The sequence below is a fragment of the Rhinoderma darwinii genome, chromosome 4, assembly GCF_050947455.1.
Source record: "Rhinoderma darwinii isolate aRhiDar2 chromosome 4, aRhiDar2.hap1, whole genome shotgun sequence".
Lineage (NCBI taxonomy): Eukaryota > Metazoa > Chordata > Amphibia > Anura > Rhinodermatidae > Rhinoderma > Rhinoderma darwinii.
Genome location: NC_134690.1, coordinates 1751479 through 1823567, shown reverse-complemented (window position 1 = coordinate 1823567; position 72089 = coordinate 1751479).

Below are 72089 nucleotides of genomic sequence, written 5' to 3'. Positions count from 1 at the left end.
ATTGAACCAACGACCTTTCGGTTATCAGACAAAAAAACACTTTCACAACCTTCAAGCTTTGCTTATTAGTCATGCAACCTCCCAGTTTCTCATGCCACTTGTCATGGATCTGGACCATTCTTTTTACATTGCAACTTTTTAATCCTATTGACTGGGATTTTTTTTTCTTTTCTCACACCGTACATGTTGAAAGGGTTGCTCAACCAGTGACCTTTCCTTCCTGCCGAAACTCTTTGTTTATTGTCACCCTAAGACTATCTGTAACTGAAACAAAAAGAGCACGCTGCCGTCCCTGGGTGGGCTTGAGCCACCAACCTTTCGGTTAACAGCCGAACGCGCTAACCGATTGCGCCACAGAGACTTCCACACTCGGCCTCTTTGATCAAAGCTGTAAAAAAGCCACATTATGGTCGGCATCACTTCTGTTTCTCGTCAGAAGAGAACAGAGACCCGAATCGCTAGCTGTCTCGTTTTCACAACCTTCGAACTGTGCTTTTTATTCATGCAACCTCCCAGTTTCTCATGCCACATGTCGTCTCCTTTGCAACAGAGTGGCGCAGGCAAAGACTTTTGGGCTCACAACCAAAAGGGCCGATTGATCTGGACCATTCTTTCTACTTTGCAACTTTCTTATCCAATTAATTGTTTTTTTTTTCTCTTCTCACACTTCTTCACACCCTACACCAATGGCTCACCTGTATTTTTACACCACCAGGCACCCTGTAAGCTCCACACCCTTTCTACTTTTTTGGGAGAAAGACATCCACACTTAAAAAAAAAAAAAAAAAAAAAAGCTCTTCAAAGCAACCTCTTTAAAAAGTATGTGGTGATCGTACTCGTGGTAAAATAAAGCAACACAACTGTGGTGCCGGCATGGGGGATTAGCTCAAATGGTAGAGCGCTCGCTTAGCATGTGAGAGGTAGCGGGATCAATGCCCGCATCCTCCAAAGCTTTTGTTTGCAGACTTTTTCAAAAAGCAGGACAATTCTACTCTTGTTTCCTGCTCATGGAACATATTTGCAAGCTTAGGAAACACACGACTGCCGCCTTGGCATCCGTCGATAGCTCATCTGGTAGAGCGGAGGTCTGTAGGAGAAAATTAGCAATCCTTAGGTCGCTGGTTGAATTCCGGCTCGAAGGACCTCTTTTTGGATGTTTCAACCTGTTGACAAATGCACCCCCGCTGCCCTCTACTTCTATCTATCCAGACAGACCATTTCCAGAAGGCTCTCCTGTCTGTGTTGGGTATTTGAAGCAGACATCTGACCAAAACTCTTAGTTGAGAGTCAACGTAGGACTTTCTGTAACTGTGACATGCAACTGAAAAAAAGGGAGGGCCCAGCCATCAGTGGGAGGGATTGAACCAACGACCTTTCGGTTATCAGACAAAAAAACACTTTCACAACCTTCAAGCTTTGCTTATTAGTCATGCAACCTCCCAGTTTCTCATGCCACTTGTCATGGATCTGGACCATTCTTTTTACATTGCAACTTTTTAATCCTATTGACTGGGATTTTTTTTTCTTTTCTCACACCGTACATGTTGAAAGGGTTGCTCAACCAGTGACCTTTCCTTCCTGCCGAAACTCTTTGTTTATTGTCACCCTAAGACTATCTGTAACTGAAACAAAAAGAGCACGCTGCCGTCCCTGGGTGGGCTTGAGCCACCAACCTTTCGGTTAACAGCCGAACGCGCTAACCGATTGCGCCACAGAGACTTCCACACTCGGCCTCTTTGATCAAAGCTGTAAAAAAGCCACATTATGGTCGGCATCACTTCTGTTTCTCGTCAGAAGAGAACAGAGACCCGAATCGCTAGCTGTCTCGTTTTCACAACCTTCGAACTGTGCTTTTTATTCATGCAACCTCCCAGTTTCTCATGCCACATGTCGTCTCCTTTGCAACAGAGTGGCGCAGGCAAAGACTTTTGGGCTCACAACCAAAAGGGCCGATTGATCTGGACCATTCTTTCTACTTTGCAACTTTCTTATCCAATTAATTGTTTTTTTTTTCTCTTCTCACACTTCTTCACACCCTACACCAATGGCTCACCTGTATTTTTACACCACCAGGCACCCTGTAAGCTCCACACCCTTTCTACTTTTTTGGGAGAAAGACATCCACACTTAAAAAAAAAAAAAAAAAAAAAAGCTCTTCAAAGCAACCTCTTTAAAAAGTATGTGGTGATCGTACTCGTGGTAAAATAAAGCAACACAACTGTGGTGCCGGCATGGGGGATTAGCTCAAATGGTAGAGCGCTCGCTTAGCATGTGAGAGGTAGCGGGATCAATGCCCGCATCCTCCAAAGCTTTTGTTTGCAGACTTTTTCAAAAAGCAGGACAATTCTACTCTTGTTTCCTGCTCATGGAACATATTTGCAAGCTTAGGAAACACACGACTGCCGCCTTGGCATCCGTCGATAGCTCATCTGGTAGAGCGGAGGTCTGTAGGAGAAAATTAGCAATCCTTAGGTCGCTGGTTGAATTCCGGCTCGAAGGACCTCTTTTTGGATGTTTCAACCTGTTGACAAATGCACCCCCGCTGCCCTCTACTTCTATCTATCCAGACAGACCATTTCCAGAAGGCTCTCCTGTCTGTGTTGGGTATTTGAAGCAGACATCTGACCAAAACTCTTAGTTGAGAGTCAACGTAGGACTTTCTGTAACTGTGACATGCAACTGAAAAAAAGGGAGGGCCCAGCCATCAGTGGGAGGGATTGAACCAACGACCTTTCGGTTATCAGACAAAAAAACACTTTCACAACCTTCAAGCTTTGCTTATTAGTCATGCAACCTCCCAGTTTCTCATGCCACTTGTCATGGATCTGGACCATTCTTTTTACATTGCAACTTTTTAATCCTATTGACTGGGATTTTTTTTTCTTTTCTCACACCGTACATGTTGAAAGGGTTGCTCAACCAGTGACCTTTCCTTCCTGCCGAAACTCTTTGTTTATTGTCACCCTAAGCCTATCTGTAACTGAAACAAAAAGAGCACGCTGCCGTCCCTGGGTGGGCTTGAGCCACCAACCTTTCGGTTAACAGCCGAACGCGCTAACCGATTGCGCCACAGAGACTTCCACACTCGGCCTCTTTGATCAAAGCTGTAAAAAAGCCACATTATGGTCGGCATCACTTCTGTTTCTCGTCAGAAGAGAACAGAGACCCGAATCGCTAGCTGTCTCGTTTTCACAACCTTCGAACTGTGCTTTTTATTCATGCAACCTCCCAGTTTCTCATGCCACATGTCGTCTCCTTTGCAACAGAGTGGCGCAGGCAAAGACTTTTGGGCTCACAACCAAAAGGGCCGATTGATCTGGACCATTCTTTCTACTTTGCAACTTTCTTATCCAATTAATTGTTTTTTTTTTCTCTTCTCACACTTCTTCACACCCTACACCAATGGCTCACCTGTATTTTTACACCACCAGGCACCCTGTAAGCTCCACACCCTTTCTACTTTTTTGGGAGAAAGACATCCACACTTAAAAAAAAAAAAAAAAAAAAAGCTCTTCAAAGCAACCTCTTTAAAAAGTATGTGGTGATCGTACTCGTGGTAAAATAAAGCAACACAACTGTGGTGCCGGCATGGGGGATTAGCTCAAATGGTAGAGCGCTCGCTTAGCATGTGAGAGGTAGCGGGATCAATGCCCGCATCCTCCAAAGCTTTTGTTTGCAGACTTTTTCAAAAAGCAGGACAATTCTACTCTTGTTTCCTGCTCATGGAACATATTTGCAAGCTTAGGAAACACACGACTGCCGCCTTGGCATCCGTCGATAGCTCATCTGGTAGAGCGGAGGTCTGTAGGAGAAAATTAGCAATCCTTAGGTCGCTGGTTGAATTCCGGCTCGAAGGACCTCTTTTTGGATGTTTCAACCTGTTGACAAATGCACCCCCGCTGCCCTCTACTTCTATCTATCCAGACAGACCATTTCCAGAAGGCTCTCCTGTCTGTGTTGGGTATTTGAAGCAGACATCTGACCAAAACTCTTAGTTGAGAGTCAACGTAGGACTTTCTGTAACTGTGACATGCAACTGAAAAAAAGGGAGGGCCCAGCCATCAGTGGGAGGGATTGAACCAACGACCTTTCGGTTATCAGACAAAAAAACACTTTCACAACCTTCAAGCTTTGCTTATTAGTCATGCAACCTCCCAGTTTCTCATGCCACTTGTCATGGATCTGGACCATTCTTTTTACATTGCAACTTTTTAATCCTATTGACTGGGATTTTTTTTTCTTTTCTCACACCGTACATGTTGAAAGGGTTGCTCAACCAGTGACCTTTCCTTCCTGCCGAAACTCTTTGTTTATTGTCACCCTAAGACTATCTGTAACTGAAACAAAAAGAGCACGCTGCCGTCCCTGGGTGGGCTTGAGCCACCAACCTTTCGGTTAACAGCCGAACGCGCTAACCGATTGCGCCACAGAGACTTCCACACTCGGCCTCTTTGATCAAAGCTGTAAAAAAGCCACATTATGGTCGGCATCACTTCTGTTTCTCGTCAGAAGAGAACAGAGACCCGAATCGCTAGCTGTCTCGTTTTCACAACCTTCGAACTGTGCTTTTTATTCATGCAACCTCCCAGTTTCTCATGCCACATGTCGTCTCCTTTGCAACAGAGTGGCGCAGGCAAAGACTTTTGGGCTCACAACCAAAAGGGCCGATTGATCTGGACCATTCTTTCTACTTTGCAACTTTCTTATCCAATTAATTGTTTTTTTTTTCTCTTCTCACACTTCTTCACACCCTACACCAATGGCTCACCTGTATTTTTACACCACCAGGCACCCTGTAAGCTCCACACCCTTTCTACTTTTTTGGGAGAAAGACATCCACACTTAAAAAAAAAAAAAAAAAAAAAAGCTCTTCAAAGCAACCTCTTTAAAAAGTATGTGGTGATCGTACTCGTGGTAAAATAAAGCAACACAACTGTGGTGCCGGCATGGGGGATTAGCTCAAATGGTAGAGCGCTCGCTTAGCATGTGAGAGGTAGCGGGATCAATGCCCGCATCCTCCAAAGCTTTTGTTTGCAGACTTTTTCAAAAAGCAGGACAATTCTACTCTTGTTTCCTGCTCATGGAACATATTTGCAAGCTTAGGAAACACACGACTGCCGCCTTGGCATCCGTCGATAGCTCATCTGGTAGAGCGGAGGTCTGTAGGAGAAAATTAGCAATCCTTAGGTCGCTGGTTGAATTCCGGCTCGAAGGACCTCTTTTTGGATGTTTCAACCTGTTGACAAATGCACCCCCGCTGCCCTCTACTTCTATCTATCCAGACAGACCATTTCCAGAAGGCTCTCCTGTCTGTGTTGGGTATTTGAAGCAGACATCTGACCAAAACTCTTAGTTGAGAGTCAACGTAGGACTTTCTGTAACTGTGACATGCAACTGAAAAAAAGGGAGGGCCCAGCCATCAGTGGGAGGGATTGAACCAACGACCTTTCGGTTATCAGACAAAAAAACACTTTCACAACCTTCAAGCTTTGCTTATTAGTCATGCAACCTCCCAGTTTCTCATGCCACTTGTCATGGATCTGGACCATTCTTTTTACATTGCAACTTTTTAATCCTATTGACTGGGATTTTTTTTTCTTTTCTCACACCGTACATGTTGAAAGGGTTGCTCAACCAGTGACCTTTCCTTCCTGCCGAAACTCTTTGTTTATTGTCACCCTAAGACTATCTGTAACTGAAACAAAAAGAGCACGCTGCCGTCCCTGGGTGGGCTTGAGCCACCAACCTTTCGGTTAACAGCCGAACGCGCTAACCGATTGCGCCACAGAGACTTCCACACTCGGCCTCTTTGATCAAAGCTGTAAAAAAGCCACATTATGGTCGGCATCACTTCTGTTTCTCGTCAGAAGAGAACAGAGACCCGAATCGCTAGCTGTCTCGTTTTCACAACCTTCGAACTGTGCTTTTTATTCATGCAACCTCCCAGTTTCTCATGCCACATGTCGTCTCCTTTGCAACAGAGTGGCGCAGGCAAAGACTTTTGGGCTCACAACCAAAAGGGCCGATTGATCTGGACCATTCTTTCTACTTTGCAACTTTCTTATCCAATTAATTGGTTTTTTTTTCTCTTCTCACACTTCTTCACACCCTACACCAATGGCTCACCTGTATTTTTACACCACCAGGCACCCTGTAAGCTCCACACCCTTTCTACTTTTTTGGGAGAAAGACATCCACACTTAAAAAAAAAAAAAAAAAAAAAAGCTCTTCAAAGCAACCTCTTTAAAAAGTATGTGGTGATCGTACTCGTGGTAAAATAAAGCAACACAACTGTGGTGCCGGCATGGGGGATTAGCTCAAATGGTAGAGCGCTCGCTTAGCATGTGAGAGGTAGCGGGATCAATGCCCGCATCCTCCAAAGCTTTTGTTTGCAGACTTTTTCAAAAAGCAGGACAATTCTACTCTTGTTTCCTGCTCATGGAACATATTTGCAAGCTTAGGAAACACACGACTGCCGCCTTGGCATCCGTCGATAGCTCATCTGGTAGAGCGGAGGTCTGTAGGAGAAAATTAGCAATCCTTAGGTCACTGGTTGAATTCCGGCTCGAAGGACCTCTTTTTGGATGTTTCAACCTGTTGACAAATGCACCCCCGCTGCCCTCTACTTCTATCTATCCAGACAGACCATTTCCAGAAGGCTCTCCTGTCTGTGTTGGGTATTTGAAGCAGACATCTGACCAAAACTCTTAGTTGAGAGTCAACGTAGGACTTTCTGTAACTGTGACATGCAACTGAAAAAAAGGGAGGGCCCAGCCATCAGTGGGAGGGATTGAACCAACGACCTTTCGGTTATCAGACAAAAAAACACTTTCACAACCTTCAAGCTTTGCTTATTAGTCATGCAACCTCCCAGTTTCTCATGCCACTTGTCATGGATCTGGACCATTCTTTTTACATTGCAACTTTTTAATCCTATTGACTGGGATTTTTTTTTCTTTTCTCACACCGTACATGTTGAAAGGGTTGCTCAACCAGTGACCTTTCCTTCCTGCCGAAACTCTTTGTTTATTGTCACCCTAAGACTATCTGTAACTGAAACAAAAAGAGCACGCTGCCGTCCCTGGGTGGGCTTGAGCCACCAACCTTTCGGTTAACAGCCGAACGCGCTAACCGATTGCGCCACAGAGACTTCCACACTCGGCCTCTTTGATCAAAGCTGTAAAAAAGCCACATTATGGTCGGCATCACTTCTGTTTCTCGTCAGAAGAGAACAGAGACCCGAATCGCTAGCTGTCTCGTTTTCACAACCTTCGAACTGTGCTTTTTATTCATGCAACCTCCCAGTTTCTCATGCCACATGTCGTCTCCTTTGCAACAGAGTGGCGCAGGCAAAGACTTTTGGGCTCACAACCAAAAGGGCCGATTGATCTGGACCATTCTTTCTACTTTGCAACTTTCTTATCCAATTAATTGTTTTTTTTTTCTCTTCTCACACTTCTTCACACCCTACACCAATGGCTCACCTGTATTTTTACACCACCAGGCACCCTGTAAGCTCCACACCCTTTCTACTTTTTTGGGAGAAAGACATCCACACTTAAAAAAAAAAAAAAAAAAAAAGCTCTTCAAAGCAACCTCTTTAAAAAGTATGTGGTGATCGTACTCGTGGTAAAATAAAGCAACACAACTGTGGTGCCGGCATGGGGGATTAGCTCAAATGGTAGAGCGCTCGCTTAGCATGTGAGAGGTAGCGGGATCAATGCCCGCATCCTCCAAAGCTTTTGTTTGCAGACTTTTTCAAAAAGCAGGACAATTCTACTCTTGTTTCCTGCTCATGGAACATATTTGCAAGCTTAGGAAACACACGACTGCCGCCTTGGCATCCGTCGATAGCTCATCTGGTAGAGCGGAGGTCTGTAGGAGAAAATTAGCAATCCTTAGGTCGCTGGTTGAATTCCGGCTCGAAGGACCTCTTTTTGGATGTTTCAACCTGTTGACAAATGCACCCCCGCTGCCCTCTACTTCTATCTATCCAGACAGACCATTTCCAGAAGGCTCTCCTGTCTGTGTTGGGTATTTGAAGCAGACATCTGACCAAAACTCTTAGTTGAGAGTCAACGTAGGACTTTCTGTAACTGTGACATGCAACTGAAAAAAAGGGAGGGCCCAGCCATCAGTGGGAGGGATTGAACCAACGACCTTTCGGTTATCAGACAAAAAAACACTTTCACAACCTTCAAGCTTTGCTTATTAGTCATGCAACCTCCCAGTTTCTCATGCCACTTGTCATGGATCTGGACCATTCTTTTTACATTGCAACTTTTTAATCCTATTGACTGGGATTTTTTTTTCTTTTCTCACACCGTACATGTTGAAAGGGTTGCTCAACCAGTGACCTTTCCTTCCTGCCGAAACTCTTTGTTTATTGTCACCCTAAGACTATCTGTAACTGAAACAAAAAGAGCACGCTGCCGTCCCTGGGTGGGCTTGAGCCACCAACCTTTCGGTTAACAGCCGAACGCGCTAACCGATTGCGCCACAGAGACTTCCACACTCGGCCTCTTTGATCAAAGCTGTAAAAAAGCCACATTATGGTCGGCATCACTTCTGTTTCTCGTCAGAAGAGAACAGAGACCCGAATCGCTAGCTGTCTCGTTTTCACAACCTTCGAACTGTGCTTTTTATTCATGCAACCTCCCAGTTTCTCATGCCACATGTCGTCTCCTTTGCAACAGAGTGGCGCAGGCAAAGACTTTTGGGCTCACAACCAAAAGGGCCGATTGATCTGGACCATTCTTTCTACTTTGCAACTTTCTTATCCAATTAATTGTTTTTTTTTTCTCTTCTCACACTTCTTCACACCCTACACCAATGGCTCACCTGTATTTTTACACCACCAGGCACCCTGTAAGCTCCACACCCTTTCTACTTTTTTGGGAGAAAGACATCCACACTTAAAAAAAAAAAAAAAAAAAAAAGCTCTTCAAAGCAACCTCTTTAAAAAGTATGTGGTGATCGTACTCGTGGTAAAATAAAGCAACACAACTGTGGTGCCGGCATGGGGGATTAGCTCAAATGGTAGAGCGCTCGCTTAGCATGTGAGAGGTAGCGGGATCAATGCCCGCATCCTCCAAAGCTTTTGTTTGCAGACTTTTTCAAAAAGCAGGACAATTCTACTCTTGTTTCCTGCTCATGGAACATATTTGCAAGCTTAGGAAACACACGACTGCCGCCTTGGCATCCGTCGATAGCTCATCTGGTAGAGCGGAGGTCTGTAGGAGAAAATTAGCAATCCTTAGGTCGCTGGTTGAATTCCGGCTCGAAGGACCTCTTTTTGGATGTTTCAACCTGTTGACAAATGCACCCCCGCTGCCCTCTACTTCTATCTATCCAGACAGACCATTTCCAGAAGGCTCTCCTGTCTGTGTTGGGTATTTGAAGCAGACATCTGACCAAAACTCTTAGTTGAGAGTCAACGTAGGACTTTCTGTAACTGTGACATGCAACTGAAAAAAAGGGAGGGCCCAGCCATCAGTGGGAGGGATTGAACCAACGACCTTTCGGTTATCAGACAAAAAAACACTTTCACAACCTTCAAGCTTTGCTTATTAGTCATGCAACCTCCCAGTTTCTCATGCCACTTGTCATGGATCTGGACCATTCTTTTTACATTGCAACTTTTTAATCCTATTGACTGGGATTTTTTTTTCTTTTCTCACACCGTACATGTTGAAAGGGTTGCTCAACCAGTGACCTTTCCTTCCTGCCGAAACTCTTTGTTTATTGTCACCCTAAGACTATCTGTAACTGAAACAAAAAGAGCACGCTGCCGTCCCTGGGTGGGCTTGAGCCACCAACCTTTCGGTTAACAGCCGAACGCGCTAACCGATTGCGCCACAGAGACTTCCACACTTGGCCTCTTTGATCAAAGCTGTAAAAAAGCCACATTATGGTCGGCATCACTTCTGTTTCTCGTCAGAAGAGAACAGAGACCCGAATCGCTAGCTGTCTCGTTTTCACAACCTTCGAACTGTGCTTTTTATTCATGCAACCTCCCAGTTTCTCATGCCACATGTCGTCTCCTTTGCAACAGAGTGGCGCAGGCAAAGACTTTTGGGCTCACAACCAAAAGGGCCGATTGATCTGGACCATTCTTTCTACTTTGCAACTTTCTTATCCAATTAATTGTTTTTTTTTTCTCTTCTCACACTTCTTCACACCCTACACCAATGGCTCACCTGTATTTTTACACCACCAGGCACCCTGTAAGCTCCACACCCTTTCTACTTTTTTGGGAGAAAGACATCCACACTTAAAAAAAAAAAAAAAAAAAAAAAGCTCTTCAAAGCAACCTCTTTAAAAAGTATGTGGTGATCGTACTCGTGGTAAAATAAAGCAACACAACTGTGGTGCCGGCATGGGGGATTAGCTCAAATGGTAGAGCGCTCGCTTAGCATGTGAGAGGTAGCGGGATCAATGCCCGCATCCTCCAAAGCTTTTGTTTGCAGACTTTTTCAAAAAGCAGGACAATTCTACTCTTGTTTCCTGCTCATGGAACATATTTGCAAGCTTAGGAAACACACGACTGCCGCCTTGGCATCCGTCGATAGCTCATCTGGTAGAGCGGAGGTCTGTAGGAGAAAATTAGCAATCCTTAGGTCGCTGGTTGAATTCCGGCTCGAAGGACCTCTTTTTGGATGTTTCAACCTGTTGACAAATGCACCCCCGCTGCCCTCTACTTCTATCTATCCAGACAGACCATTTCCAGAAGGCTCTCCTGTCTGTGTTGGGTATTTGAAGCAGACATCTGACCAAAACTCTTAGTTGAGAGTCAACGTAGGACTTTCTGTAACTGTGACATGCAACTGAAAAAAAGGGAGGGCCCAGCCATCAGTGGGAGGGATTGAACCAACGACCTTTCGGTTATCAGACAAAAAAACACTTTCACAACCTTCAAACTTTGCTTATTAGTCATGCAACCTCCCAGTTTCTCATGCCACTTGTCATGGATCTGGACCATTCTTTTTACATTGCAACTTTTTAATCCTATTGACTGGGATTTTTTTTTCTTTTCTCACACCGTACATGTTGAAAGGGTTGCTCAACCAGTGACCTTTCCTTCCTGCCGAAACTCTTTGTTTATTGTCACCCTAAGACTATCTGTAACTGAAACAAAAAGAGCACGCTGCCGTCCCTGGGTGGGCTTGAGCCACCAACCTTTCGGTTAACAGCCGAACGCGCTAACCGATTGCGCCACAGAGACTTCCACACTCGGCCTCTTTGATCAAAGCTGTAAAAAAGCCACATTATGGTCGGCATCACTTCTGTTTCTCGTCAGAAGAGAACAGAGACCCGAATCGCTAGCTGTCTCGTTTTCACAACCTTCGAACTGTGCTTTTTATTCATGCAACCTCCCAGTTTCTCATGCCACATGTCGTCTCCTTTGCAACAGAGTGGCGCAGGCAAAGACTTTTGGGCTCACAACCAAAAGGGCCGATTGATCTGGACCATTCTTTCTACTTTGCAACTTTCTTATCCAATTAATTGTTTTTTTTTTCTCTTCTCACACTTCTTCACACCCTACACCAATGGCTCACCTGTATTTTTACACCACCAGGCACCCTGTAAGCTCCACACCCTTTCTACTTTTTTGGGAGAAAGACATCCACACTTAAAAAAAAAAAAAAAAAAAAAGCTCTTCAAAGCAACCTCTTTAAAAAGTATGTGGTGATCGTACTCGTGGTAAAATAAAGCAACACAACTGTGGTGCCGGCATGGGGGATTAGCTCAAATGGTAGAGCGCTCGCTTAGCATGTGAGAGGTAGCGGGATCAATGCCCGCATCCTCCAAAGCTTTTGTTTGCAGACTTTTTCAAAAAGCAGGACAATTCTACTCTTGTTTCCTGCTCATGGAACATATTTGCAAGCTTAGGAAACACACGACTGCCGCCTTGGCATCCGTCGATAGCTCATCTGGTAGAGCGGAGGTCTGTAGGAGAAAATTAGCAATCCTTAGGTCGCTGGTTGAATTCCGGCTCGAAGGACCTCTTTTTGGATGTTTCAACCTGTTGACAAATGCACCCCCGCTGCCCTCTACTTCTATCTATCCAGACAGACCATTTCCAGAAGGCTCTCCTGTCTGTGTTGGGTATTTGAAGCAGACATCTGACCAAAACTCTTAGTTGAGAGTCAACGTAGGACTTTCTGTAACTGTGACATGCAACTGAAAAAAAGGGAGGGCCCAGCCATCAGTGGGAGGGATTGAACCAACGACCTTTCGGTTATCAGACAAAAAAACACTTTCACAACCTTCAAGCTTTGCTTATTAGTCATGCAACCTCCCAGTTTCTCATGCCACTTGTCATGGATCTGGACCATTCTTTTTACATTGCAACTTTTTAATCCTATTGACTGGGATTTTTTTTTCTTTTCTCACACCGTACATGTTGAAAGGGTTGCTCAACCAGTGACCTTTCCTTCCTGCCGAAACTCTTTGTTTATTGTCACCCTAAGACTATCTGTAACTGAAACAAAAAGAGCACGCTGCCGTCCCTGGGTGGGCTTGAGCCACCAACCTTTCGGTTAACAGCCGAACGCGCTAACCGATTGCGCCACAGAGACTTCCACACTCGGCCTCTTTGATCAAAGCTGTAAAAAAGCCACATTATGGTCGGCATCACTTCTGTTTCTCGTCAGAAGAGAACAGAGACCCGAATCGCTAGCTGTCTCGTTTTCACAACCTTCGAACTGTGCTTTTTATTCATGCAACCTCCCAGTTTCTCATGCCACATGTCGTCTCCTTTGCAACAGAGTGGCGCAGGCAAAGACTTTTGGGCTCACAACCAAAAGGGCCGATTGATCTGGACCATTCTTTCTACTTTGCAACTTTCTTATCCAATTAATTGTTTTTTTTTTCTCTTCTCACACTTCTTCACACCCTACACCAATGGCTCACCTGTATTTTTACACCACCAGGCACCCTGTAAGCTCCACACCCTTTCTACTTTTTTGGGAGAAAGACATCCACACTTAAAAAAAAAAAAAAAAAAAAAGCTCTTCAAAGCAACCTCTTTAAAAAGTATGTGGTGATCGTACTCGTGGTAAAATAAAGCAACACAACTGTGGTGCCGGCATGGGGGATTAGCTCAAATGGTAGAGCGCTCGCTTAGCATGTGAGAGGTAGCGGGATCAATGCCCGCATCCTCCAAAGCTTTTGTTTGCAGACTTTTTCAAAAAGCAGGACAATTCTACTCTTGTTTCCTGCTCATGGAACATATTTGCAAGCTTAGGAAACACACGACTGCCGCCTTGGCATCCGTCGATAGCTCATCTGGTAGAGCGGAGGTCTGTAGGAGAAAATTAGCAATCCTTAGGTCGCTGGTTGAATTCCGGCTCGAAGGACCTCTTTTTGGATGTTTCAACCTGTTGACAAATGCACCCCCGCTGCCCTCTACTTCTATCTATCCAGACAGACCATTTCCAGAAGGCTCTCCTGTCTGTGTTGGGTATTTGAAGCAGACATCTGACCAAAACTCTTAGTTGAGAGTCAACGTAGGACTTTCTGTAACTGTGACATGCAACTGAAAAAAAGGGAGGGCCCAGCCATCAGTGGGAGGGATTGAACCAACGACCTTTCGGTTATCAGACAAAAAAACACTTTCACAACCTTCAAGCTTTGCTTATTAGTCATGCAACCTCCCAGTTTCTCATGCCACTTGTCATGGATCTGGACCATTCTTTTTACATTGCAACTTTTTAATCCTATTGACTGGGATTTTTTTTTCTTTTCTCACACCGTACATGTTGAAAGGGTTGCTCAACCAGTGACCTTTCCTTCCTGCCGAAACTCTTTGTTTATTGTCACCCTAAGACTATCTGTAACTGAAACAAAAAGAGCACGCTGCCGTCCCTGGGTGGGCTTGAGCCACCAACCTTTCGGTTAACAGCCGAACGCGCTAACCGATTGCGCCACAGAGACTTCCACACTCGGCCTCTTTGATCAAAGCTGTAAAAAAGCCACATTATGGTCGGCATCACTTCTGTTTCTCGTCAGAAGAGAACAGAGACCCGAATCGCTAGCTGTCTCGTTTTCACAACCTTCGAACTGTGCTTTTTATTCATGCAACCTCCCAGTTTCTCATGCCACATGTCGTCTCCTTTGCAACAGAGTGGCGCAGGCAAAGACTTTTGGGCTCACAACCAAAAGGGCCGATTGATCTGGACCATTCTTTCTACTTTGCAACTTTCTTATCCAATTAATTGTTTTTTTTTTCTCTTCTCACACTTCTTCACACCCTACACCAATGGCTCGCCTGTATTTTTACACCACCAGGCACCCTGTAAGCTCCACACCCTTTCTACTTTTTTGGGAGAAAGACATCCACACTTAAAAAAAAAAAAAAAAAAAAGCTCTTCAAAGCAACCTCTTTAAAAAGTATGTGGTGATCGTACTCGTGGTAAAATAAAGCAACACAACTGTGGTGCCGGCATGGGGGATTAGCTCAAATGGTAGAGCGCTCGCTTAGCATGTGAGAGGTAGCGGGATCAATGCCCGCATCCTCCAAAGCTTTTGTTTGCAGACTTTTTCAAAAAGCAGGACAATTCTACTCTTGTTTCCTGCTCATGGAACATATTTGCAAGCTTAGGAAACACACGACTGCCGCCTTGGCATCCGTCGATAGCTCATCTGGTAGAGCGGAGGTCTGTAGGAGAAAATTAGCAATCCTTAGGTCGCTGGTTGAATTCCGGCTCGAAGGACCTCTTTTTGGATGTTTCAACCTGTTGACAAATGCACCCCCGCTGCCCTCTACTTCTATCTATCCAGACAGACCATTTCCAGAAGGCTCTCCTGTCTGTGTTGGGTATTTGAAGCAGACATCTGACCAAAACTCTTAGTTGAGAGTCAACGTAGGACTTTCTGTAACTGTGACATGCAACTGAAAAAAAGGGAGGGCCCAGCCATCAGTGGGAGGGATTGAACCAACGACCTTTCGGTTATCAGACAAAAAAACACTTTCACAACCTTCAAGCTTTGCTTATTAGTCATGCAACCTCCCAGTTTCTCATGCCACTTGTCATGGATCTGGACCATTCTTTTTACATTGCAACTTTTTAATCCTATTGACTGGGATTTTTTTTTCTTTTCTCACACCGTACATGTTGAAAGGGTTGCTCAACCAGTGACCTTTCCTTCCTGCCGAAACTCTTTGTTTATTGTCACCCTAAGACTATCTGTAACTGAAACAAAAAGAGCACGCTGCCGTCCCTGGGTGGGCTTGAGCCACCAACCTTTCGGTTAACAGCCGAACGCGCTAACCGATTGCGCCACAGAGACTTCCACACTCGGCCTCTTTGATCAAAGCTGTAAAAAAGCCACATTATGGTCGGCATCACTTCTGTTTCTCGTCAGAAGAGAACAGAGACCCGAATCGCTAGCTGTCTCGTTTTCACAACCTTCGAACTGTGCTTTTTATTCATGCAACCTCCCAGTTTCTCATGCCACATGTCGTCTCCTTTGCAACAGAGTGGCGCAGGCAAAGACTTTTGGGCTCACAACCAAAAGGGCCGATTGATCTGGACCATTCTTTCTACTTTGCAACTTTCTTATCCAATTAATTGTTTTTTTTTTCTCTTCTCACACTTCTTCACACCCTACACCAATGGCTCACCTGTATTTTTACACCACCAGGCACCCTGTAAGCTCCACACCCTTTCTACTTTTTTGGGAGAAAGACATCCACACTTAAAAAAAAAAAAAAAAAAAAGCTCTTCAAAGCAACCTCTTTAAAAAGTATGTGGTGATCGTACTCGTGGTAAAATAAAGCAACACAACTGTGGTGCCGGCATGGGGGATTAGCTCAAATGGTAGAGCGCTCGCTTAGCATGTGAGAGGTAGCGGGATCAATGCCCGCATCCTCCAAAGCTTTTGTTTGCAGACTTTTTCAAAAAGCAGGACAATTCTACTCTTGTTTCCTGCTCATGGAACATATTTGCAAGCTTAGGAAACACACGACTGCCGCCTTGGCATCCGTCGATAGCTCATCTGGTAGAGCGGAGGTCTGTAGGAGAAAATTAGCAATCCTTAGGTCGCTGGTTGAATTCCGGCTCGAAGGACCTCTTTTTGGATGTTTCAACCTGTTGACAAATGCACCCCCGCTGCCCTCTACTTCTATCTATCCAGACAGACCATTTCCAGAAGGCTCTCCTGTCTGTGTTGGGTATTTGAAGCAGACATCTGACCAAAACTCTTAGTTGAGAGTCAACGTAGGACTTTCTGTAACTGTGACATGCAACTGAAAAAAAGGGAGGGCCCAGCCATCAGTGGGAGGGATTGAACCAACGACCTTTCGGTTATCAGACAAAAAAACACTTTCACAACCTTCACTTATTAGTCATGCAACCTCCCAGTTTCTCATGCCACTTGTCATGGATCTGGACCATTCTTTTTACATTGCAACTTTTTAATCCTATTGACTGGGATTTTTTTTTCTTTTCTCACACCGTACATGTTGAAAGGGTTGCTCAACCAGTGACCTTTCCTTCCTGCCGAAACTCTTTGTTTATTGTCACCCTAAGACTATCTGTAACTGAAACAAAAAGAGCACGCTGCCGTCCCTGGGTGGGCTTGAGCCACCAACCTTTCGGTTAACAGCCGAACGCGCTAACCGATTGCGCCACAGAGACTTCCACACTCGGCCTCTTTGATCAAAGCTGTAAAAAAGCCACATTATGGTCGGCATCACTTCTGTTTCTCGTCAGAAGAGAACAGAGACCCGAATCGCTAGCTGTCTCGTTTTCACAACCTTCGAACTGTGCTTTTTATTCATGCAACCTCCCAGTTTCTCATGCCACATGTCGTCTCCTTTGCAACAGAGTGGCGCAGGCAAAGACTTTTGGGCTCACAACCAAAAGGGCCGATTGATCTGGACCATTCTTTCTACTTTGCAACTTTCTTATCCAATTAATTGTTTTTTTTTTCTCTTCTCACACTTCTTCACACCCTACACCAATGGCTCACCTGTATTTTTACACCACCAGGCACCCTGTAAGCTCCACACCCTTTCTACTTTTTTGGGAGAAAGACATCCACACTTAAAAAAAAAAAAAAAAAAAAGCTCTTCAAAGCAACCTCTTTAAAAAGTATGTGGTGATCGTACTCGTGGTAAAATAAAGCAACACAACTGTGGTGCCGGCATGGGGGATTAGCTCAAATGGTAGAGCGCTCGCTTAGCATGTGAGAGGTAGCGGGATCAATGCCCGCATCCTCCAAAGCTTTTGTTTGCAGACTTTTTCAAAAAGCAGGACAATTCTACTCTTGTTTCCTGCTCATGGAACATATTTGCAAGCTTAGGAAACACACGACTGCCGCCTTGGCATCCGTCGATAGCTCATCTGGTAGAGCGGAGGTCTGTAGGAGAAAATTAGCAATCCTTAGGTCGCTGGTTGAATTCCGGCTCGAAGGACCTCTTTTTGGATGTTTCAACCTGTTGACAAATGCACCCCCGCTGCCCTCTACTTCTATCTATCCAGACAGACCATTTCCAGAAGGCTCTCCTGTCTGTGTTGGGTATTTGAAGCAGACATCTGACCAAAACTCTTAGTTGAGAGTCAACGTAGGACTTTCTGTAACTGTGACATGCAACTGAAAAAAAGGGAGGGCCCAGCCATCAGTGGGAGGGATTGAACCAACGACCTTTCGGTTATCAGACAAAAAAACACTTTCACAACCTTCAAGCTTTGCTTATTAGTCATGCAACCTCCCAGTTTCTCATGCCACTTGTCATGGATCTGGACCATTCTTTTTACATTGCAACTTTTTAATCCTATTGACTGGGATTTTTTTTTCTTTTCTCACACCGTACATGTTGAAAGGGTTGCTCAACCAGTGACCTTTCCTTCCTGCCGAAACTCTTTGTTTATTGTCACCCTAAGACTATCTGTAACTGAAACAAAAAGAGCACGCTGCCGTCCCTGGGTGGGCTTGAGCCACCAACCTTTCGGTTAACAGCCGAACGCGCTAACCGATTGCGCCACAGAGACTTCCACACTCGGCCTCTTTGATCAAAGCTGTAAAAAAGCCACATTATGGTCGGCATCACTTCTGTTTCTCGTCAGAAGAGAACAGAGACCCGAATCGCTAGCTGTCTCGTTTTCACAACCTTCGAACTGTGCTTTTTATTCATGCAACCTCCCAGTTTCTCATGCCACATGTCGTCTCCTTTGCAACAGAGTGGCGCAGGCAAAGACTTTTGAGCTCACTACCAAAAGGGCCGATTGATCTGGACCATTCTTTCTACTTTGCAACTTTCTTATCCAATTAATTGTTTTTTTTTTCTCTTCTCACACTTCTTCACACCCTACACCAATGGCTCACCTGTATTTTTACACCACCAGGCACCCTGTAAGCTCCACACCCTTTCTACTTTTTTGGGAGAAAGACATCCACACTTAAAAAAAAAAAAAAAAAAAAAAAGCTCTTCAAAGCAACCTCTTTAAAAAGTATGTGGTGATCGTACTCGTGGTAAAATAAAGCAACACAACTGTGGTGCCGGCATGGGGGATTAGCTCAAATGGTAGAGCGCTCGCTTAGCATGTGAGAGGTAGCGGGATCAATGCCCGCATCCTCCAAAGCTTTTGTTTGCAGACTTTTTCAAAAAGCAGGACAATTCTACTCTTGTTTCCTGCTCATGGAACATATTTGCAAGCTTAGGAAACACACGACTGCCGCCTTGGCATCCGTCGATAGCTCATCTGGTAGAGCGGAGGTCTGTAGGAGAAAATTAGCAATCCTTAGGTCGCTGGTTGAATTCCGGCTCGAAGGACCTCTTTTTGGATGTTTCAACCTGTTGACAAATGCACCCCCGCTGCCCTCTACTTCTATCTATCCAGACAGACCATTTCCAGAAGGCTCTCTTGTCTGTGTTGGGTATTTGAAGCAGACATCTGACCAAAACTCTTAGTTGAGAGTCAACGTAGGACTTTCTGTAACTGTGACATGCAACTGAAAAAAAGGGAGGGCCCAGCCATCAGTGGGAGGGATTGAACCAACGACCTTTCGGTTATCAGACAAAAAAACACTTTCACAACCTTCAAGCTTTGCTTATTAGTCATGCAACCTCCCAGTTTCTCATGCCACTTGTCATGGATCTGGACCATTCTTTTTACATTGCAACTTTTTAATCCTATTGACTGGGATTTTTTTTTCTTTTCTCACACCGTACATGTTGAAAGGGTTGCTCAACCAGTGACCTTTCCTTCCTGCCGAAACTCTTTGTTTATTGTCACCCTAAGACTATCTGTAACTGAAACAAAAAGAGCACGCTGCCGTCCCTGGGTGGGCTTGAGCCAACAACCTTTCGGTTAACAGCCGAACGCGCTAACCGATTGCGCCACAGAGACTTCCACACTCAGCCTCTTTGATCAAAGCTGTAAAAAAGCCACATTATGGTCGGCATCACTTCTGTTTCTCGTCAGAAGAGAACAGAGACCCGAATCGCTAGCTGTCTCGTTTTCACAACCTTCGAACTGTGCTTTTTATTCATGCAACCTCCCAGTTTCTCATGCCACATGTCGTCTCCTTTGCAACAGAGTGGCGCAGGCAAAGACTTTTGGGCTCACAACCAAAAGGGCCGATTGATCTGGACCATTCTTTCTACTTTGCAACTTTCTTATCCAATTAATTGTTTTTTTTTTCTCTTCTCACACTTCTTCACACCCTACACCAATGGCTCACCTGTATTTTTACACCACCAGGCACCCTGTAAGCTCCACACCCTTTCTACTTTTTTGGGAGAAAGACATCCACACTTAAAAAAAAAAAAAAAAAAAAAAAGCTCTTCAAAGCAACCTCTTTAAAAAGTATGTGGTGATCGTACTCGTGGTAAAATAAAGCAACACAACTGTGGTGCCGGCATGGGGGATTAGCTCAAATGGTAGAGCGCTCGCTTAGCATGTGAGAGGTAGCGGGATCAATGCCCGCATCCTCCAAAGCTTTTGTTTGCAGACTTTTTCAAAAAGCAGGACAATTCTACTCTTGTTTCCTGCTCATGGAACATATTTGCAAGCTTAGGAAACACACGACTGCCGCCTTGGCATCCGTCGATAGCTCATCTGGTAGAGCGGAGGTCTGTAGGAGAAAATTAGCAATCCTTAGGTCGCTGGTTGAATTCCGGCTCGAAGGACCTCTTTTTGGATGTTTCAACCTGTTGACAAATGCACCCCCGCTGCCCTCTACTTCTATCTATCCAGACAGACCATTTCCAGAAGGCTCTCTTGTCTGTGTTGGGTATTTGAAGCAGACATCTGACCAAAACTCTTAGTTGAGAGTCAACGTAGGACTTTCTGTAACTGTGACATGCAACTGAAAAAAAGGGAGGGCCCAGCCATCAGTGGGAGGGATTGAACCAACGACCTTTCGGTTATCAGACAAAAAAACACTTTCACAACCTTCAAGCTTTGCTTATTAGTCATGCAACCTCCCAGTTTCTCATGCCACTTGTCATGGATCTGGACCATTCTTTTTACATTGCAACTTTTTAATCCTATTGACTGGGATTTTTTTTTCTTTTCTCACACCGTACATGTTGAAAGGGTTGCTCAACCAGTGACCTTTCCTTCCTGCCGAAACTCTTTGTTTATTGTCACCCTAAGACTATCTGTAACTGAAACAAAAAGAGCACGCTGCCGTCCCTGGGTGGGCTTGAGCCACCAACCTTTCGGTTAACAGCCGAACGCGCTAACCGATTGCGCCACAGAGACTTCCACACTCGGCCTCTTTGATCAAAGCTGTAAAAAAGCCACATTATGGTCGGCATCACTTCTGTTTCTCGTCAGAAGAGAACAGAGACCCGAATCGCTAGCTGTCTCGTTTTCACAACCTTCGAACTGTGCTTTTTATTCATGCAACCTCCCAGTTTCTCATGCCACATGTCGTCTCCTTTGCAACAGAGTGGCGCAGGCAAAGACTTTTGGGCTCACAACCAAAAGGGCCGATTGATCTGGACCATTCTTTCTACTTTGCAACTTTCTTATCCAATTAATTGTTTTTTTTTTCTCTTCTCACACTTCTTCACACCCTACACCAATGGCTCACCTGTATTTTTACACCACCAGGCACCCTGTAAGCTCCACACCCTTTCTACTTTTTTGGGAGAAAGACATCCACACTTAAAAAAAAAAAAAAAAAAAAGCTCTTCAAAGCAACCTCTTTAAAAAGTATGTGGTGATCGTACTCGTGGTAAAATAAAGCAACACAACTGTGGTGCCGGCATGGGGGATTAGCTCAAATGGTAGAGCGCTCGCTTAGCATGTGAGAGGTAGCGGGATCAATGCCCGCATCCTCCAAAGCTTTTGTTTGCAGACTTTTTCAAAAAGCAGGACAATTCTACTCTTGTTTCCTGCTCATGGAACATATTTGCAAGCTTAGGAAACACACGACTGCCGCCTTGGCATCCGTCGATAGCTCATCTGGTAGAGCGGAGGTCTGTAGGAGAAAATTAGCAATCCTTAGGTCGCTGGTTGAATTCCGGCTCGAAGGACCTCTTTTTGGATGTTTCAACCTGTTGACAAATGCACCCCCGCTGCCCTCTACTTCTATCTATCCAGACAGACCATTTCCAGAAGGCTCTCTTGTCTGTGTTGGGTATTTGAAGCAGACATCTGACCAAAACTCTTAGTTGAGAGTCAACGTAGGACTTTCTGTAACTGTGACATGCAACTGAAAAAAAGGGAGGGCCCAGCCATCAGTGGGAGGGATTGAACCAACGACCTTTCGGTTATCAGACAAAAAAACACTTTCACAACCTTCAAGCTTTGCTTATTAGTCATGCAACCTCCCAGTTTCTCATGCCACTTGTCATGGATCTGGACCATTCTTTTTACATTGCAACTTTTTAATCCTATTGACTGGGATTTTTTTTTCTTTTCTCACACCGTACATGTTGAAAGGGTTGCTCAACCAGTGACCTTTCCTTCCTGCCGAAACTCTTTGTTTATTGTCACCCTAAGACTATCTGTAACTGAAACAAAAAGAGCACGCTGCCGTCCCTGGGTGGGCTTGAGCCACCAACCTTTCGGTTAACAGCCGAACGCGCTAACCGATTGCGCCACAGAGACTTCCACACTCGGCCTCTTTGATCAAAGCTGTAAAAAAGCCACATTATGGTCGGCATCACTTCTGTTTCTCGTCAGAAGAGAACAGAGACCCGAATCGCTAGCTGTCTCGTTTTCACAACCTTCGAACTGTGCTTTTTATTCATGCAACCTCCCAGTTTCTCATGCCACATGTCGTCTCCTTTGCAACAGAGTGGCGCAGGCAAAGACTTTTGGGCTCACAACCAAAAGGGCCGATTGATCTGGACCATTCTTTCTACTTTGCAACTTTCTTATCCAATTAATTGTTTTTTTTTTCTCTTCTCACACTTCTTCACACCCTACACCAATGGCTCACCTGTATTTTTACACCACCAGGCACCCTGTAAGCTCCACACCCTTTCTACTTTTTTGGGAGAAAGACATCCACACTTAAAAAAAAAAAAAAAAAAAAGCTCTTCAAAGCAACCTCTTTAAAAAGTATGTGGTGATCGTACTCGTGGTAAAATAAAGCAACACAACTGTGGTGCCGGCATGGGGGATTAGCTCAAATGGTAGAGCGCTCGCTTAGCATGTGAGAGGTAGCGGGATCAATGCCCGCATCCTCCAAAGCTTTTGTTTGCAGACTTTTTCAAAAAGCAGGACAATTCTACTCTTGTTTCCTGCTCATGGAACATATTTGCAAGCTTAGGAAACACACGACTGCCGCCTTGGCATCCGTCGATAGCTCATCTGGTAGAGCGGAGGTCTGTAGGAGAAAATTAGCAATCCTTAGGTCGCTGGTTGAATTCCGGCTCGAAGGACCTCTTTTTGGATGTTTCAACCTGTTGACAAATGCACCCCCGCTGCCCTCTACTTCTATCTATCCAGACAGACCATTTCCAGAAGGCTCTCCTGTCTGTGTTGGGTATTTGAAGCAGACATCTGACCAAAACTCTTAGTTGAGAGTCAACGTAGGACTTTCTGTAACTGTGACATGCAACTGAAAAAAAGGGAGGGCCCAGCCATCAGTGGGAGGGATTGAACCAACGACCTTTCGGTTATCAGACAAAAAAACACTTTCACAACCTTCAAGCTTTGCTTATTAGTCATGCAACCTCCCAGTTTCTCATGCCACTTGTCATGGATCTGGACCATTCTTTTTACATTGCAACTTTTTAATCCTATTGACTGGGATTTTTTTTTCTTTTCTCACACCGTACATGTTGAAAGGGTTGCTCAACCAGTGACCTTTCCTTCCTGCCGAAACTCTTTGTTTATTGTCACCCTAAGACTATCTGTAACTGAAACAAAAAGAGCACGCTGCCGTCCCTGGGTGGGCTTGAGCCACCAACCTTTCGGTTAACAGCCGAACGCGCTAACCGATTGCGCCACAGAGACTTCCACACTCGGCCTCTTTGATCAAAGCTGTAAAAAAGCCACATTATGGTCGGCATCACTTCTGTTTCTCGTCAGAAGAGAACAGAGACCCGAATCGCTAGCTGTCTCGTTTTCACAACCTTCGAACTGTGCTTTTTATTCATGCAACCTCCCAGTTTCTCATGCCACATGTCGTCTCCTTTGCAACAGAGTGGCGCAGGCAAAGACTTTTGGGCTCACAACCAAAAGGGCCGATTGATCTGGACCATTCTTTCTACTTTGCAACTTTCTTATCCAATTAATTGTTTTTTTTTTCTCTTCTCACACTTCTTCACACCCTACACCAATGGCTCACCTGTATTTTTACACCACCAGGCACCCTGTAAGCTCCACACCCTTTCTACTTTTTTGGGAGAAAGACATCCACACTTAAAAAAAAAAAAAAAAAAAAAAGCTCTTCAAAGCAACCTCTTTAAAAAGTATGTGGTGATCGTACTCGTGGTAAAATAAAGCAACACAACTGTGGTGCCGGCATGGGGGATTAGCTCAAATGGTAGAGCGCTCGCTTAGCATGTGAGAGGTAGCGGGATCAATGCCCGCATCCTCCAAAGCTTTTGTTTGCAGACTTTTTCAAAAAGCAGGACAATTCTACTCTTGTTTCCTGCTCATGGAACATATTTGCAAGCTTAGGAAACACACGACTGCCGCCTTGGCATCCGTCGATAGCTCATCTGGTAGAGCGGAGGTCTGTAGGAGAAAATTAGCAATCCTTAGGTCGCTGGTTGAATTCCGGCTCGAAGGACCTCTTTTTGGATGTTTCAACCTGTTGACAAATGCACCCCCGCTGCCCTCTACTTCTATCTATCCAGACAGACCATTTCCAGAAGGCTCTCTTGTCTGTGTTGGGTATTTGAAGCAGACATCTGACCAAAACTCTTAGTTGAGAGTCAACGTAGGACTTTCTGTAACTGTGACATGCAACTGAAAAAAAGGGAGGGCCCAGCCATCAGTGGGAGGGATTGAACCAACGACCTTTCGGTTATCAGACAAAAAAACACTTTCACAACCTTCAAGCTTTGCTTATTAGTCATGCAACCTCCCAGTTTCTCATGCCACTTGTCATGGATCTGGACCATTCTTTTTACATTGCAACTTTTTAATCCTATTGACTGGGATTTTTTTTTCTTTTCTCACACCGTACATGTTGAAAGGGTTGCTCAACCAGTGACCTTTCCTTCCTGCCGAAACTCTTTGTTTATTGTCACCCTAAGACTATCTGTAACTGAAACAAAAAGAGCACGCTGCCGTCCCTGGGTGGGCTTGAGCCACCAACCTTTCGGTTAACAGCCGAACGCGCTAACCGATTGCGCCACAGAGACTTCCACACTCGGCCTCTTTGATCAAAGCTGTAAAAAAGCCACATTATGGTCGGCATCACTTCTGTTTCTCGTCAGAAGAGAACAGAGACCCGAATCGCTAGCTGTCTCGTTTTCACAACCTTCGAACTGTGCTTTTTATTCATGCAACCTCCCAGTTTCTCATGCCACATGTCGTCTCCTTTGCAACAGAGTGGCGCAGGCAAAGACTTTTGGGCTCACAACCAAAAGGGCCGATTGATCTGGACCATTCTTTCTACTTTGCAACTTTCTTATCCAATTAATTGTTTTTTTTTTCTCTTCTCACACTTCTTCACACCCTACACCAATGGCTCACCTGTATTTTTACACCACCAGGCACCCTGTAAGCTCCACACCCTTTCTACTTTTTTGGGAGAAAGACATCCACACTTAAAAAAAAAAAAAAAAAAAAGCTCTTCAAAGCAACCTCTTTAAAAAGTATGTGGTGATCGTACTCGTGGTAAAATAAAGCAACACAACTGTGGTGCCGGCATGGGGGATTAGCTCAAATGGTAGAGCGCTCGCTTAGCATGTGAGAGGTAGCGGGATCAATGCCCGCATCCTCCAAAGCTTTTGTTTGCAGACTTTTTCAAAAAGCAGGACAATTCTACTCTTGTTTCCTGCTCATGGAACATATTTGCAAGCTTAGGAAACACACGACTGCCGCCTTGGCATCCGTCGATAGCTCATCTGGTAGAGCGGAGGTCTGTAGGAGAAAATTAGCAATCCTTAGGTCGCTGGTTGAATTCCGGCTCGAAGGACCTCTTTTTGGATGTTTCAACCTGTTGACAAATGCACCCCCGCTGCCCTCTACTTCTATCTATCCAGACAGACCATTTCCAGAAGGCTCTCCTGTCTGTGTTGGGTATTTGAAGCAGACATCTGACCAAAACTCTTAGTTGAGAGTCAACGTAGGACTTTCTGTAACTGTGACATGCAACTGAAAAAAAGGGAGGGCCCAGCCATCAGTGGGAGGGATTGAACCAACGACCTTTCGGTTATCAGACAAAAAAACACTTTCACAACCTTCAAGCTTTGCTTATTAGTCATGCAACCTCCCAGTTTCTCATGCCACTTGTCATGGATCTGGACCATTCTTTTTACATTGCAACTTTTTAATCCTATTGACTGGGATTTTTTTTTCTTTTCTCACACCGTACATGTTGAAAGGGTTGCTCAACCAGTGACCTTTCCTTCCTGCCGAAACTCTTTGTTTATTGTCACCCTAAGACTATCTGTAACTGAAACAAAAAGAGCACGCTGCCGTCCCTGGGTGGGCTTGAGCCACCAACCTTTCGGTTAACAGCCGAACGCGCTAACCGATTGCACCACAGAGACTTCCACACTCGGCCTCTTTGATCAAAGCTGTAAAAAAGCCACATTATGGTCGGCATCACTTCTGTTTCTCGTCAGAAGAGAACAGAGACCCGAATCGCTAGCTGTCTCGTTTTCACAACCTTCGAACTGTGCTTTTTATTCATGCAACCTCCCAGTTTCTCATGCCACATGTCGTCTCCTTTGCAACAGAGTGGCGCAGGCAAAGACTTTTGGGCTCACAACCAAAAGGGCCGATTGATCTGGACCATTCTTTCTACTTTGCAACTTTCTTATCCAATTAATTGTTTTTTTTTTCTCTTCTCACACTTCTTCACACCCTACACCAATGGCTCACCTGTATTTTTACACCACCAGGCACCCTGTAAGCTCCACACCCTTTCTACTTTTTTGGGAGAAAGACATCCACACTTAAAAAAAAAAAAAAAAAAAAGCTCTTCAAAGCAACCTCTTTAAAAAGTATGTGGTGATCGTACTCGTGGTAAAATAAAGCAACACAACTGTGGTGCCGGCATGGGGGATTAGCTCAAATGGTAGAGCGCTCGCTTAGCATGTGAGAGGTAGCGGGATCAATGCCCGCATCCTCCAAAGCTTTTGTTTGCAGACTTTTTCAAAAAGCAGGACAATTCTACTCTTGTTTCCTGCTCATGGAACATATTTGCAAGCTTAGGAAACACACGACTGCCGCCTTGGCATCCGTCGATAGCTCATCTGGTAGAGCGGAGGTCTGTAGGAGAAAATTAGCAATCCTTAGGTCGCTGGTTGAATTCCGGCTCGAAGGACCTCTTTTTGGATGTTTCAACCTGTTGACAAATGCACCCCCGCTGCCCTCTACTTCTATCTATCCAGACAGACCATTTCCAGAAGGCTCTCCTGTCTGTGTTGGGTATTTGAAGCAGACATCTGACCAAAACTCTTAGTTGAGAGTCAACGTAGGACTTTCTGTAACTGTGACATGCAACTGAAAAAAAGGGAGGGCCCAGCCATCAGTGGGAGGGATTGAACCAACGACCTTTCGGTTATCAGACAAAAAAACACTTTCACAACCTTCAAGCTTTGCTTATTAGTCATGCAACCTCCCAGTTTCTCATGCCACTTGTCATGGATCTGGACCATTCTTTTTACATTGCAACTTTTTAATCCTATTGACTGGGATTTTTTTTTCTTTTCTCACACCGTACATGTTGAAAGGGTTGCTCAACCAGTGACCTTTCCTTCCTGCCGAAACTCTTTGTTTATTGTCACCCTAAGACTATCTGTAACTGAAACAAAAAGAGCACGCTGCCGTCCCTGGGTGGGCTTGAGCCACCAACCTTTCGGTTAACAGCCGAACGCGCTAACCGATTGCGCCACAGAGACTTCCACACTCGGCCTCTTTGATCAAAGCTGTAAAAAAGCCACATTATGGTCGGCATCACTTCTGTTTCTCGTCAGAAGAGAACAGAGACCCGAATCGCTAGCTGTCTCGTTTTCACAACCTTCGAACTGTGCTTTTTATTCATGCAACCTCCCAGTTTCTCATGCCACATGTCGTCTCCTTTGCAACAGAGTGGCGCAGGCAAAGACTTTTGGGCTCACAACCAAAAGGGCCGATTGATCTGGACCATTCTTTCTACTTTGCAACTTTCTTATCCAATTAATTGTTTTTTTTTTCTCTTCTCACACTTCTTCACACCCTACACCAATGGCTCACCTGTATTTTTACACCACCAGGCACCCTGTAAGCTCCACACCCTTTCTACTTTTTTGGGAGAAAGACATCCACACTTAAAAAAAAAAAAAAAAAAAAGCTCTTCAAAGCAACCTCTTTAAAAAGTATGTGGTGATCGTACTCGTGGTAAAATAAAGCAACACAACTGTGGTGCCGGCATGGGGGATTAGCTCAAATGGTAGAGCGCTCGCTTAGCATGTGAGAGGTAGCGGGATCAATGCCCGCATCCTCCAAAGCTTTTGTTTGCAGACTTTTTCAAAAAGCAGGACAATTCTACTCTTGTTTCCTGCTCATGGAACATATTTGCAAGCTTAGGAAACACACGACTGCCGCTTTGGCATCCGTCGATAGCTCATCTGGTAGAGCGGAGGTCTGTAGGAGAAAATTAGCAATCCTTAGGTCGCTGGTTGAATTCCGGCTCGAAGGACCTCTTTTTGGATGTTTCAACCTGTTGACAAATGCACCCCCGCTGCCCTCTACTTCTATCTATCCAGACAGACCATTTCCAGAAGGCTCTCTTGTCTGTGTTGGGTATTTGAAGCAGACATCTGACCAAAACTCTTAGTTGAGAGTCAACGTAGGACTTTCTGTAACTGTGACATGCAACTGAAAAAAAGGGAGGGCCCAGCCATCAGTGGGAGGGATTGAACCAACGACCTTTCGGTTATCAGACAAAAAAACACTTTCACAACCTTCAAGCTTTGCTTATTAGTCATGCAACCTCCCAGTTTCTCATGCCACTTGTCATGGATCTGGACCATTCTTTTTACATTGCAACTTTTTAATCCTATTGACTGGGATTTTTTTTTCTTTTCTCACACCGTACATGTTGAAAGGGTTGCTCAACCAGTGACCTTTCCTTCCTGCCGAAACTCTTTGTTTATTGTCACCCTAAGACTATCTGTAACTGAAACAAAAAGAGCATGCTGCCGTCCCTGGGTGGGCTTGAGCCACCAACCTTTCGGTTAACAGCCGAACGCGCTAACCGATTGCGCCACAGAGACTTCCACACTCGGCCTCTTTGATCAAAGCTGTAAAAAAGCCACATTATGGTCGGCATCACTTCTGTTTCTCGTCAGAAGAGAACAGAGACCCGAATCGCTAGCTGTCTCGTTTTCACAACCTTCGAACTGTGCTTTTTATTCATGCAACCTCCCAGTTTCTCATGCCACATGTCGTCTCCTTTGCAACAGAGTGGCGCAGGCAAAGACTTTTGGGCTCACAACCAAAAGGGCCGATTGATCTGGACCATTCTTTCTACTTTGCAACTTTCTTATCCAATTAATTGTTTTTTTTTTCTCTTCTCACACTTCTTCACACCCTACACCAATGGCTCACCTGTATTTTTACACCACCAGGCACCCTGTAAGCTCCACACCCTTTCTACTTTTTTGGGAGAAAGACATCCACACTTAAAAAAAAAAAAAAAAAAAAGCTCTTCAAAGCAACCTCTTTAAAAAGTATGTGGTGATCGTACTCGTGGTAAAATAAAGCAACACAACTGTGGTGCCGGCATGGGGGATTAGCTCAAATGGTAGAGCGCTCGCTTAGCATGTGAGAGGTAGCGGGATCAATGCCCGCATCCTCCAAAGCTTTTGTTTGCAGACTTTTTCAAAAAGCAGGACAATTCTACTCTTGTTTCCTGCTCATGGAACATATTTGCAAGCTTAGGAAACACACGACTGCCGCCTTGGCATCCGTCGATAGCTCATCTGGTAGAGCGGAGGTCTGTAGGAGAAAATTAGCAATCCTTAGGTCGCTGGTTGAATTCCGGCTCGAAGGACCTCTTTTTGGATGTTTCAACCTGTTGACAAATGCACCCCCGCTGCCCTCTACTTCTATCTATCCAGACAGACCATTTCCAGAAGGCTCTCCTGTCTGTGTTGGGTATTTGAAGCAGACATCTGACCAAAACTCTTAGTTGAGAGTCAACGTAGGACTTTCTGTAACTGTGACATGCAACTGAAAAAAAGGGAGGGCCCAGCCATCAGTGGGAGGGATTGAACCAACGACCTTTCGGTTATCAGACAAAAAAACACTTTCACAACCTTCAAGCTTTGCTTATTAGTCATGCAACCTCCCAGTTTCTCATGCCACTTGTCATGGATCTGGACCATTCTTTTTACATTGCAACTTTTTAATCCTATTGACTGGGATTTTTTTTTCTTTTCTCACACCGTACATGTTGAAAGGGTTGCTCAACCAGTGACCTTTCCTTCCTGCCGAAACTCTTTGTTTATTGTCACCCTAAGACTATCTGTAACTGAAACAAAAAGAGCACGCTGCCGTCCCTGGGTGGGCTTGAGCCACCAACCTTTCGGTTAACAGCCGAACGCGCTAACCGATTGCGCCACAGAGACTTCCACACTCGGCCTCTTTGATCAAAGCTGTAAAAAAGCCACATTATGGTCGGCATCACTTCTGTTTCTCGTCAGAAGAGAACAGAGACCCGAATCGCTAGCTGTCTCGTTTTCACAACCTTCGAACTGTGCTTTTTATTCATGCAACCTCCCAGTTTCTCATGCCACATGTCGTCTCCTTTGCAACAGAGTGGCGCAGGCAAAGACTTTTGGGCTCACAACCAAAAGGGCCGATTGATCTGGACCATTCTTTCTACTTTGCAACTTTCTTATCCAATTAATTGTTTTTTTTTTCTCTTCTCACACTTCTTCACACCCTACACCAATGGCTCACCTGTATTTTTACACCACCAGGCACCCTGTAAGCTCCACACCCTTTCTACTTTTTTGGGAGAAAGACATCCACACTTAAAAAAAAAAAAAAAAAAAGCTCTTCAAAGCAACCTCTTTAAAAAGTATGTGGTGATCGTACTCGTGGTAAAATAAAGCAACACAACTGTGGTGCCGGCATGGGGGATTAGCTCAAATGGTAGAGCGCTCGCTTAGCATGTGAGAGGTAGCGGGATCAATGCCCGCATCCTCCAAAGCTTTTGTTTGCAGACTTTTTCAAAAAGCAGGACAATTCTACTCTTGTTTCCTGCTCATGGAACATATTTGCAAGCTTAGGAAACACACGACTGCCGCCTTGGCATCCGTCGATAGCTCATCTGGTAGAGCGGAGGTCTGTAGGAGAAAATTAGCAATCCTTAGGTCGCTGGTTGAATTCCGGCTCGAAGGACCTCTTTTTGGATGTTTCAACCTGTTGACAAATGCACCCCCGCTGCCCTCTACTTCTATCTATCCAGACAGACCATTTCCAGAAGGCTCTCCTGTCTGTGTTGGGTATTTGAAGCAGACATCTGACCAAAACTCTTAGTTGAGAGTCAACGTAGGACTTTCTGTAACTGTGACATGCAACTGAAAAAAAGGGAGGGCCCAGCCATCAGTGGGAGGGATTGAACCAACGACCTTTCGGTTATCAGACAAAAAAACACTTTCACAACCTTCAAGCTTTGCTTATTAGTCATGCAACCTCCCAGTTTCTCATGCCACTTGTCATGGATCTGGACCATTCTTTTTACATTGCAACTTTTTAATCCTATTGACTGGGATTTTTTTTTCTTTTCTCACACCGTACATGTTGAAAGGGTTGCTCAACCAGTGACCTTTCCTTCCTGCCGAAACTCTTTGTTTATTGTCACCCTAAGACTATCTGTAACTGAAACAAAAAGAGCACGCTGCCGTCCCTGGGTGGGCTTGAGCCACCAACCTTTCGGTTAACAGCCGAACGCGCTAACCGATTGCGCCACAGAGACTTCCACACTCGGCCTCTTTGATCAAAGCTGTAAAAAAGCCACATTATGGTCGGCATCACTTCTGTTTCTCGTCAGAAGAGAACAGAGACCCGAATCGCTAGCTGTCTCGTTTTCACAACCTTCGAACTGTGCTTTTTATTCATGCAACCTCCCAGTTTCTCATGCCACATGTCGTCTCCTTTGCAACAGAGTGGCGCAGGCAAAGACTTTTGGGCTCACAACCAAAAGGGCCGATTGATCTGGACCATTCTTTCTACTTTGCAACTTTCTTATCCAATTAATTGTTTTTTTTTTCTCTTCTCACACTTCTTCACACCCTACACCAATGGCTCACCTGTATTTTTACACCACCAGGCACCCTGTAAGCTCCACACCCTTTCTACTTTTTTGGGAGAAAGACATCCACACTTAAAAAAAAAAAAAAAAAAAAGCTCTTCAAAGCAACCTCTTTAAAAAGTATGTGGTGATCGTACTCGTGGTAAAATAAAGCAACACAACTGTGGTGCCGGCATGGGGGATTAGCTCAAATGGTAGAGCGCTCGCTTAGCATGTGAGAGGTAGCGGGATCAATGCCCGCATCCTCCAAAGCTTTTGTTTGCAGACTTTTTCAAAAAGCAGGACAATTCTACTCTTGTTTCCTGCTCATGGAACATATTTGCAAGCTTAGGAAACACACGACTGCCGCCTTGGCATCCGTCGATAGCTCATCTGGTAGAGCGGAGGTCTGTAGGAGAAAATTAGCAATCCTTAGGTCGCTGGTTGAATTCCGGCTCGAAGGACCTCTTTTTGGATGTTTCAACCTGTTGACAAATGCACCCCCGCTGCCCTCTACTTCTATCTATCCAGACAGACCATTTCCAGAAGGCTCTCCTGTCTGTGTTGGGTATTTGAAGCAGACATCTGACCAAAACTCTTAGTTGAGAGTCAACGTAGGACTTTCTGTAACTGTGACATGCAACTGAAAAAAAGGGAGGGCCCAGCCATCAGTGGGAGGGATTGAACCAACGACCTTTCGGTTATCAGACAAAAAAACACTTTCACAACCTTCAAGCTTTGCTTATTAGTCATGCAACCTCCCAGTTTCTCATGCCACTTGTCATGGATCTGGACCATTCTTTTTACATTGCAACTTTTTAATCCTATTGACTGGGATTTTTTTTTCTTTTCTCACACCGTACATGTTGAAAGGGTTGCTCAACCAGTGACCTTTCCTTCCTGCCGAAACTCTTTGTTTATTGTCACCCTAAGACTATCTGTAACTGAAACAAAAAGAGCACGCTGCCGTCCCTGGGTGGGCTTGAGCCACCAACCTTTCGGTTAACAGCCGAACGCGCTAACCGATTGCGCCACAGAGACTTCCACACTCGGCCTCTTTGATCAAAGCTGTAAAAAAGCCACATTATGGTCGGCATCACTTCTGTTTCTCGTCAGAAGAGAACAGAGACCCGAATCGCTAGCTGTCTCGTTTTCACAACCTTCGAACTGTGCTTTTTATTCATGCAACCTCCCAGTTTCTCATGCCACATGTCGTCTCCTTTGCAACAGAGTGGCGCAGGCAAAGACTTTTGGGCTCACAACCAAAAGGGCCGATTGATCTGGACCATTCTTTCTACTTTGCAACTTTCTTATCCAATTAATTGTTTTTTTTTTCTCTTCTCACACTTCTTCACACCCTACACCAATGGCTCACCTGTATTTTTACACCACCAGGCACCCTGTAAGCTCCACACCCTTTCTACTTTTTTGGGAGAAAGACATCCACACTTAAAAAAAAAAAAAAAAAAAGCTCTTCAAAGCAACCTCTTTAAAAAGTATGTGGTGATCGTACTCGTGGTAAAATAAAGCAACACAACTGTGGTGCCGGCATGGGGGATTAGCTCAAATGGTAGAGCGCTCGCTTAGCATGTGAGAGGTAGCGGGATCAATGCCCGCATCCTCCAAAGCTTTTGTTTGCAGACTTTTTCAAAAAGCAGGACAATTCTACTCTTGTTTCCTGCTCATGGAACATATTTGCAAGCTTAGGAAACACACGACTGCCGCCTTGGCATCCGTCGATAGCTCATCTGGTAGAGCGGAGGTCTGTAGGAGAAAATTAGCAATCCTTAGGTCGCTGGTTGAATTCCGGCTCGAAGGACCTCTTTTTGGATGTTTCAACCTGTTGACAAATGCACCCCCGCTGCCCTCTACTTCTATCTATCCAGACAGACCATTTCCAGAAGGCTCTCCTGTCTGTGTTGGGTATTTGAAGCAGACATCTGACCAAAACTCTTAGTTGAGAGTCAACGTAGGACTTTCTGTAACTGTGACATGCAACTGAAAAAAAGGGAGGGCCCAGCCATCAGTGGGAGGGATTGAACCAACGACCTTTCGGTTATCAGACAAAAAAACACTTTCACAACCTTCAAGCTTTGCTTATTAGTCATGCAACCTCCCAGTTTCTCATGCCACTTGTCATGGATCTGGACCATTCTTTTTACATTGCAACTTTTTAATCCTATTGACTGGGATTTTTTTTTCTTTTCTCACACCGTACATGTTGAAAGGGTTGCTCAACCAGTGACCTTTCCTTCCTGCCGAAACTCTTTGTTTATTGTCACCCTAAGACTATCTGTAACTGAAACAAAAAGAGCACGCTGCCGTCCCTGGGTGGGCTTGAGCCACCAACCTTTCGGTTAACAGCCGAACGCGCTAACCGATTGCGCCACAGAGACTTCCACACTCGGCCTCTTTGATCAAAGCTGTAAAAAAGCCACATTATGGTCGGCATCACTTCTGTTTCTCGTCAGAAGAGAACAGAGACCCGAATCGCTAGCTGTCTCGTTTTCACAACCTTCGAACTGTGCTTTTTATTCATGCAACCTCCCAGTTTCTCATGCCACATGTCGTCTCCTTTGCAACAGAGTGGCGCAGGCAAAGACTTTTGGGCTCACAACCAAAAGGGCCGATTGATCTGGACCATTCTTTCTACTTTGCAACTTTCTTATCCAATTAATTGTTTTTTTTTTCTCTTCTCACACTTCTTCACACCCTACACCAATGGCTCACCTGTATTTTTACACCACCAGGCACCCTGTAAGCTCCACACCCTTTCTACTTTTTTGGGAGAAAGACATCCACACTTAAAAAAAAAAAAAAAAAAAAGCTCTTCAAAGCAACCTCTTTAAAAAGTATGTGGTGATCGTACTCGTGGTAAAATAAAGCAACACAACTGTGGTGCCGGCATGGGGGATTAGCTCAAATGGTAGAGCGCTCGCTTAGCATGTGAGAGGTAGCGGGATCAATGCCCGCATCCTCCAAAGCTTTTGTTTGCAGACTTTTTCAAAAAGCAGGACAATTCTACTCTTGTTTCCTGCTCATGGAACATATTTGCAAGCTTAGGAAACACACGACTGCCGCCTTGGCATCCGTCGATAGCTCATCTGGTAGAGCGGAGGTCTGTAGGAGAAAATTAGCAATCCTTAGGTCGCTGGTTGAATTCCGGCTCGAAGGACCTCTTTTTGGATGTTTCAACCTGTTGACAAATGCACCCCCGCTGCCCTCTACTTCTATCTATCCAGACAGACCATTTCCAGAAGGCTCTCCTGTCTGTGTTGGGTATTTGAAGCAGACATCTGACCAAAACTCTTAGTTGAGAGTCAACGTAGGACTTTCTGTAACTGTGACATGCAACTGAAAAAAAGGGAGGGCCCAGCCATCAGTGGGAGGGATTGAACCAACGACCTTTCGGTTATCAGACAAAAAAACACTTTCACAACCTTCAAGCTTTGCTTATTAGTCATGCAACCTCCCAGTTTCTCATGCCACTTGTCATGGATCTGGACCATTCTTTTTACATTGCAACTTTTTAATCCTATTGACTGGGATTTTTTTTTCTTTTCTCACACCGTACATGTTGAAAGGGTTGCTCAACCAGTGACCTTTCCTTCCTGCCGAAACTCTTTGTTTATTGTCACCCTAAGACTATCTGTAACTGAAACAAAAAGAGCACGCTGCCGTCCCTGGGTGGGCTTGAGCCACCAACCTTTCGGTTAACAGCCGAACGCGCTAACCGATTGCGCCACAGAGACTTCCACACTCGGCCTCTTTGATCAAAGCTGTAAAAAAGCCACATTATGGTCGGCATCACTTCTGTTTCTCGTCAGAAGAGAACAGAGACCCGAATCGCTAGCTGTCTCGTTTTCACAACCTTCGAACTGTGCTTTTTATTCATGCAACCTCCCAGTTTCTCATGCCACATGTCGTCTCCTTTGCAACAGAGTGGCGCAGGCAAAGACTTTTGGGCTCACAACCAAAAGGGCCGATTGATCTGGACCATTCTTTCTACTTTGCAACTTTCTTATCCAATTAATTGTTTTTTTTTTCTCTTCTCACACTTCTTCACACCCTACACCAATGGCTCACCTGTATTTTTACACCACCAGGCACCCTGTAAGCTCCACACCCTTTCTACTTTTTTGGGAGAAAGACATCCACACTTAAAAAAAAAAAAAAAAAAAAGCTCTTCAAAGCAACCTCTTTAAAAAGTATGTGGTGATCGTACTCGTGGTAAAATAAAGCAACACAACTGTGGTGCCGGCATGGGGGATTAGCTCAAATGGTAGAGCGCTCGCTTAGCATGTGAGAGGTAGCGGGATCAATGCCCGCATCCTCCAAAGCTTTTGTTTGCAGACTTTTTCAAAAAGCAGGACAATTCTACTCTTGTTTCCTGCTCATGGAACATATTTGCAAGCTTAGGAAACACACGACTGCCGCCTTGGCATCCGTCGATAGCTCATCTGGTAGAGCGGAGGTCTGTAGGAGAAAATTAGCAATCCTTAGGTCGCTGGTTGAATTCCGGCTCGAAGGACCTCTTTTTGGATGTTTCAACCTGTTGACAAATGCACCCCCGCTGCCCTCTACTTCTATCTATCCAGACAGACCATTTCCAGAAGGCTCTCCTGTCTGTGTTGGGTATTTGAAGCAGACATCTGACCAAAACTCTTAGTTGAGAGTCAACGTAGGACTTTCTGTAACTGTGACATGCAACTGAAAAAAAGGGAGGGCCCAGCCATCAGTGGGAGGGATTGAACCAACGACCTTTCGGTTATCAGACAAAAAAACACTTTCACAACCTTCAAGCTTTGCTTATTAGTCATGCAACCTCCCAGTTTCTCATGCCACTTGTCATGGATCTGGACCATTCTTTTTACATTGCAACTTTTTAATCCTATTGACTGGGATTTTTTTTTCTTTTCTCACACCGTACATGTTGAAAGGGTTGCTCAACCAGTGACCTTTCCTTCCTGCCGAAACTCTTTGTTTATTGTCACCCTAAGACTATCTGTAACTGAAACAAAAAGAGCACGCTGCCGTCCCTGGGTGGGCTTGAGCCACCAACCTTTCGGTTAACAGCCGAACGCGCTAACCGATTGCGCCACAGAGACTTCCACACTCGGCCTCTTTGATCAAAGCTGTAAAAAAGCCACATTATGGTCGGCATCACTTCTGTTTCTCGTCAGAAGAGAACAGAGACCCGAATCGCTAGCTGTCTCGTTTTCACAACCTTCGAACTGTGCTTTTTATTCATGCAACCTCCCAGTTTCTCATGCCACATGTCGTCTCCTTTGCAACAGAGTGGCGCAGGCAAAGACTTTTGGGCTCACAACCAAAAGGGCCGATTGATCTGGACCATTCTTTCTACTTTGCAACTTTCTTATCCAATTAATTGTTTTTTTTTTCTCTTCTCACACTTCTTCACACCCTACACCAATGGCTCACCTGTATTTTTACACCACCAGGCACCCTGTAAGCTCCACACCCTTTCTACTTTTTTGGGAGAAAGACATCCACACTTAAAAAAAAAAAAAAAAAAAGCTCTTCAAAGCAACCTCTTTAAAAAGTATGTGGTGATCGTACTCGTGGTAAAATAAAGCAACACAACTGTGGTGCCGGCATGGGGGATTAGCTCAAATGGTAGAGCGCTCGCTTAGCATGTGAGAGGTAGCGGGATCAATGCCCGCATCCTCCAAAGCTTTTGTTTGCAGACTTTTTCAAAAAGCAGGACAATTCTACTCTTGTTTCCTGCTCATGGAACATATTTGCAAGCTTAGGAAACACACGACTGCCGCCTTGGCATCCGTCGATAGCTCATCTGGTAGAGCGGAGGTCTGTAGGAGAAAATTAGCAATCCTTAGGTCGCTGGTTGAATTCCGGCTCGAAGGACCTCTTTTTGGATGTTTCAACCTGTTGACAAATGCACCCCCGCTGCCCTCTACTTCTATCTATCCAGACAGACCATTTCCAGAAGGCTCTCCTGTCTGTGTTGGGTATTTGAAGCAGACATCTGACCAAAACTCTTAGTTGAGAGTCAACGTAGGACTTTCTGTAACTGTGACATGCAACTGAAAAAAAGGGAGGGCCCAGCCATCAGTGGGAGGGATTGAACCAACGACCTTTCGGTTATCAGACAAAAAAACACTTTCACAACCTTCAAGCTTTGCTTATTAGTCATGCAACCTCCCAGTTTCTCATGCCACTTGTCATGGATCTGGACCATTCTTTTTACATTGCAACTTTTTAATCCTATTGACTGGGATTTTTTTTTCTTTTCTCACACCGTACATGTTGAAAGGGTTGCTCAACCAGTGACCTTTCCTTCCTGCCGAAACTCTTTGTTTATTGTCACCCTAAGACTATCTGTAACTGAAACAAAAAGAGCACGCTGCCGTCCCTGGGTGGGCTTGAGCCACCAACCTTTCGGTTAACAGCCGAACGCGCTAACCGATTGCGCCACAGAGACTTCCACACTCGGCCTCTTTGATCAAAGCTGTAAAAAAGCCACATTATGGTCGGCATCACTTCTGTTTCTCGTCAGAAGAGAACAGAGACCCGAATCGCTAGCTGTCTCGTTTTCACAACCTTCGAACTGTGCTTTTTATTCATGCAACCTCCCAGTTTCTCATGCCACATGTCGTCTCCTTTGCAACAGAGTGGCGCAGGCAAAGACTTTTGGGCTCACAACCAAAAGGGCCGATTGATCTGGACCATTCTTTCTACTTTGCAACTTTCTTATCCAATTAATTGTTTTTTTTTTCTCTTCTCACACTTCTTCACACCCTACACCAATGGCTCACCTGTATTTTTACACCACCAGGCACCCTGTAAGCTCCACACCCTTTCTACTTTTTTGGGAGAAAGACATCCACACTTAAAAAAAAAAAAAAAAAAAAGCTCTTCAAAGCAACCTCTTTAAAAAGTATGTGGTGATCGTACTCGTGGTAAAATAAAGCAACACAACTGTGGTGCCGGCATGGGGGATTAGCTCAAATGGTAGAGCGCTCGCTTAGCATGTGAGAGGTAGCGGGATCAATGCCCGCATCCTCCAAAGCTTTTGTTTGCAGACTTTTTCAAAAAGCAGGACAATTCTACTCTTGTTTCCTGCTCATGGAACATATTTGCAAGCTTAGGAAACACACGACTGCCGCCTTGGCATCCGTCGATAGCTCATCTGGTAGAGCGGAGGTCTGTAGGAGAAAATTAGCAATCCTTAGGTCGCTGGTTGAATTCCGGCTCGAAGGACCTCTTTTTGGATGTTTCAACCTGTTGACAAATGCACCCCCGCTGCCCTCTACTTCTATCTATCCAGACAGACCATTTCCAGAAGGCTCTCCTGTCTGTGTTGGGTATTTGAAGCAGACATCTGACCAAAACTCTTAGTTGAGAGTCAACGTAGGACTTTCTGTAACTGTGACATGCAACTGAAAAAAAGGGAGGGCCCAGCCATCAGTGGGAGGGATTGAACCACCGACCTTTCGGTTATCAGACAAAAAAACACTTTCACAACCTTCAAGCTTTGCTTATTAGTCATGCAACCTCCCAGTTTCTCATGCCACTTGTCATGGATCTGGACCATTCTTTTTACATTGCAACTTTTGAATCCTATTGACTGGGATTTTTTTTTCTTTTCTCACACCGTACATGTTGAAAGGGTTGCTCAACCAGTGACCTTTCCTTCCTGCCGAAACTCTTTGTTTATTGTCACCCTAAGACTATCTGTAACTGAAACAAAAAGAGCACGCTGCCGTCCCTGGGTGGGCTTGAGCCACCAACCTTTCGGTTAACAGCCGAACGCGCTAACCGATTGCGCCACAGAGACTTCCACACTCGGCCTCTTTGATCAAAGCTGTAAAAAAGCCACATTATGGTCGGCATCACTTCTGTTTCTCGTCAGAAGAGAACAGAGACCCGAATCGCTAGCTGTCTCGTTTTCACAACCTTCGAACTGTGCTTTTTATTCATGCAACCTCCCAGTTTCTCATGCCACATGTCGTCTCCTTTGCAACAGAGTGGCGCAGGCAAAGACTTTTGGGCTCACAACCAAAAGGGCCGATTGATCTGGACCATTCTTTCTACTTTGCAACTTTCTTATCCAATTAATTGTTTTTTTTTCTCTTCTCACACTTCTTCACACCCTACACCAATGGCTCACCTGTATTTTTACACCACCAGGCACCCTGTAAGCTCCACACCCTTTCTACTTTTTTGGGAGAAAGACATCCACACTTAAAAAAAAAAAAAAAAAGCTCTTCAAAGCAACCTCTTTAAAAAGTATGTGGTGATCGTACTCGTGGTAAAATGAAGCAACACAACTGTGGTGCCGGCATGGGGGATTAGTTCAAATGGTAGAGCGCTCGCTTAGCATGTGAGAGGTAGCGGGATCAATGCCCGCATCCTCCAAAGCTTTTGTTTGCAGACTTTTTCAAAAAGCAGGACAATTCTACTCTTGTTTCCTGCTCATGGAACATATTTGCAAGCTTAGGAAACACACGACTGCCGCCTTGGCATCCGTCGATAGCTCATCTGGTAGAGCGGAGGTCTGTAGGAGAAAATTAGCAATCCTTAGGTCGCTGGTTGAATTCCGGCTCGAAGGACCTCTTTTTGGATGTTTCAACCTGTTGACAAATGCACCCCCGCTGCCCTCTACTTCTATCTATCCAGACAGACCATTTCCAGAAGGCTCTCCTGTCTGTGTTGGGTATTTGAAGCAGACATCTGACCAAAACTCTTAGTTGAGAGTCAACGTAGGACTTTCTGTAACTGTGACATGCAACTGAAAAAAAGGGAGGGCCCAGCCATCAGTGGGAGGGATTGAACCACCGACCTTTCGGTTATCAGACAAAAAAACACTTTCACAACCTTCAAGCTTTGCTTATTAGTCATGCAACCTCCCAGTTTCTCATGCCACTTGTCATGGATCTGGACCATTCTTTTTACATTGCAACTTTTTAATCCTATTGACTGGGATTTTTTTTTCTTTTCTCACACCGTACATGTTGAAAGGGTTGCTCAACCAGTGACCTTTCCTTCCTGCCGAAACTCTTTGTTTATTGTCACCCTAAGACTATCTGTAACTGAAACAAAAAGAGCACGCTGCCGTCCCTGGGTGGGCTTGAGCCACCAACCTTTCGGTTAACAGCCGAACGCACTAACCGATTGCGCCACAGAGACTTCCACACTCGGCCTCTTTGATCAAAGCTGTAAAAAAGCCACATTATGGTCGGCATCACTTCTGTTTCTCGTCAGAAGAGAACAGAGACCCGAATCGCTAGCTGTCTCGTTTTCACAACCTTCGAACTGTGCTTTTTATTCATGCAACCTCCCAGTTTCTCATGCCACATGTCGTCTCCTTTGCAACAGAGTGGCGCAGGCAAAGACTTTTGGGCTCACAACCAAAAGGGCCGATTGATCTGGACCATTCTTTCTACTTTGCAACTTTCTTATCCAATTAATTGTTTTTTTTTCTCTTCTCACACTTCTTCACACCCTACACCAATGGCTCACCTGTATTTTTACACCACCAGGCACCCTGTAAGCTCCACACCCTTTCTACTTTTTTGGGAGAAAGACATCCACACTTAAAAAAAAAAAAAAAAAGCTCTTCAAAGCAACCTCTTTAAAAAGTATGTGGTGATCGTACTCGTGGTAAAATGAAGCAACACAACTGTGGTGCCGGCATGGGGGATTAGTTCAAATGGTAGAGCGCTCGCTTAGCATGTGAGAGGTAGCGGGATCAATGCCCGCATCCTCCAAAGCTTTTGTTTGCAGACTTTTTCAAAAAGCAGGACAATTCTACTCTTGTTTCCTGCTCATGGAACATATTTGCAAGCTTAGGAAACACACGACTGCCGCCTTGGCATCCGTCGATAGCTCATCTGGTAGAGCGGAGGTCTGTAGGAGAAAATTAGCAATCCTTAGGTCGCTGGTTGAATTCCGGCTCGAAGGACCTCTTTTTGGATGTTTCAACCTGTTGACAAATGCACCCCCGCTGCCCTCTACTTCTATCTATCCAGACAGACCATTTCCAGAAGGCTCTCCTGTCTGTGTTGGGTATTTGAAGCGGACATCTGACCAAAACTCTTAGTTGAGAGTCAACGTAGGACTTTCTGTAACTGTGACATGCAACTGAAAAAAAGGGAGGGCCCAGCCATCAGTGGGAGGGATTGAACCACCGACCTTTCGGTTATCAGACAAAAAAACACTTTCACAACCTTCAAGCTTTGCTTATTAGTCATGCAACCTCCCAGTTTCTCATGCCACTTGTCATGGATCTGGACCATTCTTTTTACATTGCAACTTTTTAATCCTATTGACTGGGATTTTTTTTTCTTTTCTCACACCGTACATGTTGAAAGGGTTGCTCAACCAGTGACCTTTCCTTCCTGCCGAAACTCTTTGTTTATTGTCACCCTAAGACTATCTGTAACTGAAACAAAAAGAGCACGCTGCCGTCCCTGGGTGGGCTTGAGCCACCAACCTTTCGGTTAACAGCCGAACGCGCTAACCGATTGCGCCACAGAGACTTCCACACTCGGCCTCTTTGATCAAAGCTGTAAAAAAGCCACATTATGGTCGGCATCACTTCTGTTTCTCGTCAGAAGAGAACAGAGACCCGAATCGCTAGCTGTCTCGTTTTCACAACCTTCGAACTGTGCTTTTTATTCATGCAACCTCCCAGTTTCTCATGCCACATGTCGTCTCCTTTGCAACAGAGTGGCGCAGGCAAAGACTTTTGGGCTCACAACCAAAAGGGCCGATTGATCTGGACCATTCTTTCTACTTTGCAACTTTCTTATCCAATTAATTGTTTTTTTTTCTCTTCTCACACTTCTTCACACCCTACACCAATGGCTCACCTGTATTTTTACACCACCAGGCACCCTGTAAGCTCCACACCCTTTCTACTTTTTTGGGAGAAAGACATCCACACTTAAAAAAAAAAAAAAAAAGCTCTTCAAAGCAACCTCTTTAAAAAGTATGTGGTGATCGTACTCATGGTAAAATGAAGCAACACAACTGTGGTGCCGGCATGGGGGATTAGTTCAAATGGTAGAGCGCTCGCTTAGCATGTGAGAGGTAGCGGGATCAATGCCCGCATCCTCCAAAGCTTTTGTTTGCAGACTTTTTCAAAAAGCAGGACAATTCTACTCTTGTTTCCTGCTCATGGAACATATTTGCAAGCTTAGGAAACACACGACTGCCGCCTTGGCATCCGTCGATAGCTCATCTGGTAGAGCGGAGGTCTGTAGGAGAAAATTAGCAATCCTTAGGTCGCTGGTTGAATTCCGGCTCGAAGGACCTCTTTTTGGATGTTTCAACCTGTTGACAAATGCACCCCCGCTGCCCTCTACTTCTATCTATCCAGACAGACCATTTCCAGAAGGCTCTCCTGTCTGTGTTGGGTATTTGAAGCGGACATCTGACCAAAACTCTTAGTTGAGAGTCAACGTAGGACTTTCTGTAACTGTGACATGCAACTGAAAAAAAGGGAGGGCCCAGCCATCAGTGGGAGGGATTGAACCACCGACCTTTCGGTTATCAGACAAAAAAACACTTTCACAACCTTCAAGCTTTGCTTATTAGTCATGCAACCTCCCAGTTTCTCATGCCACTTGTCATGGATCTGGACCATTCTTTTTACATTGCAACTTTTTAATCCTATTGACTGGGATTTTTTTTTCTTTTCTCACACCGTACATGTTGAAAGGGTTGCTCAACCAGTGACCTTTCCTTCCTGCCGAAACTCTTTGTTTATTGTCACCCTAAGACTATCTGTAACTGAAACAAAAAGAGCACGCTGCCGTCCCTGGGTGGGCTTGAGCCACCAACCTTTCGGTTAACAGCCGAACGCGCTAACCGATTGCGCCACAGAGACTTCCACACTCGGCCTCTTTGATCAAAGCTGTAAAAAAGCCACATTATGGTCGGCATCACTTCTGTTTCTCGTCAGAAGAGAACAGAGACCCGAATCGCTAGCTGTCTCGTTTTCACAACCTTCGAACTGTGCTTTTTATTCATGCAACCTCCCAGTTTCTCATGCCACATGTCGTCTCCTTTGCAACAGAGTGGCGCAGGCAAAGACTTTTGGGCTCACAACCAAAAGGGCCGATTGATCTGGACCATTCTTTCTACTTTGCAACTTTCTTATCCAATTAATTGTTTTTTTTTCTCTTCTCACACTTCTTCACACCCTACACCAATGGCTCACCTGTATTTTTACACCACCAGGCACCCTGTAAGCTCCACACCCTTTCTACTTTTTTGGGAGAAAGACATCCACACTTAAAAAAAAAAAAAAAAAGCTCTTCAAAGCAACCTCTTTAAAAAGTATGTGGTGATCGTACTCGTGGTAAAATAAAGCAACACAACTGTGGTGCCGGCATGGGGGATTAGCTCAAATGGTAGAGCGCTCGCTTAGCATGTGAGAGGTAGCGGGATCAATGCCCGCATCCTCCAAAGCTTTTGTTTGCAGACTTTTTCAAAAAGCAGGACAATTCTACTCTTGTTTCCTGCTCATGGAACATATTTGCAAGCTTAGGAAACACACGACTGCCGCCTTGGCATCCGTCGATAGCTCATCTGGTAGAGCGGAGGTCTGTAGGAGAAAATTAGCAATCCTTAGGTCGCTGGTTGAATTCCGGCTCGAAGGACCTCTTTTTGGATGTTTCAACCTGTTGACAAATGCACCCCCGCTGCCCTCTACTTCTATCTATCCAGACAGACCATTTCCAGAAGGCTCTCCTGTCTGTGTTGGGTATTTGAAGCAGACATCTGACCAAAACTCTTAGTTGAGAGTCAACGTAGGACTTTCTGTAACTGTGACATGCAACTGAAAAAAAGGGAGGGCCCAGCCATCAGTGGGAGGGATTGAACCACCGACCTTTCGGTTATCAGACAAAAAAACACTTTCTCAACCTTCAAGCTTTGCTTATTAGTCATGCAACCTCCCAGTTTCTCATGCCACTTGTCATGGATCTGGACCATTCTTTTTACATTGCAACTTTTTAATCCTATTGACTGGGATTTTTTTTTCTTTTCTCACACCGTACATGTTGAAAGGGTTGCTCAACCAGTGACCTTTCCTTCCTGCCGAAACTCTTTGTTTATTGTCACCCTAAGACTATCTGTAACTGAAACAAAAAGAGCACGCTGCCGTCCCTGGGTGGGCTTGAGCCACCAACCTTTCGGTTAACAGCCGAACGCACTAACCGATTGCGCCACAGAGACTTCCACACTCGGCCTCTTTGATCAAAGCTGTAAAAAAGCCACATTATGGTCGGCATCACTTCTGTTTCTCGTCAGAAGAGAACAGAGACCCGAATCGCTAGCTGTCTCGTTTTCACAACCTTCGAACTGTGCTTTTTATTCATGCAACCTCCCAGTTTCTCATGCCACATGTCGTCTCCTTTGCAACAGAGTGGCGCAGGCAAAGACTTTTGGGCTCACAACCAAAAGGGCCGATTGATCTGGACCATTCTTTCTACTTTGCAACTTTCTTATCCAATTAATTGTTTTTTTTTCTCTTCTCACACTTCTTCACACCCTACACCAATGGCTCACCTGTATTTTTACACCACCAGGCACCCTGTAAGCTCCACACCCTTTCTACTTTTTTGGGAGAAAGACATCCACACTTAAAAAAAAAAAAAAAAAGCTCTTCAAAGCAACCTCTTTAAAAAGTATGTGGTGATCGTACTCGTGGTAAAATGAAGCAACACAACTGTGGTGCCGGCATGGGGGATTAGTTCAAATGGTAGAGCGCTCGCTTAGCATGTGAGAGGTAGCGGGATCAATGCCCGCATCCTCCAAAGCTTTTGTTTGCAGACTTTTTCAAAAAGCAGGACAATTCTACTCTTGTTTCCTGCTCATGGAACATATTTGCAAGCTTAGGAAACACACGACTGCCGCCTTGGCATCCGTCGATAGCTCATCTGGTAGAGCGGAGGTCTGTAGGAGAAAATTAGCAATCCTTAGGTCGCTGGTTGAATTCCGGCTCGAAGGACCTCTTTTTGGATGTTTCAACCTGTTGACAAATGCACCCCCGCTGCCCTCTACTTCTATCTATCCAGACAGACCATTTCCAGAAGGCTCTCCTGTCTGTGTTGGGTATTTGAAGCGGACATCTGACCAAAACTCTTAGTTGAGAGTCAACGTAGGACTTTCTGTAACTGTGACATGCAACTGAAAAAAAGGGAGGGCCCAGCCATCAGTGGGAGGGATTGAACCACCGACCTTTCGGTTATCAGACAAAAAAACACTTTCACAACCTTCAAGCTTTGCTTATTAGTCATGCAACCTCCCAGTTTCTCATGCCACTTGTCATGGATCTGGACCATTCTTTTTACATTGCAACTTTTTAATCCTATTGACTGGGATTTTTTTTTCTTTTCTCACACCGTACATGTTGAAAGGGTTGCTCAACCAGTGACCTTTCCTTCCTGCCGAAACTCTTTGTTTATTGTCACCCTAAGACTATCTGTAACTGAAACAAAAAGAGCACGCTGCCGTCCCTGGGTGGGCTTGAGCCACCAACCTTTCGGTTAACAGCCGAACGCGCTAACCGATTGCGCCACAGAGACTTCCACACTCGGCCTCTTTGATCAAAGCTGTAAAAAAGCCACATTATGGTCGGCATCACTTCTGTTTCTCGTCAGAAGAGAACAGAGACCCGAATCGCTAGCTGTCTCGTTTTCACAACCTTCGAACTGTGCTTTTTATTCATGCAACCTCCCAGTTTCTCATGCCACATGTCGTCTCCTTTGCAACAGAGTGGCGCAGGCAAAGACTTTTGGGCTCACAACCAAAAGGGCCGATTGATCTGGACCATTCTTTCTACTTTGCAACTTTCTTATCCAATTAATTGTTTTTTTTTCTCTTCTCACACTTCTTCACACCCTACACCAATGGCTCACCTGTATTTTTACACCACCAGGCACCCTGTAAGCTCCACACCCTTTCTACTTTTTTGGGAGAAAGACATCCACACTTAAAAAAAAAAAAAAAAGCTCTTCAAAGCAACCTCTTTAAAAAGTATGTGGTGATCGTACTCGTGGTAAAATAAAGCAACACAACTGTGGTGCCGGCATGGGGGATTAGCTCAAATGGTAGAGCGCTCGCTTAGCATGTGAGAGGTAGCGGGATCAATGCCCGCATCCTCCAAAGCTTTTGTTTGCAGACTTTTTCAAAAAGCAGGACAATTCTACTCTTGTTTCCTGCTCATGGAACATATTTGCAAGCTTAGGAAACACACGACTGCCGCCTTGGCATCCGTCGATAGCTCATCTGGTAGAGCGGAGGTCTGTAGGAGAAAATTAGCAATCCTTAGGTCGCTGGTTGAATTCCGGCTCGAAGGACCTCTTTTTGGATGTTTCAACCTGTTGACAAATGCACCCCCGCTGCCCTCTACTTCTATCTATCCAGACAGACCATTTCCAGAAGGCTCTCCTGTCTGTGTTGGGTATTTGAAGCAGACATCTGACCAAAACTCTTAGTTGAGAGTCAACGTAGGACTTTCTGTAACTGTGACATGCAACTGAAAAAAAGGGAGGGCCCAGCCATCAGTGGGAGGGATTGAACCACCGACCTTTCGGTTATCAGACAAAAAAACACTTTCACAACCTTCAAGCTTTGCTTATTAGTCATGCAACCTCCCAGTTTCTCATGCCACTTGTCATGGATCTGGACCATTCTTTTTACATTGCAACTTTTTAATCCTATTGACTGGGATTTTTTTTTCTTTTCTCACACCGTACATGTTGAAAGGGTTGCTCAACCAGTGACCTTTCCTTCCTGCCGAAACTCTTTGTTTATTGTCACCCTAAGACTATCTGTAACTGAAACAAAAAGAGCACGCTGCCGTCCCTGGGTGGGCTTGAGCCACCAACCTTTCGGTTAACAGCCGAACGCACTAACCGATTGCGCCACAGAGACTTCCACACTCGGCCTCTTTGATCAAAGCTGTAAAAAAGCCACATTATGGTCGGCATCACTTCTGTTTCTCGTCAGAAGAGAACAGAGACCCGAATCGCTAGCTGTCTCGTTTTCACAACCTTCGAACTGTGCTTTTTATTCATGCAACCTCCCAGTTTCTCATGCCACATGTCGTCTCCTTTGCAACAGAGTGGCGCAGGCAAAGACTTTTGGGCTCACAACCAAAAGGGCCGATTGATCTGGACCATTCTTTCTACTTTGCAACTTTCTTATCCAATTAATTGTTTTTTTTTCTCTTCTCACACTTCTTCACACCCTACACCAATGGCTCACCTGTATTTTTACACCACCAGGCACCCTGTAAGCTCCACACCCTTTCTACTTTTTTGGGAGAAAGACATCCACACTTAAAAAAAAAAAAAAAAAGCTCTTCAAAGCAACCTCTTTAAAAAGTATGTGGTGATCGTACTCGTGGTAAAATGAAGCAACACAACTGTGGTGCCGGCATGGGGGATTAGTTCAAATGGTAGAGCGCTCGCTTAGCATGTGAGAGGTAGCGGGATCAATGCCCGCATCCTCCAAAGCTTTTGTTTGCAGACTTTTTCAAAAAGCAGGACAATTCTACTCTTGTTTCCTGCTCATGGAACATATTTGCAAGCTTAGGAAACACACGACTGCCGCCTTGGCATCCGTCGATAGCTCATCTGGTAGAGCGGAGGTCTGTAGGAGAAAATTAGCAATCCTTAGGTCGCTGGTTGAATTCCGGCTCGAAGGACCTCTTTTTGGATGTTTCAACCTGTTGACAAATGCACCCCCGCTGCCCTCTACTTCTATCTATCCAGACAGACCATTTCCAGAAGGCTCTCCTGTCTGTGTTGGGTATTTGAAGCAGACATCTGACCAAAACTCTTAGTTGAGAGTCAACGTAGGACTTTCTGTAACTGTGACATGCAACTGAAAAAAAGGGAGGGCCCAGCCATCAGTGGGAGGGATTGAACCACCGACCTTTCGGTTATCAGACAAAAAAACACTTTCACAACCTTCAAGCTTTGCTTATTAGTCATGCAACCTCCCAGTTTCTCATGCCACTTGTCATGGATCTGGACCATTCTTTTTACATTGCAACTTTTTAATCCTATTGACTGGGATTTTTTTTTCTTTTCTCACACCGTACATGTTGAAAGGGTTGCTCAACCAGTGACCTTTCCTTCCTGCCGAAACTCTTTGTTTATTGTCACCCTAAGACTATCTGTAACTGAAACAAAAAGAGCACGCTGCCGTCCCTGGGTGGGCTTGAGCCACCAACCTTTCGGTTAACAGCCGAACGCACTAACCGATTGCGCCACAGAGACTTCCACACTCGGCCTCTTTGATCAAAGCTGTAAAAAAGCCACATTATGGTCGGCATCACTTCTGTTTCTCGTCAGAAGAGAACAGAGACCCGAATCGCTAGCTGTCTCGTTTTCACAACCTTCGAACTGTGCTTTTTATTCATGCAACCTCCCAGTTTCTCATGCCACATGTCGTCTCCTTTGCAACAGAGTGGCGCAGGCAAAGACTTTTGGGCTCACAACCAAAAGGGCCGATTGATCTGGACCATTCTTTCTACTTTGCAACTTTCTTATCCAATTAATTGTTTTTTTTTCTCTTCTCACACTTCTTCACACCCTACACCAATGGCTCACCTGTATTTTTACACCACCAGGCACCCTGTAAGCTCCACACCCTTTCTACTTTTTTGGGAGAAAGACATCCACACTTAAAAAAAAAAAAAAAAAGCTCTTCAAAGCAACCTCTTTAAAAAGTATGTGGTGATCGTACTCGTGGTAAAATAAAGCAACACAACTGTGGTGCCGGCATGGGGGATTAGCTCAAATGGTAGAGCGCTCGCTTAGCATGTGAGAGGTAGCGGGATCAATGCCCGCATCCTCCAAAGCTTTTGTTTGCAGACTTTTTCAAAAAGCAGGACAATTCTACTCTTGTTTCCTGCTCATGGAACATATTTGCAAGCTTAGGAAACACACGACTGCCGCCTTGGCATCCGTCGATAGCTCATCTGGTAGAGCGGAGGTCTGTAGGAGAAAATTAGCAATCCTTAGGTCGCTGGTTGAATTCCGGCTCGAAGGACCTCTTTTTGGATGTTTCAACCTGTTGACAAATGCACCCCCGCTGCCCTCTACTTCTATCTATCCAGACAGACCATTTCCAGAAGGCTCTCCTGTCTGTGTTGGGTATTTGAAGCAGACATCTGACCAAAACTCTTAGTTGAGAGTCAACGTAGGACTTTCTGTAACTGTGACATGCAACTGAAAAAAAGGGAGGGCCCAGCCATCAGTGGGAGGGATTGAACCACCGACCTTTCGGTTATCAGACAAAAAAACACTTTCACAACCTTCAAGCTTTGCTTATTAGTCATGCAACCTCCCAGTTTCTCATGCCACTTGTCATGGATCTGGACCATTCTTTTTACATTGCAACTTTTTAATCCTATTGACTGGGATTTTTTTTTCTTTTCTCACACCGTACATGTTGAAAGGGTTGCTCAACCAGTGACCTTTCCTTCCTGCCGAAACTCTTTGTTTATTGTCACCCTAAGACTATCTGTAACTGAAACAAAAAGAGCACGCTGCCGTCCCTGGGTGGGCTTGAGCCACCAACCTTTCGGTTAACAGCCGAACGCACTAACCGATTGCGCCACAGAGACTTCCACACTCGGCCTCTTTGATCAAAGCTGTAAAAAAGCCACATTATGGTCGGCATCACTTCTGTTTCTCGTCAGAAGAGAACAGAGACCCGAATCGCTAGCTGTCTCGTTTTCACAACCTTCGAACTGTGCTTTTTATTCATGCAACCTCCCAGTTTCTCATGCCACATGTCGTCTCCTTTGCAACAGAGTGGCGCAGGCAAAGACTTTTGGGCTCACAACCAAAAGGGCCGATTGATCTGGACCATTCTTTCTACTTTGCAACTTTCTTATCCAATTAATTGTTTTTTTTTCTCTTCTCACACTTCTTCACACCCTACACCAATGGCTCACCTGTATTTTTACACCACCAGGCACCCTGTAAGCTCCACACCCTTTCTACTTTTTTGGGAGAAAGACATCCACACTTAAAAAAAAAAAAAAAAAGCTCTTCAAAGCAACCTCTTTAAAAAGTATGTGGTGATCGTACTCGTGGTAAAATAAAGCAACACAACTGTGGTGCCGGCATGGGGGATTAGCTCAAATGGTAGAGCGCTCGCTTAGCATGTGAGAGGTAGCGGGATCAATGCCCGCATCCTCCAAAGCTTTTGTTTGCAGACTTTTTCAAAAAGCAGGACAATTCTACTCTTGTTTCCTGCTCATGGAACATATTTGCAAGCTTAGGAAACACACGACTGCCGCCTTGGCATCCGTCGATAGCTCATCTGGTAGAGCGGAGGTCTGTAGGAGAAAATTAGCAATCCTTAGGTCGCTGGTTGAATTCCGGCTCGAAGGACCTCTTTTTGGATGTTTCAACCTGTTGACAAATGCACCCCCGCTGCCCTCTACTTCTATCTATCCAGACAGACCATTTCCAGAAGGCTCTCCTGTCTGTGTTGGGTATTTGAAGCAGACATCTGACCAAAACTCTTAGTTGAGAGTCAACGTAGGACTTTCTGTAACTGTGACATGCAACTGAAAAAAAGGGAGGGCCCAGCCATCAGTGGGAGGGATTGAACCACCGACCTTTCGGTTATCAGACAAAAAAACACTTTCACAACCTTCAAGCTTTGCTTATTAGTCATGCAACCTCCCAGTTTCTCATGCCACTTGTCATGGATCTGGACCATTCTTTTTACATTGCAACTTTTTAATCCTATTGACTGGGATTTTTTTTTCTTTTCTCACACCGTACATGTTGAAAGGGTTGCTCAACCAGTGACCTTTCCTTCCTGCCGAAACTCTTTGTTTATTGTCACCCTAAGACTATCTGTAACTGAAACAAAAAGAGCACGCTGCCGTCCCTGGGTGGGCTTGAGCCACCAACCTTTCGGTTAACAGCCGAACGCGCTAACCGATTGCGCCACAGAGACTTCCACACTCGGCCTCTTTGATCAAAGCTGTAAAAAAGCCACATTATGGTCGGCATCACTTCTGTTTCTCGTCAGAAGAGAACAGAGACCCGAATCGCTAGCTGTCTCGTTTTCACAACCTTCGAACTGTGCTTTTTATTCATGCAACCTCCCAGTTTCTCATGCCACATGTCGTCTCCTTTGCAACAGAGTGGCGCAGGCAAAGACTTTTGGGCTCACAACCAAAAGGGCCGATTGATCTGGACCATTCTTTCTACTTTGCAACTTTCTTATCCAATTAATTGTTTTTTTTTCTCTTCTCACACTTCTTCACACCCTACACCAATGGCTCACCTGTATTTTTACACCACCAGGCACCCTGTAAGCTCCACACCCTTTCTACTTTTTTGGGAGAAAGACATCCACACTTAAAAAAAAAAAAAAAAAGCTCTTCAAAGCAACCTCTTTAAAAAGTATGTGGTGATCGTACTCGTGGTAAAATAAAGCAACACAACTGTGGTGCCGGCATGGGGGATTAGCTCAAATGGTAGAGCGCTCGCTTAGCATGTGAGAGGTAGCGGGATCAATGCCCGCATCCTCCAAAGCTTTTGTTTGCAGACTTTTTCAAAAAGCAGGACAATTCTACTCTTGTTTCCTGCTCATGGAACATATTTGCAAGCTTAGGAAACACACGACTGCCGCCTTGGCATCCGTCGATAGCTCATCTGGTAGAGCGGAGGTCTGTAGGAGAAAATTAGCAATCCTTAGGTCGCTGGTTGAATTCCGGCTCGAAGGACCTCTTTTTGGATGTTTCAACCTGTTGACAAATGCACCCCCGCTGCCCTCTACTTCTATCTATCCAGACAGACCATTTCCAGAAGGCTCTCCTGTCTGTGTTGGGTATTTGAAGCGGACATCTGACCAAAACTCTTAGTTGAGAGTCAACGTAGGACTTTCTGTAACTGTGACATGCAACTGAAAAAAAGGGAGGGCCCAGCCATCAGTGGGAGGGATTGAACCACCGACCTTTCGGTTATCAGACAAAAAAACACTTTCACAACCTTCAAGCTTTGCTTATTAGTCATGCAACCTCCCAGTTTCTCATGCCACTTGTCATGGATCTGGACCATTCTTTTTACATTGCAACTTTTTAATCCTATTGACTGGGATTTTTTTTTCTTTTCTCACACCGTACATGTTGAAAGGGTTGCTCAACCAGTGACCTTTCCTTCCTGCCGAAACTCTTTGTTTATTGTCACCCTAAGACTATCTGTAACTGAAACAAAAAGAGCACGCTGCCGTCCCTGGGTGGGCTTGAGCCACCAACCTTTCGGTTAACAGCCGAACGCGCTAACCGATTGCGCCACAGAGACTTCCACACTCGGCCTCTTTGATCAAAGCTGTAAAAAAGCCACATTATGGTCGGCATCACTTCTGTTTCTCGTCAGAAGAGAACAGAGACCCGAATCGCTAGCTGTCTCGTTTTCACAACCTTCGAACTGTGCTTTTTATTCATGCAACCTCCCAGTTTCTCATGCCACATGTCGTCTCCTTTGCAACAGAGTGGCGCAGGCAAAGACTTTTGGGCTCACAACCAAAAGGGCCGATTGATCTGGACCATTCTTTCTACTTTGCAACTTTCTTATCCAATTAATTGTTTTTTTTTCTCTTCTCACACTTCTTCACACCCTACACCAATGGCTCACCTGTATTTTTACACCACCAGGCACCCTGTAAGCTCCACACCCTTTCTACTTTTTTGGGAGAAAGACATCCACACTTAAAAAAAAAAAAAAAAAGCTCTTCAAAGCAACCTCTTTAAAAAGTATGTGGTGATCGTACTCGTGGTAAAATGAAGCAACACAACTGTGGTGCCGGCATGGGGGATTAGCTCAAATGGTAGAGCGCTCGCTTAGCATGTGAGAGGTAGCGGGATCAATGCCCGCATCCTCCAAAGCTTTTGTTTGCAGACTTTTTCAAAAAGCAGGACAATTCTACTCTTGTTTCCTGCTCATGGAACATATTTGCAAGCTTAGGAAACACACGACTGCCGCCTTGGCATCCGTCGATAGCTCATCTGGTAGAGCGGAGGTCTGTAGGAGAAAATTAGCAATCCTTAGGTCGCTGGTTGAATTCCGGCTCGAAGGACCTCTTTTTGGATGTTTCAACCTGTTGACAAATGCACCCCCGCTGCCCTCTACTTCTATCTATCCAGACAGACCATTTCCAGAAGGCTCTCCTGTCTGTGTTGGGTATTTGAAGCAGACATCTGACCAAAACTCTTAGTTGAGAGTCAACGTAGGACTTTCTGTAACTGTGACATGCAACTGAAAAAAAGGGAGGGCCCAGCCATCAGTGGGAGGGATTGAACCAACGACCTTTCGGTTATCAGACAAAAAAACACTTTCACAACCTTCAAGCTTTGCTTATTAGTCATGCAACCTCCCAGTTTCTCATGCCACTTGTCATGGATCTGGACCATTCTTTTTACATTGCAACTTTTTAATCCTATTGACTGGGATTTTTTTTTCTTTTATCACACCGTACATGTTGAAAGGGTTGCTCAACCAGTGACCTTTCCTTCCTGCCGAAACTCTTTGTTTATTGTCACCCTAAGACTATCTGTAACTGAAACAAAAAGAGCACGCTGCCGTCCCTGGGTGGGCTTGAGCCACCAACCTTTCGGTTAACAGCCGAACGCGCTAACCGATTGCGCCACAGAGACTTCCACACTCGGCCTCTTTGATCAAAGCTGTAAAAAAGCCACATTATGGTCGGCATCACTTCTGTTTCTCGTCAGAAGAGAACAGAGACCCGAATCGCTAGCTGTCTCGTTTTCACAACCTTCGAACTGTGCTTTTTATTCATGCAACCTCCCAGTTTCTCATGCCACATGTCGTCTCCTTTGCAACAGAGTGGCGCAGGCAAAGACTTTTGGGCTCACAACCAAAAGGGCCGATTGATCTGGACCATTCTTTCTACTTTGCAACTTTCTTATCCAATTAATTGTTTTTTTTTCTCTTCTCACACTTCTTCACACCCTACACCAATGGCTCACCTGTATTTTTACACCACCAGGCACCCTGTAAGCTCCACACCCTTTCTACTTTTTTGGGAGAAAGACATCCACACTTAAAAAAAAAAAAAAAAAGCTCTTCAAAGCAACCTCTTTAAAAAGTATGTGGTGATCGTACTCGTGGTAAAATAAAGCAACACAACTGTGGTGCCGGCATGGGGGATTAGCTCAAATGGGAGAGCGCTCGCTTAGCATGTGAGAGGTAGCGGGATCAATGCCCACATCCTCCAAAGCTTTTGTTTGCAGACTTTTTCAAAAAGCAGGACAATTCTACTCTTGTTTCCTGCTCATGGAACATATTTGCAAGCTTAGGAAACACACGACTGCCGCCTTGGCATCCGTCGATAGCTCATCTGGTAGAGCGGAGGTCTGTAGGAGAAAATTAGCAATCCTTAGGTCGCTGGTTGAATTCCGGCTCGAAGGACCTCTTTTTGGATGTTTCAACCTGTTGACAAATGCACCCCCGCTGCCCTCTACTTCTATCTATCCAGACAGACCATTTCCAGAAGGCTCTCCTGTCTGTGTTGGGTATTTGAAGCGGACATCTGACCAAAACTCTTAGTTGAGAGTCAACGTAGGACTTTCTGTAACTGTGACATGCAACTGAAAAAAAGGGAGGGCCCAGCCATCAGTGGGAGGGATTGAACCACCGACCTTTCGGTTATCAGACAAAAAAACACTTTCACAACCTTCAAGCTTTGCTTATTAGTCATGCAACCTCCCAGTTTCTCATGCCACTTGTCATGGATCTGGACCATTCTTTTTACATTGCAACTTTTTAATCCTATTGACTGGGATTTTTTTTTCTTTTCTCACACCGTACATGTTGAAAGGGTTGCTCAACCAGTGACCTTTCCTTCCTGCCGAAACTCTTTGTTTATTGTCACCCTAAGACTATCTGTAACTGAAACAAAAAGAGCACGCTGCCGTCCCTGGGTGGGCTTGAGCCACCAACCTTTCGGTTAACAGCCGAACGCGCTAACCGATTGCGCCACAGAGACTTCCACACTCGGCCTCTTTGATCAAAGCTGTAAAAAAGCCACATTATGGTCGGCATCACTTCTGTTTCTCGTCAGAAGAGAACAGAGACCCGAATCGCTAGCTGTCTCGTTTTCACAACCTTCGAACTGTGCTTTTTATTCATGCAACCTCCCAGTTTCTCATGCCACATGTCGTCTCCTTTGCAACAGAGTGGCGCAGGCAAAGACTTTTGGGCTCACAACCAAAAGGGCCGATTGATCTGGACCATTCTTTCTACTTTGCAACTTTCTTATCCAATTAATTGTTTTTTTTTCTCTTCTCACACTTCTTCACACCCTACACCAATGGCTCACCTGTATTTTTACACCACCAGGCACCCTGTAAGCTCCACACCCTTTCTACTTTTTTGGGAGAAAGACATCCACACTTAAAAAAAAAAAAAAAAAGCTCTTCAAAGCAACCTCTTTAAAAAGTATGTGGTGATCGTACTCGTGGTAAAATAAAGCAACACAACTGTGGTGCCGGCATGGGGGATTAGCTCAAATGGTAGAGCGCTCGCTTAGCATGTGAGAGGTAGCGGGATCAATGCCCGCATCCTCCAAAGCTTTTGTTTGCAGACTTTTTCAAAAAGCAGGACAATTCTACTCTTGTTTCCTGCTCATGGAACATATTTGCAAGCTTAGGAAACACACGACTGCCGCCTTGGCATCCGTCGATAGCTCATCTGGTAGAGCGGAGGTCTGTAGGAGAAAATTAGCAATCCTTAGGTCGCTGGTTGAATTCCGGCTCGAAGGACCTCTTTTTGGATGTTTCAACCTGTTGACAAATGCACCCCCGCTGCCCTCTACTTCTATCTATCCAGACAGACCATTTCCAGAAGGCTCTCCTGTCTGTGTTGGGTATTTGAAGCAGACATCTGACCAAAACTCTTAGTTGAGAGTCAACGTAGGACTTTCTGTAACTGTGACATGCAACTGAAAAAAAGGGAGGGCCCAGCCATCAGTGGGAGGGATTGAACCACCGACCTTTCGGTTATCAGACAAAAAAACACTTTCACAACCTTCAAGCTTTGCTTATTAGTCATGCAACCTCCCAGTTTCTCATGCCACTTGTCATGGATCTGGACCATTCTTTTTACATTGCAACTTTTTAATCCTATTGACTGGGATTTTTTTTTCTTTTCTCACACCGTACATGTTGAAAGGGTTGCTCAACCAGTGACCTTTCCTTCCTGCCGAAACTCTTTGTTTATTGTCACCCTAAGACTATCTGTAACTGAAACAAAAAGAGCACGCTGCCGTCCCTGGGTGGGCTTGAGCCACCAACCTTTCGGTTAACAGCCGAACGCGCTAACCGATTGCGCCACAGAGACTTCCACACTCGGCCTCTTTGATCAAAGCTGTAAAAAAGCCACATTATGGTCGGCATCACTTCTGTTTCTCGTCAGAAGAGAACAGAGACCCGAATCGCTAGCTGTCTCGTTTTCACAACCTTCGAACTGTGCTTTTTATTCATGCAACCTCCCAGTTTCTCATGCCACATGTCGTCTCCTTTGCAACAGAGTGGCGCAGGCAAAGACTTTTGGGCTCACAACCAAAAGGGCCGATTGATCTGGACCATTCTTTCTACTTTGCAACTTTCTTATCCAATTAATTGTTTTTTTTTTCTCTTCTCACACTTCTTCACACCCTACACCAATGGCTCACCTGTATTTTTACACCACCAGGCACCCTGTAAGCTCCACACCCTTTCTACTTTTTTGGGAGAAAGACATCCACACTTAAAAAAAAAAAAAAGCTCTTCAAAGCAACCTCTTTAAAAAGTATGTGGTGATCGTACTCGTGGTAAAATAAAGCAACACAACTGTGTTGCCGGCATGGGGGATTAGCTCAAATGGTAGAGCGCTCGCTTAGCATGTGAGAGGTAGCGGGATCAATGCCCGCATCCTCCAAAGCTTTTGTTTGCAGACTTTTTCAAAAAGCAGGACAATTCTACTCTTGTTTCCTGCTCATGGAACATATTTGCAAGCTTAGGAAACACACGACTGCCGCCTTGGCATCCGTCGATAGCTCATCTGGTAGAGCGGAGGTCTGTAGGAGAAAATTAGCAATCCTTAGGTCGCTGGTTGAATTCCGGCTCGAAGGACCTCTTTTTGGATGTTTCAACCTGTTGACAAATGCACCCCCGCTGCCCTCTACTTCTATCTATCCAGACAGACCATTTCCAGAAGGCTCTCCTGTCTGTGTTGGGTATTTGAAGCGGACATCTGACCAAAACTCTTAGTTGAGAGTCAACGTAGGACTTTCTGTAACTGTGACATGCAACTGAAAAAAAGGGAGGGCCCAGCCATCAGTGGGAGGGATTGAACCACCGACCTTTCGGTTATCAGACAAAAAAACACTTTCAGAACCTTCAAGCTTTGCTTATTAGTCATGCAACCTCCCAGTTTCTCATGCCACTTGTCATGGATCTGGACCATTCTTTTTACATTGCAACTTTTTAATCCTATTGACTGGGATTTTTTTTTCTTTTCTCACACCGTACATGTTGAAAGGGTTGCTCAACCAGTGACCTTTCCTTCCTGCCGAAACTCTTTGTTTATTGTCACCCTAAGACTATCTGTAACTGAAACAAAAAGAGCACGCTGCCGTCCCTGGGTGGGCTTGAGCCACCAACCTTTCGGTTAACAGCCGAACGCGCTAACCGATTGCGCCACAGAGACTTCCACACTCGGCCTCTTTGATCAAAGCTGTAAAAAAGCCACATTATGGTCGGCATCACTTCTGTTTCTCGTCAGAAGAGAACAGAGACCCGAATCGCTAGCTGTCTCGTTTTCACAACCTTCGAACTGTGCTTTTTATTCATGCAACCTCCCAGTTTCTCATGCCACATGTCGTCTCCTTTGCAACAGAGTGGCGCAGGCAAAGACTTTTGGGCTCACAACCAAAAGGGCCGATTGATCTGGACCATTCTTTCTACTTTGCAACTTTCTTATCCAATTAATTGTTTTTTTTTTCTCTTCTCACACTTCTTCACACCCTACACCAATGGCTCACCTGTATTTTTACACCACCAGGCACCCTGTAAGCTCCACACCCTTTCTACTTTTTTGGGAGAAAGACATCCACACTTAAAAAAAAAAAAAAGCTCTTCAAAGCAACCTCTTTAAAAAGTATGTGGTGATCGTACTCGTGGTAAAATAAAGCAACACAACTGTGTTGCCGGCATGGGGGATTAGCTCAAATGGTAGAGCGCTCGCTTAGCATGTGAGAGGTAGCGGGATCAATGCCCGCATCCTCCAAAGCTTTTGTTTGCAGACTTTTTCAAAAAGCAGGACAATTCTACTCTTGTTTCCTGCTCATGGAACATATTTGCAAGCTTAGGAAACACACGACTGCCGCCTTGGCATCCGTCGATAGCTCATCTGGTAGAGCGGAGGTCTGTAGGAGAAAATTAGCAATCCTTAGGTCGCTGGTTGAATTCCGGCTCGAAGGACCTCTTTTTGGATGTTTCAACCTGTTGACAAATGCACCCCCGCTGCCCTCTACTTCTATCTATCCAGACAGACCATTTCCAGAAGGCTCTCCTGTCTGTGTTGGGTATTTGAAGCGGACATCTGACCAAAACTCTTAGTTGAGAGTCAACGTAGGACTTTCTGTAACTGTGACATGCAACTGAAAAAAAGGGAGGGCCCAGCCATCAGTGGGAGGGATTGAACCACCGACCTTTCGGTTATCAGACAAAAAAACACTTTCAGAACCTTCAAGCTTTGCTTATTAGTCATGCAACCTCCCAGTTTCTCATGCCACTTGTCATGGATCTGGACCATTCTTTTTACATTGCAACTTTTTAATCCTATTGACTGGGATTTTTTTTTCTTTTCTCACACCGTACATGTTGAAAGGGTTGCTCAACCAGTGACCTTTCCTTCCTGCCGAAACTCTTTGTTTATTGTCACCCTAAGACTATCTGTAACTGAAACAAAAAGAGCACGCTGCCGTCCCTGGGTGGGCTTGAGCCACCAACCTTTCGGTTAACAGCCGAACGCGCTAACCGATTGCGCCACAGAGACTTCCACACTCGGCCTCTTTGATCAAAGCTGTAAAAAAGCCACATTATGGTCGGCATCACTTCTGTTTCTCGTCAGAAGAGAACAGAGACCCGAATCGCTAGCTGTCTCGTTTTCACAACCTTCGAACTGTGCTTTTTATTCATGCAACCTCCCAGTTTCTCATGCCACATGTCGTCTCCTTTGCAACAGAGTGGCGCAGGCAAAGACTTTTGGGCTCACAACCAAAAGGGCCGATTGATCTGGACCATTCTTTCTACTTTGCAACTTTCTTATCCAATTAATTGTTTTTTTTTTCTCTTCTCACACTTCTTCACACCCTACACCAATGGCTCACCTGTATTTTTACACCACCAGGCACCCTGTAAGCTCCACACCCTTTCTACTTTTTTGGGAGAAAGACATCCACACTTAAAAAAAAAAAAAAGCTCTTCAAAGCAACCTCTTTAAAAAGTATGTGGTGATCGTACTCGTGGTAAAATAAAGCAACACAACTGTGGTGCCGGCATGGGGGATTAGCTCAAATGGTAGAGCGCTCGCTTAGCATGTGAGAGGTAGCGGGATCAATGCCCGCATCCTCCAAAGCTTTTGTTTGCAGACTTTTTCAAAAAGCAGGACAATTCTACTCTTGTTTCCTGCTCATGGAACATATTTGCAAGCTTAGGAAACACACGACTGCCGCCTTGGCATCCGTCGATAGCTCATCTGGTAGAGCGGAGGTCTGTAGGAGAAAATTAGCAATCCTTAGGTCGCTGGTTGAATTCCGGCTCGAAGGACCTCTTTTTGGATGTTTCAACCTGTTGACAAATGCACCCCCGCTGCCCTCTACTTCTATCTATCCAGACAGACCATTTCCAGAAGGCTCTCCTGTCTGTGTTGGGTATTTGAAGCGGACATCTGACCAAAACTCTTAGTTGAGAGTCAACGTAGGACTTTCTGTAACTGTGACATGCAACTGAAAAAAAGGGAGGGCCCAGCCATCAGTGGGAGGGATTGAACCACCGACCTTTCGGTTATCAGACAAAAAAACACTTTCACAACCTTCAAGCTTTGCTTATTAGTCATGCAACCTCCCAGTTTCTCATGCCACTTGTCATGGATCTGGACCATTCTTTTTACATTGCAACTTTTTAATCCTATTGACTGGGATTTTTTTTTCTTTTCTCACACCGTACATGTTGAAAGGGTTGCTCAACCAGTGACCTTTCCTTCCTGCCGAAACTCTTTGTTTATTGTCACCCTAAGACTATCTGTAACTGAAACAAAAAGAGCACGCTGCCGTCCCTGGGTGGGCTTGAGCCACCAACCTTTCGGTTAACAGCCGAACGCGCTAACCGATTGCGCCACAGAGACTTCCACACTCGGCCTCTTTGATCAAAGCTGTAAAAAAGCCACATTATGGTCGGCATCACTTCTGTTTCTCGTCAGAAGAGAACAGAGACCCGAATCGCTAGCTGTCTCGTTTTCACAACCTTCGAACTGTGCTTTTTATTCATGCAACCTCCCAGTTTCTCATGCCACATGTCGTCTCCTTTGCAACAGAGTGGCGCAGGCAAAGACTTTTGGGCTCACAACCAAAAGGGCCGATTGATCTGGACCATTCTTTCTACTTTGCAACTTTCTTATCCAATTAATTGTTTTTTTTTTCTCTTCTCACACTTCTTCACACCCTACACCAATGGCTCACCTGTATTTTTACACCACCAGGCACCCTGTAAGCTCCACACCCTTTCTACTTTTTTGGGAGAAAGACATCCACACTTAAAAAAAAAAAAAAGCTCTTCAAAGCAACCTCTTTAAAAAGTATGTGGTGATCGTACTCGTGGTAAAATAAAGCAACACAACTGTGGTGCCGGCATGGGGGATTAGCTCAAATGGTAGAGCGCTCGCTTAGCATGTGAGAGGTAGCGGGATCAATGCCCGCATCCTCCAAAGCTTTTGTTTGCAGACTTTTTCAAAAAGCAGGACAATTCTACTCTTGTTTCCTGCTCATGGAACATATTTGCAAGCTTAGGAAACACACGACTGCCGCCTTGGCATCCGTCGATAGCTCATCTGGTAGAGCGGAGGTCTGTAGGAGAAAATTAGCAATCCTTAGGTCGCTGGTTGAATTCCGGCTCGAAGGACCTCTTTTTGGATGTTTCAACCTGTTGACAAATGCACCCCCGCTGCCCTCTACTTCTATCTATCCAGACAGACCATTTCCAGAAGGCTCTCCTGTCTGTGTTGGGTATTTGAAGCGGACATCTGACCAAAACTCTTAGTTGAGAGTCAACGTAGGACTTTCTGTAACTGTGACATGCAACTGAAAAAAAGGGAGGGCCCAGCCATCAGTGGGAGGGATTGAACCACCGACCTTTCGGTTATCAGACAAAAAAACACTTTCACAACCTTCAAGCTTTGCTTATTAGTCATGCAACCTCCCAGTTTCTCATGCCACTTGTCATGGATCTGGACCATTCTTTTTACATTGCAACTTTTTAATCCTATTGACTGGGATTTTTTTTTCTTTTCTCACACCGTACATGTTGAAAGGGTTGCTCAACCAGTGACCTTTCCTTCCTGCCGAAACTCTTTGTTTATTGTCACCCTAAGACTATCTGTAACTGAAACAAAAAGAGCACGCTGCCGTCCCTGGGTGGGCTTGAGCCACCAACCTTTCGGTTAACAGCCGAACGCGCTAACCGATTGCGCCACAGAGACTTCCACACTCGGCCTCTTTGATCAAAGCTGTAAAAAAGCCACATTATGGTCGGCATCACTTCTGTTTCTCGTCAGAAGAGAACAGAGACCCGAATCGCTAGCTGTCTCGTTTTCACAACCTTCGAACTGTGCTTTTTATTCATGCAACCTCCCAGTTTCTCATGCCACATGTCGTCTCCTTTGCAACAGAGTGGCGCAGGCAAAGACTTTTGGGCTCACAACCAAAAGGGCCGATTGATCTGGACCATTCTTTCTACTTTGCAACTTTCTTATCCAATTAATTGTTTTTTTTTTCTCTTCTCACACTTCTTCACACCCTACACCAATGGCTCACCTGTATTTTTACACCACCAGGCACCCTGTAAGCTCCACACCCTTTCTACTTTTTTGGGAGAAAGACATCCACACTTAAAAAAAAAAAAAAGCTCTTCAAAGCAACCTCTTTAAAAAGTATGTGGTGATCGTACTCGTGGTAAAATAAAGCAACACAACTGTGGTGCCGGCATGGGGGATTAGCTCAAATGGTAGAGCGCTCGCTTAGCATGTGAGAGGTAGCGGGATCAATGCCCGCATCCTCCAAAGCTTTTGTTTGCAGACTTTTTCAAAAAGCAGGACAATTCTACTCTTGTTTCCTGCTCATGGAACATATTTGCAAGCTTAGGAAACACACGACTGCCGCCTTGGCATCCGTCGATAGCTCATCTGGTAGAGCGGAGGTCTGTAGGAGAAAATTAGCAATCCTTAGGTCGCTGGTTGAATTCCGGCTCGAAGGACCTCTTTTTGGATGTTTCAACCTGTTGACAAATGCACCCCCGCTGCCCTCTACTTCTATCTATCCAGACAGACCATTTCCAGAAGGCTCTCCTGTCTGTGTTGGGTATTTGAAGCGGACATCTGACCAAAACTCTTAGTTGAGAGTCAACGTAGGACTTTCTGTAACTGTGACATGCAACTGAAAAAAAGGGAGGGCCCAGCCATCAGTGGGAGGGATTGAACCACCGACCTTTCGGTTATCAGACAAAAAAACACTTTCACAACCTTCAAGCTTTGCTTATTAGTCATGCAACCTCCCAGTTTCTCATGCCACTTGTCATGGATCTGGACCATTCTTTTTACATTGCAACTTTTTAATCCTATTGACTGGGATTTTTTTTTCTTTTCTCACACCGTACATGTTGAAAGGGTTGCTCAACCAGTGACCTTTCCTTCCTGCCGAAACTCTTTGTTTATTGTCACCCTAAGACTATCTGTAACTGAAATAAAAAGAGCACGCTGCCGTCCCTGGGTGGGCTTGAGCCACCAACCTTTCGGTTAACAGCCGAACGCGCTAACCGATTGCGCCACAGAGACTTCCACACTCGGCCTCTTTGATCAAAGCTGTAAAAAAGCCACATTATGGTCGGCATCACTTCTGTTTCTCGTCAGAAGAGAACAGAGACCCGAATCGCTAGCTGTCTCGTTTTCACAACCTTCGAACTGTGCTTTTTATTCATGCAACCTCCCAGTTTCTCATGCCACATGTCGTCTCCTTTGCAACAGAGTGGCGCAGGCAAAGACTTTTGGGCTCACAACCAAAAGGGCCGATTGATCTGGACCATTCTTTCTACTTTGCAACTTTCTTATCCAATTAATTGTTTTTTTTTTCTCTTCTCACACTTCTTCACACCCTACACCAATGGCTCACCTGTATTTTTACACCACCAGGCACCCTGTAAGCTCCACACCCTTTCTACTTTTTTGGGAGAAAGACATCCACACTTAAAAAAAAAAAAAAGCTCTTCAAAGCAACCTCTTTAAAAAGTATGTGGTGATCGTACTCGTGGTAAAATAAAGCAACACAACTGTGGTGCCGGCATGGGGGATTAGCTCAAATGGTAGAGCGCTCGCTTAGCATGTGAGAGGTAGCGGGATCAATGCCCGCATCCTCCAAAGCTTTTGTTTGCAGACTTTTTCAAAAAGCAGGACAATTCTACTCTTGTTTCCTGCTCATGGAACATATTTGCAAGCTTAGGAAACACACGACTGCCGCCTTGGCATCCGTCGATAGCTCATCTGGTAGAGCGGAGGTCTGTAGGAGAAAATTAGCAATCCTTAGGTCGCTGGTTGAATTCCGGCTCGAAGGACCTCTTTTTGGATGTTTCAACCTGTTGACAAATGCACCCCCGCTGCCCTCTACTTCTATCTATCCAGACAGACCATTTCCAGAAGGCTCTCCTGTCTGTGTTGGGTATTTGAAGCGGACATCTGACCAAAACTCTTAGTTGAGAGTCAACGTAGGACTTTCTGTAACTGTGACATGCAACTGAAAAAAAGGGAGGGCCCAGCCATCAGTGGGAGGGATTGAACCACCGACCTTTCGGTTATCAGACAAAAAAACACTTTCACAACCTTCAAGCTTTGCTTATTAGTCATGCAACCTCCCAGTTTCTCATGCCACTTGTCATGGATCTGGACCATTCTTTTTACATTGCAACTTTTTAATCCTATTGACTGGGATTTTTTTTTCTTTTCTCACACCGTACATGTTGAAAGGGTTGCTCAACCAGTGACCTTTCCTTCCTGCCGAAACTCTTTGTTTATTGTCACCCTAAGACTATCTGTAACTGAAACAAAAAGAGCACGCTGCCGTCCCTGGGTGGGCTTGAGCCACCAACCTTTCGGTTAACAGCCGAACGCACTAACCGATTGCGCCACAGAGACTTCCACACTCGGCCTCTTTGATCAAAGCTGTAAAAAAGCCACATTATGGTCGGCATCACTTCTGTTTCTCGTCAGAAGAGAACAGAGACCCGAATCGCTAGCTGTCTCGTTTTCACAACCTTCGAACTGTGCTTTTTATTCATGCAACCTCCCAGTTTCTCATGCCACATGTCGTCTCCTTTGCAACAGAGTGGCGCAGGCAAAGACTTTTGGGCTCACAACCAAAAGGGCCGATTGATCTGGACCATTCTTTCTACTTTGCAACTTTCTTATCCAATTAATTGTTTTTTTTTTCTCTTCTCACACTTCTTCACACCCTACACCAATGGCTCACCTGTATTTTTACACCACCAGGCACCCTGTAAGCTCCACACCCTTTCTACTTTTTTGGGAGAAAGACATCCACACTTAAAAAAAAAAAAAAGCTCTTCAAAGCAACCTCTTTAAAAAGTATGTGGTGATCGTACTCGTGGTAAAATAAAGCAACACAACTGTGGTGCCGGCATGGGGGATTAGCTCAAATGGTAGAGCGCTCGCTTAGCATGTGAGAGGTAGCGGGATCAATGCCCGCATCCTCCAAAGCTTTTGTTTGCAGACTTTTTCAAAAAGCAGGACAATTCTACTCTTGTTTCCTGCTCATGGAACATATTTGCAAGCTTAGGAAACACACGACTGCCGCCTTGGCATCCGTCGATAGCTCATCTGGTAGAGCGGAGGTCTGTAGGAGAAAATTAGCAATCCTTAGGTCGCTGGTTGAATTCCGGCTCGAAGGACCTCTTTTTGGATGTTTCAACCTGTTGACAAATGCACCCCCGCTGCCCTCTACTTCTATCTATCCAGACAGACCATTTCCAGAAGGCTCTCCTGTCTGTGTTGGGTATTTGAAGCGGACATCTGACCAAAACTCTTAGTTGAGAGTCAACGTAGGACTTTCTGTAACTGTGACATGCAACTGAAAAAAAGGGAGGGCCCAGCCATCAGTGGGAGGGATTGAACCACCGACCTTTCGGTTATCAGACAAAAAAACACTTTCACAACCTTCAAGCTTTGCTTATTAGTCATGCAACCTCCCAGTTTCTCATGCCACTTGTCATGGATCTGGACCATTCTTTTTACATTGCAACTTTTTAATCCTATTGACTGGGATTTTTTTTTCTTTTCTCACACCGTACATGTTGAAAGGGTTGCTCAACCAGTGACCTTTCCTTCCTGCCGAAACTCTTTGTTTATTGTCACCCTAAGACTATCTGTAACTGAAATAAAAAGAGCACGCTGCCGTCCCTGGGTGGGCTTGAGCCACCAACCTTTCGGTTAACAGCCGAACGCGCTAACCGATTGCGCCACAGAGACTTCCACACTCGGCCTCTTTGATCAAAGCTGTAAAAAAGCCACATTATGGTCGGCATCACTTCTGTTTCTCGTCAGAAGAGAACAGAGACCCGAATCGCTAGCTGTCTCGTTTTCACAACCTTCGAACTGTGCTTTTTATTCATGCAACCTCCCAGTTTCTCATGCCACATGTCGTCTCCTTTGCAACAGAGTGGCACAGGCAAAGACTTTTGGGCTCACAACCAAAAGGGCCGATTGATCTGGACCATTCTTTCTACTTTGCAACTTTCTTATCCAATTAATTGTTTTTTTTTTCTCTTCTCACACTTCTTCACACCCTACACCAATGGCTCACCTGTATTTTTACACCACCAGGCACCCTGTAAGCTCCACACCCTTTCTACTTTTTTGGGAGAAAGACATCCACACTTAAAAAAAAAAAAAAGCTCTTCAAAGCAACCTCTTTAAAAAGTATGTGGTGATCGTACTCGTGGTAAAATAAAGCAACACAACTGTGGTGCCGGCATGGGGGATTAGCTCAAATGGTAGAGCGCTCGCTTAGCATGTGAGAGGTAGCGGGATCAATGCCCGCATCCTCCAAAGCTTTTGTTTGCAGACTTTTTCAAAAAGCAGGACAATTCTACTCTTGTTTCCTGCTCATGGAACATATTTGCAAGCTTAGGAAACACACGACTGCCGCCTTGGCATCCGTCGATAGCTCATCTGGTAGAGCGGAGGTCTGTAGGAGAAAATTAGCAATCCTTAGGTCGCTGGTTGAATTCCGGCTCGAAGGACCTCTTTTTGGATGTTTCAACCTGTTGACAAATGCACCCCCGCTGCCCTCTACTTCTATCTATCCAGACAGACCATTTCCAGAAGGCTCTCCTGTCTGTGTTGGGTATTTGAAGCGGACATCTGACCAAAACTCTTAGTTGAGAGTCAACGTAGGACTTTCTGTAACTGTGACATGCAACTGAAAAAAAGGGAGGGCCCAGCCATCAGTGGGAGGGATTGAACCACCGACCTTTCGGTTATCAGACAAAAAAACACTTTCACAACCTTCAAGCTTTGCTTATTAGTCATGCAACCTCCCAGTTTCTCATGCCACTTGTCATGGATCTGGACCATTCTTTTTACATTGCAACTTTTTAATCCTATTGACTGGGATTTTTTTTTCTTTTCTCACACCGTACATGTTGAAAGGGTTGCTCAACCAGTGACCTTTCCTTCCTGCCGAAACTCTTTGTTTATTGTCACCCTAAGACTATCTGTAACTGAAACAAAAAGAGCACGCTGCCGTCCCTGGGTGGGCTTGAGCCACCAACCTTTCGGTTAACAGCCGAACGCGCTAACCGATTGCGCCACAGAGACTTCCACACTCGGCCTCTTTGATCAAAGCTGTAAAAAAGCCACATTATGGTCGGCATCACTTCTGTTTCTCGTCAGAAGAGAACAGAGACCCGAATCGCTAGCTGTCTCGTTTTCACAACCTTCGAACTGTGCTTTTTATTCATGCAACCTCCCAGTTTCTCATGCCACATGTCGTCTCCTTTGCAACAGAGTGGCGCAGGCAAAGACTTTTGGGCTCACAACCAAAAGGGCCGATTGATCTGGACCATTCTTTCTACTTTGCAACTTTCTTATCCAATTAATTGTTTTTTTTTTTCTCTTCTCACACTTCTTCACACCCTACACCAATGGCTCACCTGTATTTTTACACCACCAGGCACCCTGTAAGCTCCACACCCTTTCTACTTTTTTGGGAGAAAGACATCCACACTTAAAAAAAAAAAAAAGCTCTTCAAAGCAACCTCTTTAAAAAGTATGTGGTGATCGTACTCGTGGTAAAATAAAGCAACACAACTGTGGTGCCGGCATGGGGGATTAGCTCAAATGGTAGAGCGCTCGCTTAGCATGTGAGAGGTAGCGGGATCAATGCCCGCATCCTCCAAAGCTTTTGTTTGCAGACTTTTTCAAAAAGCAGGACAATTCTACTCTTGTTTCCTGCTCATGGAACATATTTGCAAGCTTAGGAAACACACGACTGCCGCCTTGGCATCCGTCGATAGCTCATCTGGTAGAGCGGAGGTCTGTAGGAGAAAATTAGCAATCCTTAGGTCGCTGGTTGAATTCCGGCTCGAAGGACCTCTTTTTGGATGTTTCAACCTGTTGACAAATGCACCCCCGCTGCCCTCTACTTCTATCTATCCAGACAGACCATTTCCAGAAGGCTCTCCTGTCTGTGTTGGGTATTTGAAGCGGACATCTGACCAAAACTCTTAGTTGAGAGTCAACGTAGGACTTTCTGTAACTGTGACATGCAACTGAAAAAAAGGGAGGGCCCAGCCATCAGTGGGAGGGATTGAACCACCGACCTTTCGGTTATCAGACAAAAAAACACTTTCACAACCTTCAAGCTTTGCTTATTAGTCATGCAACCTCCCAGTTTCTCATGCCACTTGTCATGGATCTGGACCATTCTTTTTACATTGCAACTTTTTAATCCTATTGACTGGGATTTTTTTTTCTTTTCTCACACCGTACATGTTGAAAGGGTTGCTCAACCAGTGACCTTTCCTTCCTGCCGAAACTCTTTGTTTATTGTCACCCTAAGACTATCTGTAACTGAAACAAAAAGAGCACGCTGCCGTCCCTGGGTGGGCTTGAGCCACCAACCTTTCGGTTAACAGCCGAACGCGCTAACCGATTGCGCCACAGAGACTTCCACACTCGGCCTCTTTGATCAAAGCTGTAAAAAAGCCACATTATGGTCGGCATCACTTCTGTTTCTCGTCAGAAGAGAACAGAGACCCGAATCGCTAGCTGTCTCGTTTTCACAACCTTCGAACTGTGCTTTTTATTCATGCAACCTCCCAGTTTCTCATGCCACATGTCGTCTCCTTTGCAACAGAGTGGCGCAGGCAAAGACTTTTGGGCTCACAACCAAAAGGGCCGATTGATCTGGACCATTCTTTCTACTTTGCAACTTTCTTATCCAATTAATTGTTTTTTTTTTCTCTTCTCACACTTCTTCACACCCTACACCAATGGCTCACCTGTATTTTTACACCACCAGGCACCCTGTAAGCTCCACACCCTTTCTACTTTTTTGGGAGAAAGACATCCACACTTAAAAAAAAAAAAAAAAAAAAAAGCTCTTCAAAGCAACCTCTTTAAAAAGTATGTGGTGATCGTACTCGTGGTAAAATAAAGCAACACAACTGTGGTGCCGGCATGGGGGATTAGCTCAAATGGTAGAGCGCTCGCTTAGCATGTGAGAGGTAGCGGGATCAATGCCCGCATCCTCCAAAGCTTTTGTTTGCAGACTTTTTCAAAAAGCAGGACAATTCTACTCTTGTTTCCTGCTCATGGAACATATTTGCAAGCTTAGGAAACACACGACTGCCGCCTTGGCATCCGTCGATAGCTCATCTGGTAGAGCGGAGGTCTGTAGGAGAAAATTAGCAATCCTTAGGTCGCTGGTTGAATTCCGGCTCGAAGGACCTCTTTTTGGATGTTTCAACCTGTTGACAAATGCACCCCCGCTGCCCTCTACTTCTATCTATCCAGACAGACCATTTCCAGAAGGCTCTCCTGTCTGTGTTGGGTATTTGAAGCAGACATCTGACCAAAACTCTTAGTTGAGAGTCAACGTAGGACTTTCTGTAACTGTGACATGCAACTGAAAAAAAGGGAGGGCCCAGCCATCAGTGGGAGGGATTGAACCACCGACCTTTCGGTTATCAGACAAAAAAACACTTTCACAACCTTCAAGCTTTGCTTATTAGTCATGCAACCTCCCAGTTTCTCATGCCACTTGTCATGGATCTGGACCATTCTTTTTACATTGCAACTTTTTAATCCTATTGACTGGGATTTTTTTTTCTTTTCTCACACCGTACATGTTGAAAGGGTTGCTCAACCAGTGACCTTTCCTTCCTGCCGAAACTCTTTGTTTATTGTCACCCTAAGACTATCTGTAACTGAAACAAAAAGAGCACGCTGCCGTCCCTGGGTGGGCTTGAGCCACCAACCTTTCGGTTAACAGCCGAACGCGCTAACCGATTGCGCCACAGAGACTTCCACACTCGGCCTCTTTGATCAAAGCTGTAAAAAAGCCACATTATGGTCGGCATCACTTCTGTTTCTCGTCAGAAGAGAACAGAGACCCGAATCGCTAGCTGTCTCGTTTTCACAACCTTCGAACTGTGCTTTTTATTCATGCAACCTCCCAGTTTCTCATGCCACATGTCGTCTCCTTTGCAACAGAGTGGCGCAGGCAAAGACTTTTGGGCTCACAACCAAAAGGGCCGATTGATCTGGACCATTCTTTCTACTTTGCAACTTTCTTATCCAATTAATTGTTTTTTTTTTCTCTTCTCACACTTCTTCACACCCTACACCAATGGCTCACCTGTATTTTTACACCACCAGGCACCCTGTAAGCTCCACACCCTTTCTACTTTTTTGGGAGAAAGACATCCACACTTAAAAAAAAAAAAAAGCTCTTCAAAGCAACCTCTTTAAAAAGTATGTGGTGATCGTACTCGTGGTAAAATAAAGCAACACAACTGTGGTGCCGGCATGGGGGATTAGCTCAAATGGTAGAGCGCTCGCTTAGCATGTGAGAGGTAGCGGGATCAATGCCCGCATCCTCCAAAGCTTTTGTTTGCAGACTTTTTCAAAAAGCAGGACAATTCTACTCTTGTTTCCTGCTCATGGAACATATTTGCAAGCTTAGGAAACACACGACTGCCGCCTTGGCATCCGTCGATAGCTCATCTGGTAGAGCGGAGGTCTGTAGGAGAAAATTAGCAATCCTTAGGTCGCTGGTTGAATTCCGGCTCGAAGGACCTCTTTTTGGATGTTTCAACCTGTTGACAAATGCACCCCCGCTGCCCTCTACTTCTATCTATCCAGACAGACCATTTCCAGAAGGCTCTCCTGTCTGTGTTGGGTATTTGAAGCGGACATCTGACCAAAACTCTTAGTTGAGAGTCAACGTAGGACTTTCTGTAACTGTGACATGCAACTGAAAAAAAGGGAGGGCCCAGCCATCAGTGGGAGGGATTGAACCACCGACCTTTCGGTTATCAGACAAAAAAACACTTTCACAACCTTCAAGCTTTGCTTATTAGTCATGCAACCTCCCAGTTTCTCATGCCACTTGTCATGGATCTGGACCATTCTTTTTACATTGCAACTTTTTAATCCTATTGACTGGGATTTTTTTTTCTTTTCTCACACCGTACATGTTGAAAGGGTTGCTCAACCAGTGACCTTTCCTTCCTGCCGAAACTCTTTGTTTATTGTCACCCTAAGACTATCTGTAACTGAAACAAAAAGAGCACGCTGCCGTCCCTGGGTGGGCTTGAGCCACCAACC